Source organism: Chenopodium album, chromosome 11 (genome assembly GCF_948465745.1).
Source record: "Chenopodium album chromosome 11, dcCheAlbu1.1, whole genome shotgun sequence".
Lineage (NCBI taxonomy): Eukaryota > Viridiplantae > Streptophyta > Magnoliopsida > Caryophyllales > Amaranthaceae > Chenopodium > Chenopodium album.
The window spans coordinates 36361098-36433186 of record NC_137844.1 but is presented as its reverse complement, the minus strand read 5'-3'; the positions used below and the strand labels follow the sequence as shown (position 1 = coordinate 36433186).

Below are 72089 nucleotides of genomic sequence, written 5' to 3'. Positions count from 1 at the left end.
GTCATGGGTCAGGTAATTCACCTCATAAGGCTTCAACTGTCTCGAGGCATAAGCAATTACCTTTCAATTTTGCATCAACACACAACCTAACCTGAACTTTGATGCATCACTATACACTTCATACTGCTCACTTCCATCAGGCACGGTTAACACAGGTGCCGTACTCAACTTTTATTTTAATGTCTGAAAAGCCTTCTCACACTCCGGAGTCCATTCATACTTACATTCTTTCCTCATCAAGCTCGTCACAGGCCTTGCAATTCTTGAGAAATCCTTAACAAATCTCTTATAATAACTTGCTAACCCAAGAAAACTCTGAACATCTGACACACTCCTCGGGGTCGGCTATTCACTTACGGCCTTTACCTTTGCTGGATCCACCGATACTCCTTCCTTAGAAATCACATGACCTAGGAAAGCTACCTCTTCCAACCAAAACTCGCACTTTGAGAGTTTGGCATATAATTGATGCTCTCTCAAGGTTGACAATACCATCCTCAAATGATCCTCATGCACAACCTCAAGCTTCCATCCTTCTTCTTCACGAACAAAACTGGTGCAACCCATGGTGATGAACTAGGTCGAATGTATCCTTTCTCCAATAAGTCGTCTAGCTGAATCTTTAGCTCTTTGATCTTAGCCGGGGCCATCCTATACGGAGCCTTTGAAATAGGTCTTGTCCCTGGCACTAACTCTATGGTAAACTTAACATCCCTCATAGGTGGCATCCCTGGAATTTCTTCGGGGTAAACGTCAAGAAATTCATTCATTATTGGAATATCCTTCCCATCCTCTATATCTCCTTCTCTTATCTCTTGGACTACACATATATAACGGATACCCTTTTGCTACACACTTCTTAAGTTGCAAAGCAGATATGATCTTTAACCCTGATTTCTTCCCTTCCCTTCGGTAGGTTACCCTAACTTCGCCCAGGCCACACAACATGACCTTTTGGGCCTCACAATCAATTGGGGCCTTGTATTTTCCCAACCAGTCCATCCCCAAAATAACATCGATATCTTGTAAGTCAAGCTCGATTAAGTATGACGGAAAATTTACTTTTGAAATGACAAGAGGTACACCCTGGTGCATCTTGGTGCAACTTACTACTCCCCCTAATGGGATAGTAATATCTAAGGAAACAGACACCGGACACTCTAACTTGAGTCTATCTACTAAAGTTCTAGAAATAAAAGAGTGAGACGCCCCTGAATCAAACAAGACTTTAGTAGACATAGAACAAACAAAGAAATTGCCAATTACCACATCAGAAGCAGTTGCAGCCTCACGGCTGTTCATCACGAACACACAACCATTAGGAGCAGCTTCACTGTTGTTGTTTGGTCCAGGCTTAGGATTGAATCTGCTGGGCTGAGTTGGCTTGGGTTGGTTCCTCTCATCTTGGGGTTTACCTGACTGCTCATCCGAAACCTTCTTGTAACACTCATACTCACGATGACCTATCTTTTGACAGTAGCGGCAAGTCATTAAGTTTCCCTCACAATATTTTCCTGGGTGGTTTTTCGCACATCTCTTTCAAAAATAGGTTCTCTTGGGTTTGTCTCCATTCCTTCGGTTCCCATTTCCTCTTTCAAAATTACCCCTGTTGTCCCTTTTCCCATTGAAATTCTCACTCAGGTTCCCTTCAACCTTGGGTTTTTTCTCACTCCATTGAAAGTCCCACTAGGCTTCCTCTTTTCCCCAGAAAAGTTTCTCTCTAGCTCTCTCCCCTTGATCCCATAAAGGTGCACTGCTCTCCCATAAACCTCATCTAAGGTTTCAAAGGTCACTCCTCTTGATTTTCCTTGAAGGGTCAAAGTCAAACCTTGCTCAAACCTCTGTGCCTTAAGTGCTTCAGTTGGTACTACCTCAGGTGCAAATCTCATTAACTCAATGAACTTGCTATAATACTCATTAATTGTCATGATGTTCCCCATCCTAAGGTTCGTAAACTCCATACACTTTTGCTTCCTCAAATAGGCAGGGTAAAACTTTTCTTTTAAAGCTTCCTTAAATTCAGCCCACCCAAAGTTAGGATTACTCATTAAGTCATATCTCCTTTGACTCCACCACAAATCGGCTTCCTCTCTTAGGTAATAAACAACATTATTGTCTTTTGATTCCTCAGGGAAATTAATAGCATAAAAAAGTTTATCAAATTCTCTCACCCAATTTTCTAAGCTCGCTGGGTCTACTTTGCCAAGGTAAGTGGGTGGTTTGGCCGCAGCTATTCTTTTAAAAACTTCCCCAAAAGCATCAAGGTCATTATGTGTTTTTCCCTGGTTTGAGACAATACCGGCTATGTTTTCGGTTATTTTGGTTAGCCTTTTGATGACAGAGCTAACTTTGGAACTACTCCCTTTCTTAATTTGTTGCCTTAGAGATATGATCCTGAATAATGTGGTAATTTAGCACAATGAATTTACAAATAAATTATTCATCCATCCAATAAAGACTTAGAGAGGTGATAACTTTACTGTTCACAAAATATCTTGAGTACTAAACATTCATCAAATTAACTAGTAAGTCTAAATTGCCATTTAAAGGCAGCCATAGATAGCATCTTAAAATAAATCGTCACAAGATTTTATCATAATTTGCATGTAATTATAAAGCACAAATCGACAAAACATTTCATCATATAATTCACATAAGAGTGCAATTCACTTTCCAATCCATTTCCAAAAAATATTTATCGAATAACATATCCATGGACCTTCACTAATATACCTTGAAATATAAAAATTCCCAAAATACGATGAACCTTTCTCTAATTCGAGATTTAATCCGAACCTTATATTTTAAAAAATATATTTTGGACGTTTGCTTAGTCCATATGCACATAATTCACGTAAAATTTAAAATCATCTTGAAATACATTTCAAACATTTTCATTTCGAAAATATTATATAGTTATAAGTTGAATACTTGATTGATAATGTGGATTAGTTGGACCAATATGAGATCCCAAGTAGGAGAGGTTAGGGTCGACGTTGCCCTGAGCCGAAGTCCTGCCTTGCCAGAGCTCATTGTTAATCCAAAAATCCCCAATATCAATATTTCTTCGAATTAAAATACAAAGTAGTTTTTACTTAAATATTTTAATATATATACTTGAGAAAAACAAATGCAAAACTATATCCTATATGCCCTTCTTAGGTCTACCTATCAGTTTTATTTTCCTATTTTAATATTTTTAAGACCCGATAACTGATACCACTTTGTAACACCCCCAAATTACTCTCCAATAATAATTATTATAAAACTTGATTTAGATAGGAACTTGGGAATATTACCGCCACGTGATTACGTAAGGCTTAACAGAGATTTGCAGCGGAAGAAAAGTACTTATTATTATTATTAATAATAATAATAGTAATAATAATAGCTTTGAAATACTTCCAAGGTAACTACAACACTGATACTATGTTTACTAAATTAAACTAGGTGATCACCGCCCATCATTCCCAATGCAGCATATAACTCACGTTGTCCGATCGCCATCACCTATCTACTCATCATTAATGATAAGTAGGGCCAAGCCAAAACAAAAGAGAAATACATATTAGCCAAAATACTAAGTACATACAAATGCTAGACATGACAAATCTATTTAGTTAATTAAACATGCTTTCGAAAGATCCGAATTTAATAAATCATATTTTATTCAAACTACTAAAAATTCCACAATCGACATCTTTCAAAGATAGTTCCAAATAATAGAGTATGGTTCCAAACCTCATTTTCGTAAATCATTTTTCCACCTAAGTGTGCACACCCCCCAAGCTAGTAACACCTTTACATAGTGCTATCAAGGGGAGAGACTAGGTCATACATAGCCCATAGTCTTCAATTTTATCTCCGCATAGTGGGAGTCATAAATCCAAAATCCAATAAATAAATCCGATAGATAAACCTTGCAATATCCCATACTCGGGATAATTTGAACAATAAAACTTCCTTTTTAAATATCTTGAATATCAATACAAGTTTATCAACCATATAAAACATTTAAGATCGACAATTAAAAATATGTTTCACCGAAATATATTTCACAATCATTTAAACATGGTTCGAAATCTCTTAACATGTAAATCACGTTGCATATAAAAGTCACTTTATAAAAGATCTAGCTGCGTGTACGTACTTTGATCTTTGCACACAAGTATGGAACTCCTACTTACGAACTCCAAATTCTTCCTACAACAAACCAATAATCCTAATCAAATACTTTTCAACCCATAGACACAAAAACTTAGACTACCGACTTTACTAGTTGTGCATGAAAAATTTATTATCATAACCCTTTTATAAAATTAACACTTAACCTTTATAAAATAATCTTTAATAATCCATAATAATAATAATAATAATAATAATAATAATAATAAAAATAATAATAATAATAAGGTGTTAGTAACGATACGTAGGTAGTAGTATGTATGTGATTAGTAGTCATAATAATAATAATAATAATTTATAAAAGTATGTAGTACATACGGCAAGTAATAGTAGTAGAGTAGTTGTATCAACAATAATAATGGCAATATTAAAAATAATGAGATGTATAGTAATAGTACTTAAAATAGTAGTAGTAGCTAGTATCTAGTATCAAAATTAGTGAAAATCAAGTTAAGAGTAATTATATGAAGTAATAATTAAGGGAGGAATAAGGGGTAGGTGGCATCACCTTTGGTGGTCGGTAGTCGAATGGCGGTAGGTGCTCGAAATGAAGCTCACGACCACAAAACAAAAGCTAGAAGGAAGTAAGTATGGAGAAGGAAAGAGAAAGGAGGAAAAGAGAGCTTGGAGGAAGAAGATGGGGTGGCAACAATGAACTCCATCCATGGCTATTTATAGTGGTGGTGTTGGTACTATTTCAACCTTTATCAATGAAGGAGGCAAGTGGGTAATTAATTCCCCCCCCTGCTGACATAGCTTAATTTTTATTTTATTTTATTTTTAATACATACCAATTTGATGAAGCAAGAAGATAGCTAGATTGGAGTATTGGTGTAGTACTAGTGTACTACAAATATGTGTTTGGGGTTAAGAAATGAATTTGATATTTTGTAATCTGACTCGAAAACAAGTTTCTTGACTCGAGAATCAATTAAAATCTGGTTTTCGGGTAAGAAGATTTTAATTTGACTCGTACAATTAAAAACCTTTACAAACTATTATTATAAAATTATCTTCGTAAAATCATATAAATATTTTTATATAATAAAATATTTCGAAGAATCATTAGTAAACGACTTAAAAATATGGAGTAGTACAGCTTATTAAAGCAAATGAAAGTTGTAATTGAAAATTAAGAAATGAATTACAATTTTATCTCTCTCTCTTCTACTTTTCTATCTAATTCTATCTTCTCCTTCCTCTTTCTTCTTCTATCCTTTTGTGCTTCTATCTATCCTGCTGTACTCTTCATCTCCTCACTATTATTCTAGAATTTGAATTCGATCTTGCCAATTAAGGTCAGATAAGGATTTCACCCTTATCATATTATTATTAGGAATTTTATATTGGATAACACCTAACTTTTTGTTTTTCTCTTTGGTGAATTAAAAAATAAATTTATTTATTCTCTATTATTGATTACCAAAAATAATAACAAATTTTAGTTAAAATTATTAACCATGGTTAGTTTTATTTTTATATTTAAACAATTAAATTATTTTCGAATTATTAAAAAAAAACAACCTACCCTCTCTACCAGCCAACCACTCCTACCCCTCTCCCACCGGCGTCGGTGCCTAGTCTCCTCCCCCGTGTCGCGTCCAACCTTGTATCTCGTTTCATTCCCCTAGTCTTATCAGCAGTAGGATTTCAATTTGGAGAAAGTTATACATATGTTCTACAATTGGATATGCTCGATCTTTGTCTCCACGATCTATAACTCCTGCACAATTCACTGAATGACACATTTTCTTTCCAGCACGATTTTTGATATGTTTTTTGCAAACAATGATATGCTGAAAATAGTCTGAAGCACTTAGTGCAGTCCCATATAGCCCATGAGTTGTCATCTCATAGGTCTTTAGGATTGCAACATTGGGAGGAAATATATTTCTGCTAAAAAAAGATGAGCCTAGAATACCTTCTTAATAGTTTCCTCCATTTTTGAGGTTATTGTAATCAGTTAATTCATGAATAAATGTCTCTTCTTCCAAATAGTGACTCAATTCACATTAAAGAGCTTTGGGAAGATAATTTGGAGAATAAATTTTGTTTAAGTCATGATATAGTAGGTTATTAGAGGGATTTGGAATTTAAGGGCAACATTTCGAGATGGGAGAAATGGCTCAATTCGGGGTGCAGTGGGGGACAAGGGGAGGGGGTCGTTTTGGGGTTACTGAAAGGGAGGAGGGGTTGGTTGTCAGAGTAGGGGAAAGGGAGGGTGGGGTGTCGGCTGGGGCAACGGGTCGAAAAGGTAGAAGAATGGGGTTACCGACGGGGGGAGAGTGATGGTGGCCGGCGTGGGTGAGGGGGCTGCCAGTGGTGGCAGGGGAGGGAGGTGGGAGGGGTGAGTTATTTTTTGATTTTAATTGTTAAAAAAATATTTAAGTAATAAGTATTTTTTTTTAATTGTTAAAAATGTAAATATCTAACTATAGTTCAAAATTTAATAAAAAAATCATCATTTATGTCATAAGTAATATGATATCAATAATACAAGATTACCAAATAATAATAATAACAATAATAATAATAATAATAATAATAATAAAAAAATAAACCTTATCATAAGAGAAAATAAAAATATCCCAAAATACAAAATTTTCTTTCTTTAGTTTTTTCAGTTTTTTTTTTTACCCTGTGAACCAGAATAAGTGTCACACTCCAACTTTGGACAGATGTCGATGCGATGATTTACCTTATTTTATTATAAACTAATTTAGGTCTCGTGCCATACACTGCACAATTATTTTTAAACTATTTTAATTAGTTAAAATAACATGTAACAACACAAGTCTCTTCATTTTTTAAGTGCATCACTTTGCCCACCATATATGCCGCAATACACAACTCTAACCATTAATATCTTTTAAATTCATAAGTAAATAATATAAAAATTATTATTATGAAAATATGTAATGATTAATCCATTAACATGTACATAATAATAATCACATTTATATGTTATTTTGAATATATAAGAAATAAAAATTTAGCAAGTCAAAATCACAATTGAAGTAACACTTGCTCAATCAAAAATGATATTGCTAATATTATATATCTATACATATAAGTTTTTAATATAAGATACTTAAGCTTGTGGCATTAGTCATGACAAAGGAGTAATTTTTTTTTTTTTTTGGATAAAAACTATCTTAATCATTTTTTTTTCCCAAAAATATTTTTATGTAAAGTGCAAATTAATACAAAGTATATTTTAGTTAACAAAAACATTACTTGGAGTTAAGATATAAGGATTTTGTAATAAGAAAGATATCATATGATAATATTATGCTTTCCTTACAAATTAAAATGACTGCCTTAAAAGTTAAAAGTTATAATTTTATTTATAGATATAAAAGTAGTTTAAAGAAAAAGAAAAAAAAATACTAAAGACACACCAGGAGATGACACGTGTCATTGCTGGTGTGTCTTTTAGTATATAGTTATTGGTTGATGATTATTGATAATGAAAATTATTTTTAAGAAAATCATCATATTAAGAAACTTTATATTAATACTTATCTAAAAACATATTTTATGAAACTAGCTAGGTTGCCGTGCCTCAGCAACAATTGTTATGTCACGGCAGACCCTGTAGTTATGCGGCAAAATCTAACGTTGTGCGGAACTGATTGCCGTGACGTGGCGTAAAATATCATGTCACGATAAAGTCAAATTTCCATTTTTTCACTTTAATAGATAAGTTTTATTAGGTCAATTTTAGTGTTTGCATTAATAATTAATAGGTGAAGACATTCCATTGGACAATCGTTTGTTGAAGATATAAATAAACAACCAAAATGAAGAACATATGTTAAGGTTAGCATATGAAAATCACATAAATTGTGCACATGTAAGGCACATAGTCACAATGATGCAATGAAGTTCACAACCTTAAGTCATGGTTCTATGGTCGTACGATGGTCAAGCTTATTTGGGTGGTCAAAAGGTATATGGTTAGAAGTTTGGACGTGTAGCAAGGCGACCTCCCTTGAGGGAATATGTATACAAGCGGCTTCACGAGTTAGTGATGTCTCCATGGCTTGGTGGATATAAAATCTAAGATGAATCCTTATTGTGAAGAGAATTTTTGAGTCGGAAAAGCATAAATCCTTGGGGCTGAAACATGTGTAAAACACATACAGGTTTGAGACAAGGTCGCAAAGTTGACTGCACGAAATAACAAACCATCACGTCATTTTCATTTTTGTCGAGCAGCAGTAAAATTAGGTTGACGCGAAAATTATTCTGCTGTGCGACACTATTACTGTGTCACGACAAATACTATCGAGGCGCAACAATAATAAAAATGTTGTGGTCTTGTACGTTCCAATTACGTTAAGTTTTTCGATTTTAACCTATAGTGCAGAATCTATCTGGACAATTTTAACTTTAATGCTTATGCAATAGATGTTAATTAAATCGTAAAAAAATACAAGTAAAAACTCATTCAAATCTCATCCACTCATTTCAATTAAATAATACCAATCCATTAAATCGATAAATAATTAAAAGTCCTCCCAAGTGGAGTTGTCAAATTGTAGGCGTCGAGCGACGTGCACCTACTTTAGCATGCTGTGAATATGCTTGGCAATCATAAGAAGTTGGAATTGGCTGTATAATCATTAGGGACAATGAATAAAATAGGAAGACACCAACTAATTTTCAAAGAGCTTCTAAACCGTTCACAAGTTCTTCGAAAGAGACAATGGTAGCCACGAATATTAATTTATGAAGGTTACACCTATTCACAATCCTTGAGAGTGCTATCTTCATATATATGGTAAACAATTAATCCACGACTAGAGGATCGTGGATGATTGTACAAATTGAGTCATGGAGACAATTCCGCCCGAATTGGCCTCTATTCTTATTGCGAAAAGTATTCTTTTGCAATTTGATTGACATGCAAATAAAGCTCAATTAGCTCCAAACTAATATTTCTATGTTGGATGAATATTTAATGCACATAAAATTTTAAATATCGTGATCACTTCAAAACTATCTTATTAGTCGTGGTTTTTAATTACATATTCTCACTTAAACATGCAAAAGGGTTATCAAACATATTAAATATTCAGGAGCTTTTTTCTGGTTACACTAATAAGGGAAAATATGTAAACATACATTTTAGGGTTATAAATGTCCGCATACTATTCTAAATAGTTTAAAAAAAAAGGCAATTAACATTAATGAAGGCAAAATAAAAGGCAATTAACATTAATGAAGACAAAATAAAAACTTGTACATATTAATGAGGATAAACATGTAAATGCACATTTTAACGGATATAATTGGCAGCACACTATTTATAAGAGTTTTTTTTTTGTACTTTTATAAGGTAGGGATAGGGATATGACATAAATATGGGACGCAACATTAAAAACATTAATTACTCAGAGCATTCAAAATAATCCAATCGTGATAATAGCAAAATAAAAAAAAATAAGTAATTAAATAAATTAATTACTTAAAATGTGCACACTCCTTAATATTGCTTTATGCTTCTATCATGAATAAATCGTTGGTAACTTCAATAAAATATAAATTAAATTGAAAAAATTAGAATAAAGTAAAGTTTACATTTGTCCAAACTCTAAAAAAAAAAATTCAACCTTTACGTCTAAGTTGATGAGTAGAACTTCAAGTATTGTAATGGGATTTCAAATTGCTTGAAAAGGATTATCAGATTGAGTAGTATGATGATTAAAGGCTTATAATGATGTGCTTTAATTTTATTTCTTTGTTACAATCTATGTTGCTATATGGAAATCTAGTATTAGGGTCGTATTTATAGGCCTGGGTGCAAAAAAGAGATGTAGTTGAAAAACAATGCTACCGTTAGAAAACAAAAGATGTCACTAGTAGAAAAACATTAATTTGCGGCGGTTAAAAGTGATTAATTTGCGGCGTTTTTGGAGGGGCAGCAAACGCAGGGGCAGCAAATCAATTGATTAATTTGCTGCTGTTACAAATCCGCCGCATATAAATGCATTTATTTGCTGCGGTTTTCTATTAAACCCCCCCGCAAATAAATATAATGTACCAGGTAAATAATGTATAAATTTGCTGCGTTTTTTTTTTTTGTGTATTAACCGCTGCTAATGAATCTTTTTTTTTTCCTTTTTGGATTATTATTTGGTAATAAATTATTAATGAAAGAAAATTCCGGCAGCATTTTCCCTATTTTATGAGTAATATACACATGAAGAACCTGTAATCCTGAACTTTATGAACATGCTATTTTTTCATTCATCCAAAATAATTTGTCATAATCTAAAACAAAGTGTACGATTAACTTTTGTACATATATCAATCCAAAACTAACATTAGAATGTTGTCTAAAAGAACATAACTAAGATCACACACAATAATTAGTGAAATACGAGGCCCATTTGTTTTGTACGTCATCAATATCACCATCAGTGTAAGGATTTTTGTTGAAAGATGTGCAAACCTAGAATATGACGCATATAAAAAAGATTGTTAGTAATTAAAGTAATGTAGTAAAAATAATAAGTCTACTTAAGGTTGTATGTGAATAATAAGTATATTTATATGAATTTAGGACATAGAAAAATCTCATTTCTCGAAATTAGAGTCATTTGGACAACAAATGACTTCAAACACGTTCAAAAGTGGTACTATGCCTATGTTTTGGTTCCAATTTTTAATTTATACCCTTAACTAGAGTGCATAAGGTTATATATAAATGTAAGAGTCATTTTCAAGATAATAGGACTAAATGGACCTTTCTATTCTATCTTTAATTTTAAGTAAGTTCAAATATGTATGAATGAAAGAGTTATATTCAATATCAAATTTAATTGACAGAATTGAAAAACATACCTTATCAATATCATTTGCATCACTTTATCCGGAAAGTATGTCATACATGTACCTCATTATGTAAAATCCGCACTCGAAACCGCCTCTTTGTTGAGTACACTAAGTAAAATTCAAGAAAAGAAACAAGTAAATGACGAAGTTAAATAATTTTAAGGATATCAAAATAGTTTCAAACAATATCATACAAACTTATTATGTACTTACCTTAACGAGTTTCCATAGAGGTTCTTTTCTATTCACACGATTTCCATTTAGCTTATACCTTGTGAAAAAACTATTCATATTCATCACTTAGTTAGAATTTTTTATTTTTTTTTTACTTATATATATATATATATATATATATATATATATATATATATATATATTAGTTCTTGGTAATTTCTTACACATATAAATGTAGGTACGGAAACAATAAATAAAGGAATAGACTTACAAGCTCACAATAGTCTTCATTTTGACACTTCTTGTCGATGTTGGACGACCCAGAGTCAAATTGATAAATGGTGCAGGTTGGTACACATATTACCAGAAGCATCCAATGTTCCCTACATCAAAATGTGAAAATGTTGCCTTATTATTCATATGTACCCTTAAGTATTGCATAATATGTTGTAACTTTACTACTTACTCTTGAAAAATTGGTGCCAAAATGAATTTTGCTCCATTTTTAATTGATTTGCTAACTGCTTTGAAGACATACTCATGAATTTCCTGCAAGCTCTTAAGAATTTTGCTCTCACAAGTTTGCTCTTGACACAACTATCCAACCGTGGAAACTTTGTCATTTGATTCCAATTCTTGTTGGAGTAACCTGGATATACAAAATCAACTTATATATAACGAGTTGGAGGATATAAAAGCAAAAGATGCAATCACTACGTAACAATTGTGAATATTATATCACCTCATGAATACTTGAATAGTTGATATGTTCAGCTTCGCTCCTCTTAAGAACTGGAAGACATCCTCCTTACTAACCCATGCATTCCCATCTTGTTCATAATGGAATAAAGCGTAGTCTAATGTTACAGCAATGGGATCCCCATTTGGCAAGGAATCAAAAAATGTTGCCAGCCATTCACAATCTGGGCTAAGGGATGCCATTAACATTTGGGGAACAAGTGGGCTTCTTTGGGAGGCCTGTCCAGAAGAATGTAAGTCATTGCTTGCAATGATCTTAGGTGACAATCGCTTGAGTTTCTTTGTTTGGAGTGTTTCCTAATATGTCACATGCAAAATAAGTAAGTTAACAAGAAAATAAAATTTAAATTACATATCATAGTTGCTACCATCGATCTTACCTCAGCTTGGAATTTTATTAATGATGACGGCCATTGTACGTATGTACCAATCCCATGTTGTAACAATTCAATCTCAAATACCGAGACAGGAACGGGAAGTGGCAGCCCATAAAACTCCTCATTCACAGTATGAATTTCCACTTTCACATGACCAGGTAACATGGTCATAAGATGAACCACCTCATTTTCAACAAGTGGATATGCAGTAGCACTCGCCACGTCGTATATCGCTCCCGTTTCAGGATCCGTTAGAAGTAGATGACATGAAGTCTTACTAGAGTTGTCAAAAGCTGACCTGACCCGAAATACCGATCCTAACCCGACCTATTAACCGACCCGTCTGAACCCGAAAAAAATGGTGACCCGAACCCGACCTGAAACCAACCCTAGACCCGAGTATTTGAGACCCGAACCCGAACATTAACCCACCAAGAGACGACCCGACCCAAATGTAACCCGTAAATTATTGACCTGAACCGAAATTGACCCAAACCCATTTTAACCCGTCAAAACCCGAATTCAACCCGACCTGTTCCTAACCCGACCTGCTACAAACCCGACTCAAATTTCAACCCGACCTGTTACAAACCCAACCCGAATCAACCCGACTTGTTATTGGTCCGACCCAAATTCAACTCGACTTGTTATTGAATCAATATGTATAGGTCGTTATCACATACTGGTATTAGAACGGAAATTGAATCCTAACTGTATTCCTTCAATATTTCACTTTGAATTTTAAGAGGTTAGTTTCACAACATGTTTTTAGGGACGAAACATGTTTTCCGCAAATTATTGACTTGAACCGAACTCGACTCGAACCCGAGAATGACCCGACTTGGAAATGACCCGACTTGATTATAACCCGCAAATTATTGACTTGAAACGAACCCGACTTGAACCCGAGAATGACCCGACCTGATTATAACCCGTAAATAATTGACTTGAACCGAACCCGACTTGAACCCGAGAACGACCCTAACTCGTTTAAACCCGTAAAGACCCGAATTTAACCCGACCTATTTTTCACCCGACCCGAATATAACCCGACCTTTTACTAACCCGACCTAAACCCGACCCAAACCCGATAAGATGTATGACCCGACGTGACCCGACTCAAGCATGACCCAACCTGAACCCGACCCACATATGTTATGACATTAACCCGTATTGACCCGACCCGAGATGACCCGACTCACACTAACCCGACTCAAACTCGACCTATTTACCCGATTTGACAGCTCTAAGTCTTACCCTACAATTTATTTAAACATAGTAAGTCAATTTAAATGTGAAAGCAAGAATGTGAAGTTCATTGCAAAAGTAATAGATCAAATGGTAATTATAGTTACTTGCAACTCAAGTGGCGGAAGCTCGTTGTGATTTAATGGCGTAGTAAAGGGTGCTGGAGTAGAGGTAGCTTTACTTGATTTACAAGTAGCATCATCAGGTAGCTTAAAACCCATGTCTAGCAGGAATGAAGACATTTTGTCCCTCATGGTCGCATCGAACTCCTCTTTCAACTCTTCAAGAAGTTCATTTTTCAAAGCTTTTCGTTCTTCAGTTAAACTTCCACTTTGGCTAGACTTGATCTTTCTTGGTTCCTTGCCAAATGCCTTTTTGATGCCAACATTAACACCTCCAAAACCTCTTGCACGACCTGCATGATCTGGCTTCTCCCCAAGAGCCATGAATAATGCATCCTTGTTTCGGTGTGGAGTAAATTTGCCTTTCTCTTGCTTCTCTTTATACTAAAGCTGTTAAAGTCATCAAATGTTAAAAGCCACATAATGCTTTCAGTGGTTCTTAGTAACTTATTAATAATCATACTTACATATTTGTCAGCAACTTCCTTAGTTTTAGAATTCGGAATGTATCTTTTTCCAGTCACCTTATCTTTCCTATGCACTGCACAATACCAATTATCACCTCGAGTTATTGTAATGGAAATAGATGTGGTTCCTGATTTGCATGATGTTGACGATGTGGTTTTGCAAGACAGGTAAAAATCCTCGTCAATACACTTTTTTCTGCTTTCCTCATAGTTTCTTTGCCCCATGCCATGGTGATGATCATTCTGGCTTGCACTCTTCTTGGCCTTTTCTCGCTTTGCCTAATTATATGACATTTGTTTTAGTTAGTTTCAAACCATAATCAATTTAAACCATCTACAAGAATGAAATTACCTTTGCTTCATTAGATAATTTTGTTTTCTTATATTGTGACCAATCCTCTTCTTTTATGTGTCTCCAACTTTGGTATGGCTCATGATCCTGCTCTTGTTTTGACCTTTTTTTGGTGAAAATGATCCATCCAGAGACTAGTTTAGCTTTAAAATCCCCAAATCTCTTAGCTACTGCACTTAAAAAGACCTTTTTCATCTCTGGTTCATCAGGTATATGGAATTGTGCCTGTAAGAGGAAAAAATATATAAAATAACTGAAATATATAATAATCAAAAAAAATATAACAAGGAAAAAATTAGCAATGATCCTTTAATCAGCCACTATATAGCAGCATCCTCTAGAAAACCACTTGAACAAATATTGTTAGAAGTCAGAACCCTACATAGCATCATCTAATTTGCTCTGAATCTTTTTTTTTTAGTTTGCAGATTGCAGAATATGCGTATAGAATGCTGCATATGGAAGCTTAGTGCATTGTTTGACCAGTCACACTGAATTTGTCAGTGCTGGTTAATTTATTTTGTGAATACTAAATTTGCAGGTAGATACACCAAATGGCCAAAATGCAGCTATTTCGATACACCGGATAAGGATGACATATACAAAGTTGGTGTGATCTTGCTTGAGTTATTAACTGGTAGACATATCACATCAGAAGGCCAAGTAGATGAACTAAAGCAAGAGGTATATTTTAAGACCCGTCGCCGCCCCTTCTACATACCCAGAACTTTCCATACAGATACTCTTTTATATCAAAAGTCGATTCAATCATAACCCACTTGTTTTTTTCTTGTTGGGCATCTTTGATATTGCAACTGGAAAGGAGCTTAGCAGAATCTGCATCAGCACTTCAGTGCGCTATTGACCTGTAAATAAAGGGTACTTATGCTTATCAGTCCATCAAAACTGCTGTTGAACTCGCTGCCAACTGCCTATGCAGTGATCCCAGTAGACGGCCTCCCATGGAGGATGTGGCATTTGCAGTACTCGATTCAGGCACAACAAACATGGACTAGCAGTGGGAATCTTGCTCTCAACAGCGGAAATCTTGGGTTGCAAAAGTGATGTATGTCAAAGACCGTAAATATGGTGACTCACGCTCCTACACTGATCCTTGTAAAATAGTTTCCCCTACCCCCCTCCCCCTTCCCCCCACCAAAAAAAAAAAAAAAAAAAGAAGCCTTGTTCAAAGAGTTAATAATACACCTATACTTCTAGAGTTCTAGTTATTAATTAGTGTCAAATTGTCAATCATAATAAAGTGCGCATCAAACCTGTGTTAATTCTTCTTGAAATCGTCGTGATAGAGCATTGTAGTCAAATTCAAGAAATTCAATTTACTAGTACATTAATAGGTTCATCCTATAGTGTTAGGAACACTATTTGAGCAATGAATTTTCATGTTCATCCATGATAAACAAAACTAGGAGTTATTACTGGCAATTTTCAGTTTTGGATTACAACTAGATAACATGTATTGCTGAACAATCCTCTATTATTTTACTTACACGAATTCCTACAGTAGTCACTTGCATTGCCGACGAGATTTAAGAATTGACAAAAGAGTCTTAACTCTAAAATTGTCATAAGTCTAGTTTCACGGATACTCCTTACCTTTCCCTATTCAGAAGCCTCATATGAGACACTGAAGTATCTATAGAAGTGTGGTTAGGATTTTCTCACAAGGGGTTTGCTGGTGTTTTGCATGAGAACTTTAAAATAATGCTCACTGTTAGAAAAAAGCTGGAAGTCCATTGCTTACCAGGACCAACATGATCCCAGAAGTTCTTGTCTAAAAAAAAGTCATATGTTCCTGATTTCTATACAAAGTGGCATTAATGGTGGTTTAGCAGTTGAAAAACAATGATTAACTATAGTTAAGTTGTTAAAATTATAGCAAGGGGTTGTTTGGTTCGATCAAAGGAAATAAATAACACCCTCCCTTCCCCCACACATTTAAACAGTACAATAACATAATTTAAAACCACCACACATTTACGCAGAAAACAGGTATAAACTTTATACTCAAGAAGCTGAAAGTGCAGCAGTATAATAGTTAAACACCATTTATATGATTCTGAGGTAAAACAATAAATGTCAGATGACTCGTTAATAAAAGGTAATGACTTGTGATTTAGGATTACCTGGGTCTCTTGCCACAATGTTGTCTTTAAGCCTTCTTTCACACTACACCATTCCCAATTAATGTTCAGCTTGCGCATATACAGGCCAATCTGTTGACCATATTTTAATCGCCATTTCCCATTTGGACGCAAGAATTCATCAAATTCAAGGTGCATGGGTTCATTCACTCTTAGACCTCTAGTCGAACATCTTGCCTTACCAGAGCCACAACCTCTTCCTGAGCCAATCCCCTTCTTACCAGTTGTTACAACTTGATGGGTTGTATCTGCAGCTGTAGATGGTGTTGCAGTTGTCACTTCAGCATCATTAAGAGAAGCTATATCTTCCTTCCTCTCAAAATCATCAAGCATTTGTCCCAACTTCTCAGCAGCAATGTCTTCCAGTTCACCCTTATCCTCCTCTAAAGCAACATCATACTCGGGGTCACTCTAGGATTTATCAGTTACCTCTTCATCATCTTTCAAATCTTCATCAATTTCCAAATCTTCGTCAACAAATTCATCATTACATGCCATAGCCCCTTTACCTGTAAATGTTAAAAATTACAATTAATAAGCAACATCTCACAACACCTTTTTTGTATAAAATTACAACATATATGAAACTTTGATTAAAAAACAAAAAAAAAAAAAAAAACCCAAAAAACTAGAAATTATAGAAGTAGAAACATAGGATATGATCATGATATTTTTCAACCCACTATCCTGCACTAAACCAAAAATCAGTTTGGCAGCCTCTATATCTATTTCTCTGATTTTCAGTTTTGTGTTCCCAAAACAGAATGAGATAAGCCTCCAAATACATTGTGACTTGGTAAATCTGAAATGGCAGACCTTGATATACAACAGTATAAAGTGGATAAAAAAATTCCCTTAGCTTTCGTTTCAGGTTGTTTCAAGTGCCATAAGTAGTAGTAAAAACAGAATCAATTAAAACTGAACTACACTATATATGATGGTACTGAAATACTGAATTGTACAATAACTGCAATGCATAAAAAGTCAGATGATTTAAAAAAACCAAAATTACACTAAAGTTCAACTGAAATAATAATGCAACATGATCATAAGGAATTGATCATTAAGGTTCTTCAACAATAATGCCTTCTTGGTGATCTACGCGCATGTAATTAGTGTCAACGTCTAATCCTTCAGGCGCATTAGATTCTGGAATTGAGAATGGTGGCGTGTCATCAAACTTATCATACTCTTCTTCATCATCGACATCACCTATCCCAAGAATGTATCTCTTCCCTTGAACAACAACATACCATTCTTTGTCAATCATGTCCCTTACATAGAACACTTGTTTGGCTTGTGATGCTAATATAAATGGCTCAGCAGTGTCACGGAAACGACTCATGTTAACTAAAGTGTAATTGAATGGTCCAACCCTTTTCACACCACATCGACCTTTTTTCGACCACTTGCATTGAAATAGTGACACTTTGAATTCTGTGTAATCAAGCTCCCAAATCTCTTGGATTACTCCATAGTATGATAATGTTGCATCAATTGGGGACTTGTCCTTGGCACTTACACATTCTCTAAAGGAAGCAACAACCGTAACACCACTATTTTGCACAATCCTTGATCTTTTATCTTGACGTTCAGTGTAGAAACTATATCCATTGATGTCATACTCTTCATAAGAGCGTACAGTTTCTTGAGGACCGTATGCTAACCATTTGATCGTGTCAGAGACATTGTTTCCTGCTTGGGACAACTCATGCATCACTTCATCACGGAACCAATCAATAAAAAGGCGATTATGTTTTAACATTAGGACCCTTTCACCTTTGGTAGGATTTGCAGACCTCACCTCCCTCATATGCTTCTCTAGGTACGGATGAACCTCCTTAACATGGTGTAACACAAAAAGGTGTGCTTGCATATGCTTTTGTGGAGAGGCAAATATATCTTTACCACCAATTGTTCCCTTACCTTCTAGCCTCCCTTCATGTCGAGATTTTGGGAGTTCAATAGATTGAGCTTTGGACACAAACTCAGCAATGAAGTTACCAATATCCTCTGCCACCGTCCCTTGAACAATACAAGCTTCTAGTCTAGCTGGATTCCTCACCTTATGCTGCATGGATCCCATATGCCTTTCAAATGGGTAAGCCCATCTCATAAAAACCGGACCACAAAGCTTAATCTCTCGAACAAGATGAATGACCAAATGAACCATTATGTCAAAGAAGGAAGGTGGGAAATACATCTCAAATTGACACAATGTTACGATGACTTCTGATTGTAAACTATCTAACTTCTTCGGATCAAGCACCTTATTACATATAGTATTGAAAAATGAACAAAGTCTTGTGATGGCATCTCTAACATGCTTTGGTAATATCCCACGAATAGCAATAGGCAAGAACATTTTCATCATGACATGACAATCATGGTATTTCATACCGACTAATTTCAATTCGGTCTTGGAGACAAGTCTTTTAATGTTGGATGAATATCCACTAGGGACCTTAATGTCATAAAGGCACTCAAAAAATTTCTTTTTTTCCTCTCGAGACAATGTATAGCAAGCAGGAGGCAAGTACGATGAGGTTCCTTTTCCTTTCTTTGCATTCTCCTTAATCACAAGCCATAACTCTGGTCGAATCTTCATTTGCATCATATCTCTTGGAACCTTCACCCCATCTTTTGTCTTGTGTGGAATATTAAACAGTGTCCCGAGAATGGCATCACACACATTCTTTTCTATGTGCATGACATCCAAACAATGTCTAACAGGTAAATGTTGCCAATATTCAAGCTTCCAAAACACTGATTCTTTTTTTCCAAATGACCTCTAGATCGGTGGCTTTATTTGGTTTTCCGAACACCGTTTCAATGCCTCTAACTCGATCATAAAATTTTTTTCCCAATAATGGCCTACGAGCTCTCCCCTCTTCCACCTTACCATTGAATGCAGCTTTTTTCTTTCGGTAAGGATGCATCCTATCAAGGAACTTTCGAGTTGCTCTATACACATACTTTCCAGAATTCGGCAAATAGGTTGATTCTGTCTCATATTCACATATTGGACATGCCTTCTTTCCCTTGATCTTATACCCTGACAAATTACCATAAGCCGGAAAGTCATTGATTGTACAAAATAACATAGCCCGTAATGTAAAATACTCATTAGAATGAGCATCAAAAACCGATATCCCTTCATCCCACCTTTTTTTCAAATCATCGATGAGTAGAGCAAGGTAGACATCAATATCATTTCCGGGTTGCTTAGGTCCTGATACCAACAAAGGCATCATCATATATTTCCGCTTCATACATAACCAAGGTGGAAGGTTATAAATAACCAAGAGAACTGGACATGTGCTATGTTGGGTGCTTAGACTACCAAATGGATTCATTCCATCCGTACAAAGAGCAAGCCTAAGATTCCTATCTTCTTTGCCAAATTCTGGAAATTGATTGTCAATAAGATCCCATTGTGGAGAATCTGCCGAGTGCCTTAGAAGTCCGTCTTTCTTCCTACGATCAACATGCCACCTTAAATTTTTTGCATCATTCTTTTTTGAGAACAATCGCCTAAACCTTGGCATTATAGGCAAATACCAAAGCACTTTAGCCGAAGGGCCTTTATTACCCTCCCCAGGTTGCACTCCATCTGCCAACTTGTAACGAGACTTGTTGCATCGAGGACACTCATCCAAATGTGCGTATTCATTTCGATACAACACACAATCATTTGGGCAAGCATCTATTTTCTCATACTCCAAACCAAACGGACACATCAACTTCTTAGCATAATAAGTCGACTTAGGCAATTCATGGCCTTTCGGAAGTATGTCTTGTAATGCTTCCAACAAGGATGTAAAGCTTATGTCAGACCACCCATGCTTTGATTTCAAGTTGAACAAGGTCAGAACGGCAGATAACTTGCTATATGCGGTACAACCAGGATATAATTGTTTCTCAGCCGCTTCTGATAACATCTCAAATAAATGAGGTCGCTCATCAAATTCATGCTCAACCCCCTGTAACATTTCTTCTATATTATCCTCTTCAATGTCATACTCCTCATCAACATAAACCTCGTCGGAGTCAGTATCCTCATCTACTTCAGATCCATTAGCACCCACCCTAAGCATCTCATCATCATAAACAAGTGGATGTTCAGGTTCAAGTTCAACATTAGATTGCACATGTCGTTCAAAGTCTAAGCTAGATTTTCCCCTGAATACTCCACTCTCACCGTGCCATAACCAATCATGATATTGTTGCCTAAATCCACGTCGAATAATATGGTCCCTTAGTATTGTGATACTAGGAACCCTTTCAACATTTTAGCAATCGACGCACGGACAATAAAATTCATTATCCTCCAAGCTAGATTAATGATCCAAAGCACATTTGCGAAATTCATCCACCCCATTCATAAACTCTATCGAATTTCGTGGACCATACATCCAACTTCGATCCATATCCAAAGAACAACCACTACAGACATAATAAAATTGCAAAAGCAATACTTTACAACATCACAACTAATCCATAATTTTCAAACACAAGCACATGTAAGTCATGAATGGACAACTAAGCCTATGCAAGTTTTGGCAGAATATACAACAATAGGATTTTGGTAGAAGATAAAAGAAAAGAGGCTTGTTGAAAATAGAGCCTCTAGCATTCTCATTAAATACAACATGCAGTATCGTCATGCATGCATTCAGTCCTTCTACTAATTGCTATATCAACTATTTTCAACACTTAGAATTGCTAATGATACAAGAAATGGTATAGCTAAGATCACTCCACAAACAGCAAATCAGTTCATAGAAGATAATTACCAGCAACTACATAATTAATCACATCGTATCAATCATTGACTTATAGTTAGGAGAAAATTCCTTATCTACTTTTATTGTTTCAAGAGAGTAAACAAATCAACTTTGAGCTTAAATTTTAATGAATCCATGTAAAATTACCCAAATATATAAATATAAAGTGTAAAGATTACCTCTTCAAAGCAGCAGAGGAAGAATTATTAGCAATTTCAGGGGGTTTGATGGTTTAATACTTCAATTTCGAAGCTGAAGGAAGCGGGTACCTGAGATTCAAAGTGGACACCAAATTACCCAAAATGAAAAAACATATAATCAGTTTAATTTTGCAAAAATGAAACACCAAATTACCCAAATCAAAATTCTTTGTCAATTAGGGAAATAGAATTAAACATTACCTTTCAAAAGATGTCGTTGGAGATTCGACCTAGGGAACACCGTTTGAGGATTCGATGGGTTGACGTTCGCCTGACAGTAAGTGGTCCACCTGAGAGTAAGTGGTGGGTTGAGGGTTCACCTGAGAGTGACCTGAGAGGAGAATTGCATCAATTGCGTGAAAGTAGCTTGAGAGAAGCGGTGACCACTGAGAGTAGCCTGAGAGAAGCGGTGGCCGGTGAGAATTGTAGTGGCTGGTGAGGGACGGTCACCGGTGAGGGGCGGAGATCCTTAAGGGGCGGTAATCGGTGGTAACGCTCAGAGCGAAAATATTTAGGAGAGAGAAATTTAAAGGTTGAAGGAGAGAGGGCGACAAAATTAGGCGGGTAAAGGAAGGGAAATAATTTTAGGGTGTGGGAAATTTAATTGATTTGCAGTAGTTAAATGGAAACATCCCTGCTAATCAATATTTTTGATTTAAAAGAAGGGGTTCTATTCTAAAACCGCTGCTAATGAATATTGTGTATAGGCAAAACTCAATTTAATTTGCAGCAATATGCCAAAAACGCAGCAAATTAATAGCAGCAAATAAATTTTTTTCTTGTAGTGTGTTGCAATACAATGAAAATGTCACGTTGCACCACACATGTCGTGTTGCGGCAGAATTGTCGTGGCATGGTGCATTTTGAATTTTATCATGACGTGGCAAAACATTAATTTAGCATAAAGGTTTAATAATGCTAATTTAATCAGATTACGAAGATAATTAAGCTTGACAACCACTCTAAAAACGTTTTGTGATGTTTGCATATTAGGGTTAGGTAAGGGCTTAGGTGATTGGCTAAGGAAAGCTTCGGATTGATGTTTGGGCTAAAAAGGTGTTTGATTATGGGAAAATGGATTGTGCTAAGGGTAGGAATTCAAGCAATTCTTAATTCAGATGCGCAACCTAACTAATTTGCGATAAAAGGTCATTCATTACTGAATTGAATTTGGGTCGGGGAGACAACACTTTTTTTTTTCTTTTCTTTTAGGAATCACACAAGAAAACATAATGAATTAGAATTCACTATTAAAGCTCACAAATAAAAAATACTAGATGAAGTTTGAATTTTTTAAAATATTTTTTTTTGTATTTATGTGCTAAAATTTGTTAAATATTTAGATAAAATTCCTCATATCAAAAGATAATATTTTATATTTAATTAATTTAAACTTAAAAATATCATTCGTCAATTTTGTTTGCGTGGCATTTGAATTAATTAATTCTAAAAGAAATTAATAATCTCTTATTTAATTGGCTACAACTAATATTTATAATCCTACATGGCGCGCTAAGAAAATTAAATCCTACGTGGCTCTCTAAAACCTCGAGAAAAAACTCCCCTTATATATATATATATATATATATATATATATATATATATATATATATATATATATATATATATATATATATATATATATATATATATATATATATATATATATATATATATATATATATATATTAGATTATTATTAAAAATAAAATTTTATCTTTTGTTAATAAAGATTTTATCTAAATATTTACCGTATGAGTAAAAAGATTTACAGCTTACTGTATAAAAATAAAATTTTAAAGTTCACAAGCTAGAATTTGACAGTATTTATCAAATTGGCAGTATATATATTCTTCCTCTGTTTTTTATTAGATGAAATACTTTTGTAATTGAGGACTCCAAGGCAATTTTTTGGAGTAAGGAGTGATAGAAAGAAAAATAAAGAGGGTCCATATGTGATAGGAGAGATATATTAACCGAGGGTCTGTTCTCTTCCGCTTATTTTCAGTTCCGCTTATTTTCAGCTCCAATAAGTTCCGTTCAGTTCTTATCTTAATTTCCTTCTCTCATAAAATATTTAATTCGTTCAGCCCTAATAAGTTCAGTTCAGTTGAGCTCAACTTACTTTAATTCAGCTCACTTCAGTCAATCTGAATAGGCTCTAAAAAGAAAAATGATATATCTAAATTGAAATTTTCATTTATGGGAGGGACACCAATGAAGCACGGTCGTTGTAAATGAAAAGTCGAATATACTCCCTGCGACTAGCCAGTCGAAGGCCCCATAAATAAGGAAGAGCAAACATGGTGTGGCCTGTCGGACACATCCACCAGTAGTTGAATTGATCCTTCACAAAATCCAACCAGCCCTGCATTACCATCTTGATTACTCCAAGCTCCATCCAAAATGAGGCAGTAATCAAGAGAATCATCAATGGATCCTCTGAGGCATCTGAAATAAGGATCTTTGGGAAAAGGAGACTGAGCGGGTTGTGAGAATTGCGATGTAGAGTAAACAACCCAACTTGCATGCTGCGAGATATCCACTCCTTCAAAAGATGGGAGATAGCACCTTTGAAGATGATTAGATTATGAGTTAACTAAATAGACCAAAGATAGCAAACCCTACCAATTCCTAGATTTGCGAAACACAGACACCAAATCCTTAAACCATCTCTCGAAAGGCGAAACAGACAGAGAACACACATGTAGGATTTACCGAAAACCTCATAAACTTAGAGCAGTCGACAGAGGCAGAGCGGTGTGTAGTATTTTTCCAGAAAAATAACTTTCAACTTTGGGAGGAGAGGCAATTCCCAAAAGCATCTCCACTAGGGATCAGAAGCTAGAAACTCCGGAGGCCATGAACTAGCAATACATATGCTGACTTTATAGAAAATTGGCCATCACGAGTAAACTTCCAATAAACAAAATCATCCATCGTGCGCTCGCTCAGCGGAAAGACATCGCAACACCGTAGAATTATCAAACTACCGGTGAACAAGGAAATATCCCACGTGTCAACGCAGATTAATGACAATTTTTTATGTTACATTGAATTTTTTCACAAATTCAACTTTTTCCTTGTGAACAAGAAAGTACAATTCTTTCTATGTAGACATTACACCCAAATAGCACCGTCCAGAAAGAGCAACTTTTGGAGGTTATTCAGAATTTCACTATTGCCTACAGAGGACGCAGAGCCTTTCATGAGAGTTGAGATGCACAAGAGCATGTATGAAATGAGGAAATTTGTTTTACAGACGCATCAGAAGAACTATTGCAATACAAGATCAAGCAAACCTTGGAATTGTATTAAGAAATTCCTTCCAAAAAACCGATGACAGCCAGGGACAAAAGAATAATGGAGACATGGAAAGAAAGACATAATTATACTGAAACAAAATTGACTGTAATATGATCATATTAGAAAATTTTTTAAAAGTAAATAATTGACTATAAAAAGGAATCCTGAAAATGAATTGACAGATAATTGGATATATGAAAACTCAATAACTATGAAATAATCTATAACTTAAATGAAAATACCAGACTAAGATATCAATATAAGCTCACCACCAGAATATGTGTCCAGCAACCCAAAACCTGCATAGTCTAGCCTAAGAAGGAAAACTTGAAAGCTCCAGCATTAGAATCTGAAACAGTTTCCCAAAATGGACGTTTCTTTTTCATTTCTTCAGCTTTAGTCACTAGCTGATCTATAGTTCCAGGAAAAGCAACCTCAATAGCTTCTTTGAACTTATTGTGCAGATTGACACGGTCCCTTGTTCCTGATACAAGTTCACTCGCATTTGGCTTCTGGAGGAATTCCAATACATTCAGCAAATTTCGCCTGATGAGGCAAGACAAGAAAAATATCACATGATTCATCACTTAGGAAGCTCTGCAGTGGCTTATACAAGTCTTAATACCAATTACCACATAAGAACAATTCTTGCATTCTTAACTTCTTAAGGCATGCATAGCAAAGTAAACTTGAATAACACAAGCAGACAGCAATCATACTAAAGCCAAATTTATAAAGATAATATGTACTTGTAGACAAGCTGGACAGTCTCTCGTAGCAATCCCAGAACAATGTAAGGATAGAATTTCAATTAGTGATTCAATTTTATAAAATCTGGATGTCTTTATTTATTTATTTATTCTGTACTTTTCTTTGAACAGCCACACTGGATATCAATTGGACATTCTTAGCTTCTGTTCTCCTTGAAAAGAAAATGGTGTTATTGCTCTTGACTCTTGTATAGACTGTGTGTCAAAAAGAAGATTCTCAGACCCAAGGATGACTTGGCAGTAAAAGCCTCAATGCGATAATATGGGCAAATACAAGCACATCTGACCAGCCCCCAAGGAATAAAAAGGCTCAAGGCGCACCAAGGTGATAGGGATTTCGTCTCATTAAAGTGACTAAGTGAGGAACATTTGCGCACTAAATAAAAAGTGAAAAAAAAATCTGGAGAAAACACGTGCGACATCTGGACTCTAGAGCGTCTAGGCATGGTGCCCCTCTGGACACATACCAAAAAAGCTATGTTCACCGGACTCAGCTGAAATCCCAAAGTGTCCGTGTCGACCCGACACGACGCGGACACGGACACGAAATTCGTGTCAGATTCGGCTATTTGCATTCGGACACTTCAGAGAAAGGTGAAGGGGAGAAACAGAGCCGAATTTTAAAAAAAAAATAAAAAAAAAACCTTAGTTTTCAGGTAACTGACTCTGTGTAGCTGTGAGACGGTGGTTGTCGGCACCATCTGTGGTGGCGGACTGGCCGGCAATTAGTGGGTGAAAGAGAATGGTGAAAAAATAATTAAGAAAGGGAAAAAGATGAAGAAGTTGAAGAAGGAAGCCATTCGAGCAGGTAAAAATGGTGAAAGAAATTAGTGGGTGAAAGAGAGAGAAGAAGACAGAGACAAGAAATAAAGTAGAAGAAGACAGAGACAAGTACAGCTGTATTACTGTATCTTTTGTTTATGATACAAGTAAAGGGACTTTATTTTTTTGTCTTTTTATTTCATTTTTTGGATATTAATGAAATATTTTGTAATGTATAATTTTTTTTTAAAAAAAATGAAAGTGTCATGTCCCCGCACCCGTGTCCAAATATAGGACAGAGTCCCCGTGTCCTAAAATTTTGGAAATTGGCAAATTGGACACTCGGACACGTGTCCGTGTCCGACACACATTCCCGAGTCCATGTAACATAGCAAAAAAGGCACACCGCCCATGTCACCTTGGGCCTCAGTGCCTAGGCACTCCTACTTATACACTGCCTTGTTAGAGTCAGAAAGAATGCTGCACCAGTATGACATCTAAATTGATTTAATTCAATACACTCAAATGACTCAACTTTGTTGCCTCCTCCAATAGGCCAGGACCCAACTTATCCTTATAAGAACTTGTCAATTATTGGGTTGCCGACAAATGGCCATACTAATTACTATTATTACATAATAAGTTGATTGAATTGCTGCCTTAATTGTCTACTATGACTAGAGAGTGATTACACTTTCGAAAACATGATGAAAAGTAATGGAATGAGATTAGACAGTGTTCTGGTAGATGACAAGTTTTTGATCAAAAGTTTCCAGGCAAGCAGTAATTTTTGAGGTATGGAGCTACACCCCTACCCCCCTTACATTAGAGGACCATAATATAAATATCAAACAACAATTATAGGATTATACATAATATAAATATCAAGTAGCAAACTAGCAACCGATAGGACTATAACATAGATCAGAACGTGTGCACTCGGAATGAGTTATAATCACATAGCAGCAAAACGATAACAATTAAATTGGCACAATGAGAAAAGTGGACATGTCTTAGTTCTAGGAATCAACAACTTAACATATATGGAAGAATAAAATCTTTTCATCTCAATTCAATTTTTTTCAGCAACCATACACATAATAACACTTTTTCAGCTAGATAGCTAAGAATTATGCAAAGCAAGATTCTCTAATCCTCAATAGAGAAAACATATTGAATTATAATAATGACGGCAGCCCAAATAAAAAGATATCTCAGCAGGTTATGCTTACAAATCAAAATATTGATTTAATAAAGAAATTCTGTACCATCAACTAGGAGGGTATGGTTTACTTAGAGCAAAATGCCATAACTTATTCCTTTTTAAATTGTCTGTACTACTGAGAGGAAACAAAGGGAAAAAGAATATGGTTCACCACTTCACCAAGCTAAGTGATACTATGGGTAGACATATCTGGCAACAGTCTGATAAGTATGCATATGATACACTCTTTCCTGATAAGTATGCATATGATACACTCTTTCACTAGAGTCCACTTTACTCCTTGAGAGTGGACAATATTGCTAAATTCTTTAAGAACTGTAAATGATAAGCAATTTATCACAATAAATTTACAATCATCAACAATAATCTTTGATCATTAACTTGAAAACTAAGCTATCACAATTGTAGCATTTTAAGGTGAGCTAGAGAAGGCACTCAAACACTTGAGGAAGCAGATTCAGAAAGCCAATAATTCAAAAAGGGTTGACGAGTCTAGCCACAGTAAATTTTGACATTGCATAGTGATTAGCAGATATTTAGGAGACATACCTGCTAACATAGTTCTGTGTGATAGCAATAGATTCTTCTAAGTTGATAACCAAATGCCACCATCCATTAGGCACAAAGAGAACCTCGCCTGCTTTACAGACACACTCAATGGGTCTCCTCCTCCAATCTTTTGTGGCTCCATAAAAATTCATAAACCACTCAATTATTGAAACTGGACATGCCACTTCAGCACCATCAGGGCTAGGATGGACACCAGGAGGTACAATCTCAGGAGGAAATAAAACCCACTTTTTGGACCCCTTAATCACAGCATTCCAAGCTGATGTAGAATTAGGATCAATATGAAACGAAGAACCCGACCCAGCAGGTCCAATTATTATCCATCTGTAATCAGGCCTCTCTTTACCCAAAACAGAAAATAAATCCTCCCTAAAGTATATAGGAACTGCATACTCTCTACCCAATGTCGGAACTTTCTCTGCAAACTTAGGATCAAACAAATACAAGGGTCTCTCTTCCCTAGTAAGGTCAGAATACCTAAAGTAATCCTCAAGCTTCATTTCAACCGGACCAACCGAAAACTTAACATCACCACAACTTTTAATCAAATAATCCTTATCCCATTGATCCTTTGCAACCCAGCTATCCAAGCAACCTTCCAACAACACAGGCTTATTAGGCTCCTCAAAATCATTTATAAATTCCTCAACTGAAATCCCCCGCCTTCGCGGTATGTTATCCCTCTGTAGCCACTCATGTTTCATCTCAAGATTAGCACATAACCAACTTTGAAACAGAAAATCAGAATAAAAATCCCTAATTCCCAACCCACAAGACCCAATTTTTGAATTATCAAAACATGGGTAATGAGCAGCAATATAAGTTTTTCTCCATGACCCATTATACAAAAATCCACCTTTAAGGGTTTCCAATACCAAATCCCTCCAAAGGGGTTCATGTGTACTAAATACATATAAAGATTTACTAACAGTAGCTAAAATCCCTAAATAATTAGCATCCAAAAACCCTAAAATCTCAAGAACGAGTTCATCAGTAAGAACTTTCAAATTACCTAAGCCAATGTCTCTGGAATTATGAGAATTTGAGCTGAGAAAAAGATTACCCAGTGGTTGAACTCCATGATTATTTGAAGGTGCAGAAGTTCTTAGCCTAAAACCACCTTCTTCTGGTTCATCTTCTTCAAAACTATGAGTAGGTTGTTGGGTTTTTGGAAAATTAGAGCCATTTTTGTTAGGAGTTCTTCTTGATTTCTTCTTGTTTTGCTTCTTTTTGTTCTTTCGTTTAATGGGTTTTTGCAGGAATCTCTTGCAGCTTAGCATTGTGGAATTTTAAGTTCGGAAAATTTGAGGAAGGGATCACAGGAAAGCGGCTACAGGCGTTAGCTTGAATAAGCCGAACTGTTTTGACACTTATGCAGCGTTTAAGGTTTCACTCTTGATTTTGCATTTCTGGTTCGACCCGCGCGTTCTATTTTTGTTGAGCGATCATTTTTGGACTGCCACCAAGGCTGTTCACCTGTCCAAAATCAGACTAAAACCCGCGCGTTTTTTGAGTGGCTGGCTAGCACATATCAAAATCCTAACCGAGCAACCCCTAATCGAGTAGTCCCTTACCGACTGAGTAACCCCTAACCAAGTAACTCTTTACTGATGAAGTAACCTCGACCACACGATGTGACTAGTCACATATGAAATTTTGTGATAGACTAATAATGCATTTCAATATATTAATATTTTTTCGAAACAAATTCTCAACTGAAACAAATTTCTCATCATTCAAAATTAGCTTACAATATACAGAGTATAAATTAAATAGTGTGGTCCCCTTATGTTCCTTGTCGTTTATTCGATTCATATCCATCGATTATTCGATTCACGATCATAAGTGATAAGGACCTCAACCATAGAACCCTCTTATAGAATTTCTTATACTACTAGAAAAGGCCCAACCGAATCATTAACCCAAGCACATAGTAAGGCAAAGTTAAAAAAAATGTTCACATTAATTAAAAACATGTTTTTAGGCTTGCCAAACTTGCTTTGAATCGGATTAGATCAGACTAGCGGGCTAGACCGTTGATTAATTAGCACCTTTACTGACATCAACAACATCAGAAATTGATCTTGAATGTCAACCTCTTTTTGAACAATTTCATCCATAACTTAAAAGAGAGAAATGCACGACAATAGAAATTGGTATAAAATTAGGGTTTGCAAATAATTCCAAGTAACAAATAAAAGAATAGATGTACAATATTTTTTGATATATTTTTTTATTATTATTATGTACAACGTTATATATATAATTAAAAGTGAAAATTACTTTCTTCAAAACAAAAATTAAAAAAAATGAAAATTACCGTGTATGACATACTCTGTAGCTAATGAAAATTCAAACTTAAAAAAAACAACGGGGCAATTTTACCTGGCGTAGAGAGTATTAAATTTATCTACCATTTTTATTTTTTTTTTTAGAATTTTCATTTTCAAGCTAAAAATCTTTTATTAATATTTTTATTTTTTTTGGACAAAACAAAGTCATTGTTGAACAATTTCCACTTTTTCTTCCTAAAAAATTAAAAAATTACCCACATAAAAACATGATTAATATTCATTTTAAAGATTTTTAACCATACCCAATTAATTTAATTATTTAATTAAATAATCATTTTCCGGATGGGGAACACAAGCTCAGGCCCCACAACAACTAAATCTAGTTTTTTCGATTCTGTTACCGCCGCCGTGTGGCGTCCCCGTGCGACGGAAAACACCCTTCCTCCTCCCATCACCACCACCGAAAAAAACACCGACGCCAACCTCAACACCGACAAAAATCCCGACAATAACAACATTAACACCGACCAAATCTCCGACATTAACAACCTTAACTATGATCTCATCCAAAACTCCGACAATAACAACAATGTCAATAAGGAAATTACCAATCCACCCTCCCCCAAAACACCCACAACCACCGACAAGAAACCACCACCACACCACGCGCGGCGGATTTCTAGCATGGGGTTACAATTAGAATCTGTTCTTGGTCGGAAAACCGGCAACCTTAAAGACACCTACATTCTCGGTCGGAAACTCGGTCAGGGTCAATTCGGTACCACCTTCATGTGCGTAGAGAGGAGCACAGGTAAAGAATTTGCGTGTAAATCGATTGCGAAGAGAAAGCTAACATCCATGGAGGACATTGAGGATGTAAGGAGGGAAATTCAGATCATGCATCATTTAGCAGGGAACCCTAATGTGATAAACATTGTGGCTGCTTACGAGGATGCCGTGGCGGTCCATGTGGTGATGGACTTGTGTGCCGGTGGAGAGCTTTTCGATAGGATCATACAACGTGGACATTATTCGGAACGAAAGGCCGCTGAGTTGGCTAGGGTTATTGTTGGGGTTGTTGAGGCTTGTCATTCTTTGGGGGTTTTGCATAGAGATTTGAAGCCTGAGAATTTTTTGTTTGTTAATAATGATGAGGATTCTGCTTTGAAGACTATTGATTTTGGTCTCTCTGTGTTTTTTAAACCAGGTATTTTGATGGATTACATTATTTTAGTTTGATTGTATTTGGAGATCAACAATAACCTTATTGTGCACCGATGCACAAAAATTAAAAATTACCCTCGTGTTTTGGTGGAGATTTTTTTAGTGTTCAAGTTAGTTTTGTTATTTGCTTAGTGTAAATGTTATGATTTGGGTTTGTTTTATAATAGTGCCATGTTATTGGGATAAGTTAGAGTAGTTTATAGTGTACTCCATAGTACTTTGGGGAGTGATTCGAGTGATTGGTCTTGCGTGGACAGGGGTTGCAATAAACGTATTGTGCATCCATGCATTAAAAAACCTTTTTAATTTTGAATCGAGATTTGTAGTGATCTAAGCTGGTTTTGGAATTTAAAATTTGCAAAATTTATTGTTATGATTTGGTTTTGTATACTAATATTGCCATGGTATTGGAATCAAGTATGGGCTATATGAAATGCATGGCATTTGGCAGTGATCCTACATTAAAATGGCTCTTGGATCAATCCAATTAGTTCATAACTTTATATATAATGTTATAACAAGTTTTTATTGAAGTAAATGGCTTTTGCACTTTCTCATGATATTAACTAGAGTAGGCCTTGCATAAGGCAAGGCTTTGGTGAGATGGGGGTGGCTTTCTGTGGGATGCAGGGTGTGACCTTTGTGACTGACTTAATGGGATACAGGGTAGCTTTTAATAGAATATGGGATTATTGGGATCATCATATGTATGAGTCTGTAAATGTGACAACAGGGAAAGTAGGAACTAGCTTGATCATCTAGTCTTTGAGAGTTGTGAACTATGAAGCCACTTATGAAGATCTGGTATATACTTTTGTCACCAAAAGACCTTATTTACTGATTCTTGAGACCTTGTATAGGAACTACCCATTGTTTCCCATAGTCATCACCTTGACACTAGCACAATGAGCTTTTGTTTATCCATAAATTTACATTTGAGCATATGTCTATTGATTGTTGGTTATAAAGGACATGGATTTGAATCTTCAGTGTTCATAGCAATGTGCCTCACCATCAATGTCATTCTTTCTTTGTCTGTGAGTATGTTCGACGTTCTGTCTTCCTAAATTATATTATTGCATTATTGGGCTACCATACACGCAGCAACTTATCAGGCAAAGTTTCCAAACCCCATTCCATCTTGTTGTAGTCTCATAGCTAGCTTTGCTAAGACATGAATGTTGCTTAGTAGAATCAGTGTTCTGTTTTTGCTTATTTAACATGGCGTAAACTAGATGATTGCTATAATGTGATCTGTATACATTGAAGAATAGGATTTGAGAGGAAGTTCTTGTTCTTTTACAAGTTCTTGATAATTTGGTAGTCAAGATGTCTTTGTTTGGTGGAATATTGTACACTTAATTGCTTAGTTATGTCCCTTAAAACTGTGCATGTCGGACCCCCTTCCTTGTGTGGGAGCCCCATTAGCTACCATGGGTTAGTGATTCGATGGTCAACTTAGTTTATGATGTGAAATATCTAATGAAAGGTTTATGATGCAGGTGAAGCATTTACAGATGTAGTGGGAAGTCCATACTATGTGGCACCTGAAATTTTGCGGAAATTTTATGGTCAAGAATGTGATGTTTGGAGTGCTGGTGTGATCATCTATATATTGCTTAGTGGTGTGCCCCCATTCTGGGATGGTTGGTATTCAGCTAAACCTACTTCTCGTTCTATATATGCTTATTACCTGCATTGCATTTGGCTCACTTGGTGCACTACTTTGTATTTGGTTCAGAAACGGAGCAAGGAATATTTGAGCAAGTTATGAAAGGTGATCTTGATTTTATGTCTGAACCATGGCCTAGTATCTCCGACAGCGCTAAGGACCTGATGAAAAAAATGCTTGTAAGGGACCCTAAGAAGCGGCTGACAGCTCATCAAGTTCTTTGTGAGTATTATGATTTACAATGCTAAAACCTCTTGTTTGTAATTGGTTCCTATGCTCATGTCAAATTAGAAAATTTTACACAAAAAATGTGCTAGTCCTGACCATTCACAAAGCTAAAGATAATTCTTTGCAATAAGCAGTTAATTCACCAACAGTTGAATTGGTAAACAAAAAATTCTGTAGTCTGTATTTTGAACTGGACATAAAACCGGAAGTAAAGAAAATGTTCAAATTAAACTAAATTAGTGATTTGGTTTGTACCTCAGTTAGTTTCATGCGCTAACATAGGCAGACTTTGTTGTTGGTTGTAGTAAGCATTTACTCTCAGCAACAATGAATGAACCTATTGTCAGCTTTTCTCTCAGAAAAATATGGTAGCTGCAGATCCATGGAAATATCTTGGTGGACAGACTACGAGGTGTAATCGAGAATCTGGATTCTGGATTGTGCATCTTCTAGACTATTATATTTTATATGATCTTACCGTTGTCTACTTCACACTACTCTGTTCTTTTCTTGTTAATAAAATGTTTGTAAATCTTATCTATATTACTTTCATCTGTCTCTGTTATTCGGTGTGAGAAGATTTTAGAATTTATTGCTCCATCAAATAAACACGACACATTTCATAGTTTTGCATCAGTTATGAATAGAATTATGTTTTCAATATAAATGTTTGTGAACCAAATATTTGCTGGTTACATCTTTCTCTGTTATTTGATGGTCATAGTTGACTTTTAGAAATTCTGGCTGTTGGTTCCTTGTTTGTCTCAGGTGTAGGTGTTTCGCTTTACCGGAGAAATTCTTAATTGTTGAGCTATATGATTTTCCACCCATTGTCTAGATCTTGTCAAGGTGCATGTTCTTGATGAAAATTTTCATCATCACTATGTGGCCAATAAGATAGTTGCCTTACAAGGCCCTCTTGATTTAAATAATTCATCTGACTGTTATGGTAAATAGTCTGTACACGTTTCTAACAACTACTCTACCTGTTAACCATGGTAATTAAATAGTTGAATTACTCCCAATCATGTCTTTACTCTATTCTCTTGCATCTGTAGATTCAAAATCATCTTGTTACCTATAAGAATTGGATAAATTCCTGCCTAGTGAGTTCAGGACTATTTTTGCTGTTTCCTGTGTGTTTTAAGCAGTATTTAGAGATTTTGCTACTTTCTAATCCTCATTGCATCTCAGTCTTTTGGATCTGGTGGTTTGGTTAGGACATCATACTTTACTTGTGTAGTTGTGTTGTTTGTCTCTCTGTATATAATCTTGCTATATTCCAGTCTTTACTCTTTAAACCTTGTTTGTCTTTTCTTATTATTGCTTGAGTCCAGTGATTTTGTCTATATATGTATCAGTGCAGATGTTATTGATCACACTAATCCTGTTAATATCTATCATTAGGTCAATTATAGATTTTTTTAAAAAAGGGTATCTTCTTACATTTCACATGCCTCAATATGATGATTCAGAATTGAGAAGCAAGGTTACCAAAGGATGAATAGAATGTGCAAGTTTCTAATCCTTAAAATAAGAACAAAGAGAAAAAAAAAAATACTAGTGGAGCAAGATTCACTGCATATAAGATGACTTAGTTTGCTAGTTATCATCTGTACATGTAACCAGCTTGATCACCAGGAGTAATTTATTTTTTTTTTTTTTTTTTGCTGGAGAAAATCTTTTGTAAAAGAATTTTAATTAGTGTAATACGGTGGGTAGTATTATGGTTGATGGTTTTACTTATATAAAGAACTATAATCTTCAAGCTTCTTGTGTACAGGCCATCCTTGGGTTCAGGTTGGTGGTGTGGCTCCTGATAAGCCTCTTGACTCTGCTGTTCTTTCTCGTTTGAAACAATTCTCTGCCATGAACAAGCTAAAAAAGATAGCTATAAGGGTACATCAATACAAAAAAATCACATAGGAATATTTTGACTGAATTATTCTTCTCCAAGATGGGCTTAATTCATAATCATCTTTGCAGGTTATTGCAGAGAACCTTTCTGAAGACGAGATTGCAGGTCTGAAAGAAATGTTTAAAATGATAGACACTGATAATAGTGGACATATTACCCTTGAGGAGCTGAAAAAGGGATTGGAAAAAGTTGGTGGCAATCTCAAGGATTCTGAAATCGTTGGGTTAATGCAAGCAGTAAGTTGGGCTAAATTCAGATTTACACATAAGCAGCTCTTTATTGTCTTTCTTTTCCTTCTCCAATCATTGTTATTGGCTATGTTAAATGAAAACGTCCATTTTCTGTCTACATTTGAATGCCTGCTAACAAGCATAGATTATTAGATTCCACTCTATTCATACTGGTTTTGTAACATCATCAAAAAGCTGAAATCTGAAATGATTGGCTAATAGGTTATGTGTTAGTTAGAGAAGATGCTTAAATCAGCGAAGGATGCAGCATTTTGTAATAGGCTGGGAAATCCTATTTTAACTAAATGATTGTCCATAGAAAGCCTCAGGCAGACCAATCATTACTGCACAGTGCATATACATAAAACCCTTTGGTGTGACCAAAACCTAGGCTCTGACATTTCCTATTGTGTACACTGTCAACATAATTGTTTTGTATATGTGTTGGCAATCCACTGGGGAGGGTGGGTTAGTTTGGTGCAGCTTGGAGATGAAGATAAGCTTCCAGAGAACATTGCCAATATCGTGTTGTCAACATGCTTTTGAAATGTTCTTAATCCCTGGTTATTTAGTTTGATGAAAATCCCACGTGGCCACATGGGTCTGGGGTTCATACATATGCAATCCTACCTAAATAGTTAGTCATCATTGGGCCCACATTTAAAAAAAAAGCTGTTGATTTAGTTACAAAAATACCACTAGATAAACGTTTTTTGTTTATCGTGAAGATAAACTTGTATTCAATAAATACATTGCGAGTTAAAGAGAACGGAAAATATTACAATACTTAAATTTCCCAGAATATTGAGAGCATTATGTCATATTATTGTCTGAAAACATTGTAGTTCAAGTTTCATGCTATGCAACTTGACATGGAGCAAATATATGACTAAGGTGGTATGTAGGACTATGGTAAAGATGGCTTACATGCCTATTTCAGAACCAAAATTAATTCTTTTCTTATTGCAGGCGGATGTTGACAACAGCGGCACAATAGATTATGGCGAGTTTCTGGCTGCAATGCTCCATCTAAATAAAATTCAGGAGGAGGATCACCTTTTTGCCGCATTTTCATACTTTGATAAAGATGGGAGTGGCTATATCACTCCGGATGAGCTCCAGCAGGCTTGTGAGCAGTTCGGTTTGGGAGATGTGCACTTGGATGAGATGATCCGTGAGGTTGATCTGGATAATGTAAAGTCTTAATTATCCTTTTGTATATGTTATCTCTTCCATTTGGCATTATGAAGGAAAATATCGCATAGTTGTACATATTGTCTTAAAGTCTAAGAGATATCTGATAATAAATTTCTCATGCATCGCAGGACGGACTCATTGACTACAGTGAATTTGTGGCAATGATGCAAGACACTGGTTTTTCCATCAAGGGAAAAGGATTGGCCCATTTGAAAATTGGCTAGCTCTCAAATCCTGATCCTGGTAAAATAAAAAAGTTGCTATACATAGGTATCATGTAGCTTCTTGGAAAATTGTTTTGTTGATTTTCATAACCGCACTTCAAGTACGGAGTGCGTTTTATGTTGTAAATCTCAGTCCCAAACGTTTGTAGAGAGAACAAGGAAGGATGAGCAAGGAATAGTTCTACAATTTTGCTTAGATTCTAATGTAATTATCACAAGCTGTCTTAGTTTTTCACATTTTTCGTTCGTAGTCTTTGATTCTTTTTTGCCAGCTAGAAATTTGCTGAAGACTCAGATTCATAACATTTAGTCTTAAATCTTAACATTAAAACCATTTTGATCTTTCACATGCAAGTTCAAATGTGGGTTAATACAACAATGTAGTTGTAGAGAAGTTTACTTGTTACATTCTCTAATTCTGGATCATATGATAAATAAGTGATATTTAGCTCTGTTCTAGTTTTCATTTGTCAATGTGAGGCTCTGATCCCCTTACAGTATGGTTGGAAATACCGATTATCAGCCCCTCAGAATCGTTTTAAGCTGAACCTAAACAAAAGGGAGTGTGGCAACCTAGATTCAAACTCATAATTATCAACAAAGCAAGTGGCGAATATTAACAAATGCCTCAAACAGCATGGTTATTGCAAATTTGATTATGGTTGAAACTTTAAGATGCTATGCTTGTTCCTTATCTTTTCCCACCTTCTCAGTAGTTGTGAAAATTCTTCCTGCATGCCTACTTCTTAAGCTGTGTCTTACTGTCACATTTTTCTTGATACTGACGTTATCAGTATCCGGAATCAGCTGTACCGAATTATACTTGTCTGGTGAGCAACGTAAGGTAATTCCCCTGTCAAACTGTTTAAAAAAAAATGCTGGTAGTGATGTACTGATGTCTGTTATGCAAATTGAACGGACAATCATCATTTTCAACACATATCTGGCTGATCTTTAATAACTTTCATACCCCAAATTATTTAGGATAATGAGTTTCAGTTGGAGTTGGAAATTATAATAAAAGGAATTCCATATAGCATTTTACTATTTTAGAGTAGGCAAGTACTGAGATTAGTGAGATATAAACATTCAGTTCATCAGATCCAAGCATCAAGAATACATCTAAGAGTACTGCAGTAAGGACTACAGAAAATGAGAAACTTTACATTTCATTAAAAATAGATAGGGAGCACAAGATGACAATTGAGTAACATCGAAAAAACCAGATAGAAAGATGGGCATATTGAAATTCAACCCTCACTTCCCATTCATAATTCATTCAGATAATTCGCGTCCAAGATAATTCATCTGACTAGAAAGTATTCCATCTTCGAAGTCCTTGCTCGATGCATTACATATATAGAAACCATGAAATACAACCTCACAAATTGATCTCTGTAACAGAACAAAGTTCTAAATCTGAGATAAATTACAACATACTAGCTCAAATTTCTTACAATTGGGACATAATCGGGAACACAAAGAACTTCACATTTCATACAGAATATAGAAATACATTGTAGAGCAGATGATAATATCTTATAGAAAAACGACTAGCATTTAGAAATTACAACAATGTTTAACCTTGACATCCATTCAAATTTCATTCAGACAATTGGCGGCCAAAATAATTAACTATACTAGGTCCAACATCTAAATTAGGAGTCGTTGCTTTGATTATATAGTGACCTTCAAACTCGATCTCACAAGCTGATGATCTCATTGAAAGATTAAACAATGTTCTACAGAACATATACTCCCTCCATAGCTGATCCTTTTCTCCATCATCATCATCGAAATTGTCGAGGTTATCAACCATTACACGAAGTTGCTCCAACACATTTGCATTGTTTGAAATATACTTAACGAACCTTACATCAATCTCATCCCCTGTAAGTTCCGAAATTTCTATATACTTGAGCTTCCTCAACAAACATACCGGTATTATATTTTGTCAAGATAAGGCGCGACAAATTGTGAAAAACCGGCCTCACTTTAACACTCATATATCGAAAGCATTTGAATACAGTAAGATCATCATACAAGTCAAGGGAGTTTATGCTAGAAATTCCTTGAATAAAGTCAGATAAAACACTCACAGAATCGATTTCGCCTTTACTGGTAGAATGCTGAAAGCTGATGTTTGCATTTTGTAATCTACCTGGATGATTTACAAAGCTGTAACAGGCCAAACTACAGCCAATTACAATGTCTTTCAGCCTAGGTGCATCGATCATAAACCTGCTGCGCCGCGATGTTCCAGACATACTCGCCTTAAAGTACTTCAAATTAGGAGCACATATATCCATGACAAATTCATCACATGACCATTTTAATATCAAAGTCAAATTTTCCAAAATTGGGCAGGATTTAAGTAATGTGATGATTGTTCTGATGAATGTAGTATTCAGAACAGGAAGATGAATTTCAAGCTTCTTCAAATTAGGAAGAGTAATTATTCGATTTTCAGGCAAATTAAAACGAAAATTTCCACGAAATTCAAGTTCAATTAAAGAATGACAATCAAATAAGCAAATGGGAAGTGGGATTAAAGGTAGATTAGAATCAAATTCCACTTTCACCTCGATTTTTTTCGCGTTTCGGGTGCAAACCTGTTGAAACCAGGACTGCAAAAGCGAAGAGCAGAATTCCCTATCATCATCTTCACAGTACAATTGAAGTTGGAAGGTGGTGATTTCAGGGGAGGTAACTTGCCGGAGAATTTGATCAACAATGGTTAGGAATTTGTGACGACCGCCAGAGTATGGAGTAAAAGATCCCCGTGAGAACTGACAATAGCAGAGGATGAGGCGGGTGACGAATCGGGACCAGAGACCGCGCCATCGACGAGATAAGACGGAAGTGGTGCCAGCCAAATGAAGGGGTAGGCGAGAGAGAATGTTACCCAAAAGGAAGTTTGGGAGAGTGCTTAATCTGTCTACTTCGCCGCTGCTGCGGCTGCTGCCGTTGTTAGTGGTATCACATGGATACAATCTTCTCTTCTTGCCATTGTTGACGCTGTTTTCCATTGGTAATTTTTGAGTTTGTGAGAGTTAGACAAGCGAGTGAAAAAAAACACAAAAGAAAAGAATTGGGGATAAATGACAGATAAAAAGGGTGATGATTACTATTGACTCAATACTAATGTTTTTGGCGGAAAAATGGTAACAGATGAATTTTTTTTAGCAGGAAATTGTAACAGTTGTGTTGTTTTTGGCGGGAAAATGGTAACTATAAAAAATATAGCGGGAAATTGCAACAGTTGTGTCGTTTTTGGCGGGAAAATGGTTGCTGCTCAAGCTTTATGGTGTAATGTGGTCAGCAGTTTTCTTTTCTCAAACATTGTCAAGTTATCTTCAAACATGAAGTCCATGACTATTACTTCAACTTGTCAAACATAAAGTCCATGACTATTACTTCAACTTGTCAGCTGTCAAGCAACTACTCTCCCCAGTATCTATGTTCAATGTTTTCGTAATCACTGTGAATGCCAATTAATTAGATTAATTGACATAAATTTTAAAACGATCTAAAGGGTAAAGTGAAAGGCAATTTCATGAAACAGAAGGAGTAGAATTTTGCCGTGATAATGTAAGAGACATGTATTACTCCCTTCATCTCAAAATAATTGACACATTTGACTTTATAGGAAAATTTGTCAGAAAATCCTTTTAAAAGCACCATTTTGTTCATTTTTTTTGCGAAAGGAAACCCATGTCCTTTATTATTCTCTAATTAACTTAATTAAACTTTAATTTTCTTTCATTTCTTCTAATTAACCTCTAACCCACTCAATTACTAAATAATTAGATTTAATTCATATATCAAAAAACAATTGCAATTTGCTTCTAAATTACCTTTGCATCACATACATACCTAATCAAAGCCAAAACAAGCATCAATTACAAGTAAGATGTACAAAATTTAAAACCCCCAAATTGATTTTCTAGGGTTTTTCAAAATCAAGGAGGTGATTGTCGCCGGCGATGATAAGGGGGAAAGGGAGGGTCGTTCGGCGGTGGAGGAGGTCGTGGGTGTGGGGGGGGTCTGGGTAGCGGGTCCGGTGAGGGAAAGGGGTTGCTGCCATGGGAGAGGGAAAGGGAGGAAGGAGGAGGGAGGGGGAAAGGGAGAGGTGGTGGTTTTTTTTGTTTTTGTTTTTTTAATATATAAATTAAATCTAATTATTTAATAATTTGGTGGGTTAGAGTTTAATTAGAAGAAATAAGATTAAATTAGAGTCTAATTAAGTTAATTAGAGGATAATTAAGGAAATAGGTTTCCTCTCACAAAAAAAATGAACGTGGTGGTTTTTTTTTAACCAAAAAGCTTTTAAAAGATTTTATTTATTTTTTTTGCAAAATGGTGCTTTTAAAAGGCTTTTTCTAACAAATTTCCCAACTTTTTAATATTACTAATCTAGGCTACAAACTTTGATCAATTGGAAATCAACATTTATGGTATGATATTAAACCAGAACTAGCCACTGAGAATATTAATACAGAAAGAGCAAAGTTTATAGTTTTAGTCCTTCCATGAGAGTTACAATAACAGGCAAAAGACTGATAAGGGTTACAAGCTCTTTTGGACATGTGTAAAATCTCAAGGCAAAAGCTTACATGAATTACGTCCTACAAAAGATGAGCTGAAACATACAATTCTGGTGTACAAATTAAGACCCCCATAGGCTCCATTCAAGTCGACAAGAAATCGATCCATGCCTGTAATCATTGCTCGATGAATCTACAAAACTACCATAGAACTTAATCTCACGAGTTGAGGATTTCCTAGGAAGCTCAAACAATTCCTTACAAAAGTTCAATTCCCACCAGAATTGATCTTGTTCACTTCCTCCACGGTATTCAACAGTGGGAACATCAACCAAAATCTCCTCTAAAACTTCTGCATTCGAAAGTGTAGAATAGTGTAATTCTCCTGTGCGGAGTATTCTCATTAATCAATATATATAGGTGTACAACCTAATTAAGAGAAAACCTAATTACACAAGATATGTCATTTACAAAATATTAACAAGATAATATATAATATATTATCTAACACACCCCCGCAGTCGAAGCGGGAGGAGGACGGACGCTAAGACTGTCTCTGAAATCTAAGAAGAGCTGGCGAGGTAATCCTTTAGTGAAAATATCTGCGTACTGTGAAGAAGAAGGAACATGCAAGACCTTAACCTCACCAAGTGCAACCTTGTCACGGACAAAGTGGATGTCTATCTCAATGTGCTTGGTACGGTGGTGTTGTACCGGGTTGCAAGACAAGTATACGGCAGAAATGTTATCACAATAAACCAAGGATGCCCGTCGAATGGGGCAATGTAACTCGAGAAGTAGATTCCGTAGCCAACATAACTCAGAAACAACATTAGCGACACCTCTATATTCTGCTTCGGCACTTGATTTGGACAATGTAGCCTGTCGTTTTGCGGAACATGAGACCAGATTATCACCCAAATAAACACAATATCCTGAAGTGGAGCGCCGAGTGTCCAGCCGGCCCAATCGGCATCAGTGTAAGAAGTAAGACTCGTAGGTGCAGAATGATGCAAATGTAAACCATGATCAAAAGTGCCTTTGACATATCTGATAATATGCTTTAGAGCGTTAAAATGTGGTTCCCTAGGAGCATGCATGAAGAGACAAACCTGCTGAACTGCATAAGCAATGTCGGGTCTCGTGAAAGTGAGGTACTGAAGGGCACCTGCAAGGCTCCTATAGAGAGAGGGATCCTGCATAGGCTCACCATCATGAGCGCTAAGCTTCGACTTAGTGTCGACGGGAGTAACAACCGGTTTGCAATTATCCATCTTGGCCCTGTGAATAATTTCCTCTGCGTACTTACTCTGACAAAGAACCATGGAATCCTTTGTGCGTGTTACAGAAATTCCCAGAAAATAACTCAACTTCCCTAAATCAGTCATGGAGAATTCAGACTTAAGTAGAGAAATAATATCACCCTTGAGTTGTTCTGAGGAAGCATAAATACCCCCTATGATTGGACGGGAAACCCAAAAAGACACAAGGTGTTGACCTTGGAGCAAGCTTATGAGAAGCAACAGCACTAAGGTTAGGATAGCATAAACAACCAAAAATACGAAGGTGGTCGTATGTAGGTACTCTACGAAAAAGAATTTCGGTTGGAGTTTTGTTTAGTATGGTTGTTGAGGGAAGAATGTTAAGAATATATGCTACCATGTGAACCAAATAAACCCAAAAGGATGATGGGAGAGAGGCATGAAAAAGAATAGTTCGAGACATATTATTGATGGTGCGTATAATTCTTTCGGCTTTCCCATTTTGAGAGGAAGTGTTTGGACAAGATAAGCGAAAGACCATGCCATTAGACGCACAAAAATTTCGAAAAGGGGAATTGTCAAACTCGCGGCCATTATCACTGTGAAAGGTTTTAATGTCCTTTTCGAATTGAGTTTTAATATATGCTCGAAAATTGACTAGAATATCATAGACTTGAGATTTATATTTGAGAGGAAACATTTGTGACCCAATTTACTACAAATAGGAGATGTCCATAAATCCATATGAATAATATCAAATGGTGAAAACGTAACAGAAGTAGAGGACTTAAAAGGAAGTCGTACATGTTTTCCTAATGGACAAGAATAACAAAATTGAGAACTATTTCTCTTATTACAATGAATTAAATTGTTTTTCCTAAGAAAATCAAAAACAGGTTCGCCGGGGTGTCCAAGTCTATGGTGCCAAGTTGAAGGAGAAAGAGCAGCTAGGGATAGATGGCTATTGCCAATTGTTGCGGAAGCTGAAGAAAAAGGATAGAGGTCCCCCACACTATTGCATCTCGCTAGAGTTGTCCCCGAAAGAAGGTCCTTCACAAAAAAACCAAAAGGGTCAAACTCGACAGAAACGGAATTGTCACAAGCAAATTTTCTAACAGAGATTAAGTTTTTAATAATGTAAGGAACATATAAGACATTTCCGAGAGTGAAAGGAGGATTAGGTGGGGGAGTAGTGGAATTGCCATAACCATAAATTGGAATACGTTTGCCATCACCAACCAAAATATATTGAGGAAAGCTCAAATTAGACAGTTTAGAGAGTTTACCCGAATCACGAGTCATGTGAGAAGTCGCCCCCGTGTCCATGTACCATCCATTGTCGGGAGGTTGTAAGCTCATGGAATTGTAGGCCTGTCCCAAGTCCGTGGGAGACATAAGGGGTCCATAACCCTGTGGCCCAGCATAGTAAGCCTGCTGCTGTGTTGGGCGTGGGCCCAGAACTGAAGGAGGGCCACGTTGCTGCTGTTGGGCCGCGACAGTGGGGTATGGGCAGGGTGGTGAAGCCCACTGCCCATATCCGTATTGCTGTGGTGGGTTCCAGGTGGGCTGGGCTCCCCACTAAGGGGCAGCCTGCTGCTGTTGGGCCGAAAAATTGGGCCCGTTCTGCTGGGTTGAGGATTGGCTTTGAGAATTGTTGTTCTTCCCTTTCCCACGACCCTTGCCTTTAGCATTATTTCCATTACCCTTCCCAGAAGTACCACGACCACGTCCACCCCCTCGAGACTGCTCCGCCGATTTCTGTGGCGGCGCCTGGTTGTTTGCGGAGGTAGAGGATTGAGCCACGAGAGTAAGTTGTCCACTTTCCTTTTGCTTGGTCTTTTGGGTTTCTTCCAATAAAAACATGGAACGAGCCTTGTTAAAACTCGGGGTCGGTTCGGATTGAGAAATAATAGCAGCCACGGTGTCATATTCACCCTCGGGGAGTCCCGCAATTAGTTGCATCACCATCTTGCGGTCGGAAACCGGGCAATCAACGTTTGATAGTTGATCGGCAAGTAATTTGAGTTCTTTGCAATAGTCAACCATGTTTGCAAAGTGTTCAAGTTTCGTGTTTGAGAATTGCTCCTCCAAGTAGACGGCCCTCGTATGCTTGTTATCGTGAAAAAGTTCCTTAAGACAGTTCCATAATTCAAGAGCCGTAGCACCCGGCTTCATGATCGTTTGAACAAGGTCTTTAGAAATTGACCCGTAGATCCAATTCTTCACAATTGCATCAAGCCTTTTCCATGTGTCATCATCAATCCCCGTCGGTCGAGATACCGTTGAATCAATATGATCTTGTACGTTGTAAGCACAAGAATGAATTTGAAAAAGCTCCGCCCACGTAGCATATTGAGCCTCTTCTTGATCAAGGGTTATGAGGTTTTTGATGTTAGGTACGGCAAAGGCCGGATGGTAGGGCATTTAAGGCCGGATGGTAGGGCATTTGAGGTGGAGGAGGAGGAGGAGGGGTAGGGATTGCATCATTTCCGGCCATAGGTGAAGGAGGCAGCGGCTGGGATGTGGCGATGATTGGTTGTAGAACGATTAGGGTCCAAGAGATCGGTTTAGGGTTTGAGAGAGAGAGAAAAAGAAAAACCCTAAGTGGAATCTGATACCATGTAGAATAGTGTAATTCTCCTGTGCGGAGTATTCTCATTAATCAATATATATAGGTGTACAACCTAATTAAGAGAAAACCTAATTACACAAGATATGTCATTTACAAAATATTAACAAGATAATATATAAATTATCTAACAGAAAAGAAAGAATGTAGTTGAGTAGCCACATATCATTTTCATCACCCTTAAGATCGTCTAATTTCATCCACTTAACCTTAGCTAACAAACAAGCAGGAACTGGAGCATCCGAGAACATCACTTGTTGTAGTGAAGGATGGATCAAGCAAATCCGTGTCAGATTATGAAAGGTTTTCCAAACATTGGCCACTACATAGTTGATCGGATTGAACATTCTAAGGCCACCCACTAAGTGAATGCTCCCAACACAAGATATCTCTTGAAGAAGTTTCGCTAAGTGGCTAAGATAATCACTTCCAACCTCGAAAGTAGAATGATCAAAATCTAGTTTAGCGTGGAGTAATGTATTTCCATTGTTAGCAAACTGGTAACACGCTAACCAGCCACCTAGCGAAACACGTTCCAATTTCGGGGCATCAATAACAACTTTGCAATGTTTCCAATTTCCAGTATTTCCTCTCAAAATCACAACCAAAAACTGCAAATTCAGAGCAGATATATTCATAAAATCCGCATTCTCAACCCAAGGCAATCGCAAATGTAAAGACTCCAACGATGGGCAAGAATTAGTAAGTTTACCGATCAAATCAGGAGCAATGTCGACAGAATCTAACACCAGAGATTTTAAATTAGGAAGATGAATAGCTAAACTATCAGATAACACACAAACAAAAGGACCCCTTAATTCGAGTTTCGACAAATTAACACTCTGATAAACACAAACAGGTACGGGAAATCGAGGCATACCAGTATCAAAAACATCAACCTTAAGTTGATTGACAAATCTACTGCAAAATAGAGTAATCCACGAAACAATATACCTTTGAGTAGTCTCAAATTCTTCATCCATAAAAGGATGATCGATACGAAGATTGAAGGTGTTGATTTTGGGGGACGAACATTGGCGGAGAATGTGGTCGACGGTGGTGGAGACTTTGGAAAAGCAGTCTTCATCAGAAAATTGCGATTCGAAATTGTCGTAGTCGATGTCAAGGTGGGTGACCTGGGTCCAGAGGTAACGCCACCGACGGGATAAGACGGAGGTGGCGACGGCGGAAGGGATGTCGAGAAGTGAGACAATGTCGGTGAGAATGGAGTCTGGGAGAGAACTTAATCGGTCTTCATTTTCTGAGTCTCCGCCATTGTTGTCTTTAATGGAGCTCAGTTTCTGCTTTTTTGAGCTACTCTCTTGGTGTTCTGCCATTTATGCGATTCTCAAGTGAATTGTAAAGAGTGAATTGTGAATTATTGAATTGTGAATTGCTGTAATAATGCTAATTTGGGGATTTTTTTTAGGGTTTTAATGACGTTATTTTAAAAAACACAGTGCACAGTAACATTATTGTAAAGTGGCCCAAATTAGGCAAGTTGTGCTCTATCAATTTGGGCTTCATGTGAGTACCTTTTATGCTTTTATGAAACTGGACTCACTTCACCTTAACAAAATAATATTAATTAAAAATAATTTTAGAAAATAAAAATAAGTTCAGTTTATAATAATAATTTCAATTCAGTAAAAATTAATAAATCTAAGAAAAAAATATAATAGAAAATAAAAAAAATATTTTTATTTCAGTAAAAATAATTTCAATTCAGTAAAATTAATTTCAGTTCAGCAAAAATAAGGTAAAGTGAGCGAGTTATTGTAAATTACTAAAACATTGAAATCAATTTGTCATTTAAAATACTAAAATTTATTTTAAAAGGTGTATTTATGGGTGGTAATTTATAAAATTTCCTAAAATAAAAATGCTTTTTGAGTTTTATTAACTTATGAGTTGTATCAATTTTTTTTCTACCCCTTCATGCAAACTGCTAGAGTACATAATTTAAATAAAGAAACAAATCATGAATGGAATAAATATTATGTACATTCTGTTTCGGGGTTTTTTGTTTCCTGCGAGAGAGTTATAACACCAAGACTGGTCCGGGGCCCCTGTACCTGCAAAAACACAGAAGCTCCGGATGGTCGGAGTTTCGCCTCCAACGGTCAAGTTAGTATACATTCGGAGTAAAAACGTGCGGAAAGTAAATAATAAATATCTTCTCGGATTCCGAAGTCAGGTGATTTCTCTGTTTTCGAGAGTAATAAATGATGTAATGATTGTAAGGTCCCCCAATAATGATTGTAAGGTTCCCCAATAAATAATGTAATGATTGTAAGGTCCTAGGGTTTGATGACCTAGGGATTTGGGCTGCGCCGTTTTGCGGCGACCTCGGGAATTGGGCCTTGAAGGCCAACAGTTCCTGAAGGGTTATCTGCCTGCCATGAGTCTTCCCCTGCTTGGTCCATTTGGAGGCCTTCCTAGGGTGACACGTGTCAAGCTCGAATTGGACCACATGACAGGGTAAAAATACCCAAAACACATTTTAAAGAAAACTTATCCTAGCCACAAAATTGTTGTAGCTACTGTATAATCGTCCAACTAAGAAATGGCAAAAGTATAAATGATCGTTGTAAGGCCTTTGTAGTAACCCTACTATGAACGTAAAATAGTATGTGCTACTAGAACCGTGCAAAGTATTTCCTAAAATCAATTGACAATAAAAAGAGTAGCCTGCTTAGGTTATAATGAAGCATTTGTAAATTGTAATCTAACTTTCAGTTACCACATTTTGATGTTTAATATAATAATATTAAAATAGTTTTGGTAACATAAAATATAGTTTACTTAAAATCTGATGTTTGAATTCACTATATTGTATTTCTCACTTACTTTTCTGTTACGATATACTCCGTATTCATGATGTATTCCTACGAATGTTTTTTCCTTAATTTGTAGGAGATCTGAATAACCTAAAGATATATATGCACAATGAAGACTACTCAATCAAAACCTACAATTAAGGAGATAATACTCCTTAGCACATATCAAGAATATATCATCATAACAGAAAGCAAAGAAATTAAGAAAATACACTATTTTGTGCATACCCATACTAATACTTCGATGACCAAGCTCGTCCATAAAATATTAAGCTCCCAGTCCATAAACAAATAATATAAATATTATGTAACTATATAATTTTTTTGCTACTAAATACGCCCTTGATCGATTTCCCATTTAAAAAATGAAAATAGCAATATTAAAACTTGAATAAAAAAAATTAGTACTTCATACTTGATTATTTGGGATATGAAAAAAACCAACACTAAGGAATTGAACCGTTGACCAAACCTAAACATTAGATTTGGTTATACATTTTTAAATCACTACTAGGCTTCTACCTAAAACGTATCTCTAATATTTAGAGACTTCAAAGCATATAATTCCGAGGCCTTATTTTGTTGGGTGCCCTATTCTATGTCCCATATAAAGGGTCGGACCCATAGACGACGACCGATGAAGTTCTTATTTGAGATTTGCACATACTGACCAGAGAATTTGATCTCACAAGCAGAGGGATTCTTAAAGCCGAAAATTTTCTCACTTAGATCATATTCTTGGTATATGAGTTTTGCTTTGGTTGTACCAGGCTCCCAATATGTTTGGTCAACAGAAATGGATAGCAATTCCAACCCTTTTTTGTAAATTAAAATAAGCCTGATCATCTCTAAATCAGCATCACCAGTTACTCTAAGCTAAGCCAACTCAACTCTAATTGAAGGACCTTTAAACATGAACACCATCCAATAAGATAGAGCACCACATCATTCCACCCAATATTATCAATAGTGTTAAAGTACATGAGCAACCTTACACATAGTTAAAAGAAAGTTAGAACACTTGAATGAAAAAGTATACACATAGTTTTTTTTTACAAGTAGGCATGAACTACCAAGCCCACTCATCTGTCATAATATATCCTTTGCCCTTTGTCTTGGTAAGCAACAAAGAGAAATCAGATTTCAACGAAATATGACTATACAGTGCATTTAGAATGCACCAGTAACTAATGATCTAAATAAACGTACCATATCAATCAAACTGAGGGTAGCCATACCAACAATCTAATTAACCATCCCTTAAAAGTGACAAGATCACTGGAGCTCTAGGATTTTTCTGAATTTAATGCAACAAGCTGCTCCTTGATATGCATAACTTTATTATGGAAGATTTACCTAGATGTCCAATTCACCAGATATATTTATATAAAAATTATGTGTGTAGAAAAGCTGCTGTTTTTCAGCCCCTGGCTTTGAAAGTATGATGTCCAATTCCTTAATGAAAAGGTAGTTCATTCTTGGATAATTGGTATTTGACCATCTCAAAATTCTCAATTCTTGTTTAAACAAGTGCCCTATTATGTTTAACACGTCAGGGTCTTTGAAATAATCAGATAGTAGATTGTAAAACTTAGGAAATGCGTTTTGCTTCAACTAGTGACATAAGTTCCATGCTAGGACATGTTTCAGGCTGTCCCATCCCAATGAGTAAAATGCTGTTAGTCGAGCCAGCATTTCCGTGTTGATTTTTCATAGTATTAACCATTTAAGATTCTTGTAATAAAGGAGTGAAATGCTACTAATATTATGTTAATGTATTAGGATTGAATAATGCTGATTGGATGGATATCATTAACCAAATTAAATATGATAGAATGAAGCTTAACTTAGTCCTAAAAGTAGCCTATATGTTGGGAGTTGGGACAGATTAAACTAGAGATGCAGTAGAGTATTATGGAAGTGACTCAGTGAGGGCGTAAATATATGACTGATGAGGGTCAATAATTTAGTTATTTGAAGAGAAAACACGAGTGTGCCACATCGGAATGGCTACAAGGTGCCAAGACAGAGAAAGGTTGCAAATAAGTTAGAAAACAATGTAAAATTCAAGTATATACATTCATAACCCAGCAAAATGTGAACTCATAATGCATTATCAAACTACTAGAAGTAAAGTGATCAAGCATTACTTTCTCAAAGCCTTGTTGTCCACCATAATAAGGGTCTGGTACTTCAACATTATATCATCTAACAAAGAACATCTTATTATCTAATAAAGAACATTGTATCATCTAATGTAACAAAATGTGGAGGAAAATTCAGACCATAATATTCACAATGTTGAAGAAAATGATATTGTTTCTCGTGATATATATGATCCAAGGATATGGGAAGCTCTTGATCAGAAGTAGATTGATATTTTGGCTCTCAATGGCCCTAAAAGAGACTTAACCATAGTGAAAGGCCCTAAAGACAAAGTATCTAGGAGTTTTACTTCAAATTTATATACTAGGTATTTGCCTAATGGTGAAACTTGTGATAGAGATTGGCTTGTTTATTTTAAAGATATTGACAAAGTATTTTGTTTTTGCTGTAAAATCTTCAAAAAGGGTATCGAAAAAGGTAATTTGGGAAATGAAGGATATAATGATTGGTCACATGTTAGTCATAGACTTAAAGAACATGAAACAAGTGTTGATCACGTTTTGAACATGGGTGCTTGGTGTGAACTAAGAAATAGATTGAAATATAATGAAACAATAGACAAAGTTGCCCAAGACCAATTTCAAAAAGAAAATGAGTACTGGAAAAGTGTCATTATTAGAATTATTGCTATTGTGAAGTTCCTTGGTAAAAATAACCTTGCATTTCGTGGGAAACACGAAAGGTTATATCAAAGTAGCAATGGAAATTTTTTAGGTTTGATTGAAATGTTGGCTGAATTTGATCCTGTGATTATTGAGCATGTTCATCGTATTGAGAATGGGATTATTCATCATCATTATCTTAGCCATGACATTCAGAATGAATTGATACTCTTACTTGCTTCTAAAATCAATAATGCTATCATGAAGAAAATAAAAGAAGCAAAATATTTTTCTGTGATGTTGGATTGTACACCTGATGCTAGTCATCAAGAACAAATGACTTTAATTTTAAGGTGTGTTGACAAATGTTCAAATTCTTATAAAGTGAAAGAATTTTTTATTGAGTTCTTACAAGTTAATGATACTACTGGTCTAGGACTGTTTAAAGTGTTAGAAAATATAATGTGTTAATATCTCATGATCTTGACATAGATAATATCAGGGGACAAGGATATGATAAGGTTCTAACATGAAAGGTAAACATCAAGGTGTGCAAAAGAGACTATTGGATTTGAATCCTAGAGCTTTTTATTCTCCATGTGGTTGTCATAGTCTTAATTTAGTTTTGTGTGACATTGCAAATGCTTCTCCTAAAGCAAGGGAATTCTTGGGTATAGTCCAACGCATTTATACTATATTTGTTGGTTCTACCAAGAGATGGCATATTTTAAAAGAAAATATTAAAGGTTTAACTCTTAAATCATTATCTGCCACTCGATGGAAAAGTCGTGTTGAAAGTATCAAAGCAATTAGATTTCAAATACATGAGATACGTGAAGCATTACTTGAAGTAGCTGAAGTATCTGATGATCATAAACTTCAAAGTGAAGCTAGATCTTTAGCAAATAATGAACTTGGTAGTTTTGAATTTTTGCTTGCTACAATCATTTGGTATGAAATTTTATGTGCTGTAAACTTTGTTAGTAAACAATTACAATCCCAGGATATGCTGATTGATATCGCCATTGGTGAGATTAAAGGGTTGATTTCCTTTTTTAAAAAATATAGGGAGAATGGTTTTTCAAAGGCCATGGATATTGCAAAAAAATTAGCTATTGAAATTGGCATTGATCCTGTATTTCCTCAAAGACGTATAATACGTAGAAAAAGACAATTTGATGAGATAGATGGTGATGAAACACTATTATCTCCCGATGAATCATTTAGAATCCAATATTTTATATACATTGTGGATCAAACTATTGCATCATTGGAAAAAAGGTTTGAACAATACGAATCGTATGAGAATATCTTTGGCTTTTTGTTCAATTCTGATAAGTTGCATTCAACGGATGATGAGAAACTTTTATCTTCTTGTTTTGCTTTTGAAAATGCTCTTAAGAAAGGTGAGGTTTCTGATGTTGATGGAGAGGATTTATTTGTTGAGTTAACTTGGTTTAGAGAGTTTTACCCAAGGAGAAAATGAGAGGATTGATTTATTGAATTTTTTAAAACGATATACTTGCTACCCAAATGCAACAATTGCATACAGGATATTACTAACAATTCCTATTACTGTTGCTTCTGCAGAACGGAGTTTTTCAAAGCTGAAGTTGCTAAAGTCGTACTTAAGGACGACAATGTCACAAGAAAGATTAAATGGACTCGCTTTGATGGCTATTGAATCTGATCTTTTAGATGAAGTCGATATGGAGAATGTCATCGATGACTTTGCTACAAAACATACAAGAAGAGCTACTCTTTTTAAGTGATTTTTAGGAATTTTCAGGATTTCACTTTACTTTTGACGAATTTTCTAATGTAATGTATTTTTTTATCAAATAAAAATTAGGTATTAAATTTATGAAGTAGAAGGCCCATTTTAAAAAGTTGAACAGGGCCCCAAAAATAATTTGCAATTTTAGCCCCGGCACTGTTGAAGCCTAGTTTATTTTTGGCTTTAGCGTTTATTATAGTTTTTTTTTTCATTTTTTTTCGGTTGAGAAAATGAACAATTTGTTATATGGTTCTAACAATAATAATTCGCGAATGAATGAAATTGAATTATTAACAAGCAAAAACATTGTAATGGGTTGAGGTGTGACACCTCTCAATAAGACTGTATACCCTTCATAACCTAAAATTATAATTGGAAAATGATCAAAATTCACTCTTTTTGACTTTCTAAACAATGGACATAATTAGTTAAAAAAAATCATGACTATTTTAATTGATATGAATATTACAAATAAATCACATCTTAAGTTTTGATGTTAACTAGGTTATCCCCGTGCGATGCACGGTTAGAATTAATTTTTCTTGTAGTTTACGTTATGTTACATTAATAAAGATTAAAATTAGATATAAAATTAATGTACATTTAAAGATATATATGAACCATATTATTTACAATTAATAATTGAAATAGTTGAAAGAAAATTATTTAAGGATGCATATTAATGAAATTCGAAGGAAAAAAATATGCAGTATATAATTAGCACAAATGTCATCAAAATTATTATTTTAGCTTCCAACAATCAATCATTTGTATAGTAGTCTATAGAAGCATCTATTTGATTTTTTTAGTCAAAATAAATTTAACAATTTTCAAATTAATAAAAATAAATTAGTTAGTTCAGCTTTAAAAAAATAAAAAATAAAATAAAAAATGATGTCATTAAAGAATTTAGGCGGGAAATTTTTTTACGAGAAAGTGACATGTGTATAATTTTAGAAAAAGATGATGTCAGCATGTTTTGTTTTAGTATTAGTTAAAAGATTCAAGAATAACAATAAAAACATGTCAAAGTTATGGACGAAATATACAGGGCCTAAAAAGAAGTCGAAACTTGTTTTGGAATGAAGTGGAACTATGAGTTGAAAATGGTACGAGGATTTCTATAATAAGCATGACAAACTTTTAAATAAATCGGATGTACAATAAAATATTGTACAATTGTTATAAAAGTTTCACTAAAATGAGCAAAAGTTACCCTAATATGAATAAAATTACCCTGAAAAAAATAAAAGTTACGAAATATAATACTTTATTGATAAAAGTTACCCAAAAAATTGAAAAAGTACGTGACCATAAATTTGATACAAGTGACCCCCGATGTTTAGTAAATTAATGTACACAGGATGTATACAAAAGTTACTCAATAAACATATCTAGCTTATTTTTGCCTTTTGGGTTATTATAGATTTGAACAATATAATTGTTATTATATTGCAGAATCATGAACACAAGGTATCACAGTCAACTCCCACCTAAAACATGAGCAACTCCTATTTTCAAGATTGACAATGCTTTGATCATCCTTGTATTGCACCTTAAAGCTATCACCCCTAGATGCCTGCACTATACATGACCTAGCATACTTTTCTAACCCATCAAACACCTTGCTCACATATGGGGTTAGCAAACCTTCCCATTTACTAAATGCCTCCCACTTGTCATTACTCCTCTTCATCATATATCTTCTTAACTACTCCACTTGAAGAATAATAGGCTAATCTCTAGTTTCCCTAATCACTGCATTAAGTATCTCACACATGTTTAACAACATGTTAGACTTGCTGTTTCAAGAGAATGCATGCCTAGACCAGTGGTGTGGGGGAATGTTTGACATGTAGTCAAATGCTTCTTCATCTAGAAAATGAATTAATTCCATTAGCATGCAACAAACTATGTAACAATTGTTTGAGAGGGCTTACGAGAGTGCTTGCCCTAGCAGCTAGAAGTGTTCAGATCTGAATACCTGGTTTTTTGGGTACCAGAATGTTCGAGTAGTTAAATAACCAGCCCATGACCCAACCCGGTTAAACAGGGTACCCGGTTGTCGGGTACTTGATTTAACCGGGTCGGGTCAAAGTGTACCCGAATTTTTTTTATTTAGTATAATCTTTTACCAGCTTTGATCTCAATTGAAGCAGTACAATACCTTACTACATCCAAAGGCTCCAATTTATTCCTAATTACAAAACAGCCCAAATTTCCCAAAATATATAATAAGTTTATAAAACAATTCAAATTCAAAATAATCTTCATTCTTCCCTAACCAAGTAATCATGTATATACTCAACAATTTTGGTTACTATATCATCACCTCCAAATTTTAGAACCAAATAATATTATACAATATAAATAGCAAAATCCTAAGCATTGCAGATCTCATATTTAAGTCACTAACCCTCAATTACTAGAAGTAGAAGCAAGAGGTAAAGAGCTAGATGAACAAGGAGAGAGATGAAGGCCCGGGAAGAAAATAAGGGATTAAGGGTTGTAGAAGAAGGAAGATGGGGTGAGGAAACTTGAAGGAAGAGAAAATGAGAGGATTGGGGCGTTACAATGACCGTCGAAGGAAATATGAAGTAAAAGGCTTTCATTTATTTAACATTATTTTTTTATTTTTTTTTTTAAAGAAAGGAGGTAGTGTAGCAGGTCAACGAGTACCCGAGTCACACAAATCATAGCCCATGACCCAGCCCGTAACCCATGTGTTTTCCCGGGTCAGGTACCCATCCTGGAAAATCTGGAAAATATCTTCAAATATCCGTCGAGTATTTTGCGGGTCGTTGGGTAATTGGTTCAGGTTTTTTTTTAACACCCCTAGCAGCAGCCCATAATAGTTCCTTGAAAGTGGGACCTTGAAATTTGCTCAGATATGTCTGATGCAGACCTAAGCTCAGTTTTTGGCATAATAGTTTCAAAAGCCTTTAAATCCCTGAAAATAGAGGAACAAGGTCATTTAAATACTTGAGTTGTCAAAGTTTATATAAACACTGAAATGCTTCAAGTAAATGAACTTACTTTCTGTCTGTCAGACATGAAAGTTAACCCAAGTCCTTGCTTAAAACCTCCAAGTGTCTGCAGCAAAGCCTCAAGAAACCACTCCTATGTCTCTTTATTCTTAATTTTTGTTATTTCCTACGCCAATGAAAATATGTTGTTATTTGCATCTTTAGATACTGTAACTAGGATTTGATCAGGATAAGCTCCTTTCAGATGGCATCCATCCACCCCAATGATGGGCCTACCATCGAGAACGATAAGTGTTTTATTTGTCCACTTATCATGGTCTTTATAACTCTTCTTTAATCCCTTTTTAACTCCTTTTTGTACATAATTATAGCTTTTAGTATTTTTGTCCCTCTTGTGTGTTTGCTCGTGTTTGTAGGTGCAACAACAAATTGAAGATTTAGCCAAGGCAATAAAGAACTTTAGTGCAACCAATGAACAATAGAAGCAGGCATGCATCCCCCAAGGAAAGGGTGCTCCTCCTTCATGCTAAATTCCTACCTTCAAATAATTTAGAGAGGAGTTGGTGCTCCTAATCCAAACACCAATATTTGCTTCCCCTTGCTTTACAAGGAGCTAGCACGCACCTATGAAGGAGTGGGCGCTCCTCCCTGATCTTCAACATTCTACCCAAGCCACTACAGTAGGAGCAGGCGTGCGAGCCAACTAGAAGCGAGCACTCTTGACTTGGGAGCGGGCGCTCCTATGTGTAGAAGCGAGCGCTCTTACATGCAAACCTGGTTTTCTTGATGGATTTTTCTATGTAATTTTGGGGAGTATAAATACAAGAATTTTTTTTTCAACAAATACCAATTAAAGCACGTATTTTGAAAACTACTACCTATTGAATTTTTTTTTTAAAAGAACTACAACAAAGTTGTAAAAAAGTTTAAGTAGCACTACCACTCTAACAATTTTGGCTAGAATCTCCGACATTTGGGTCTCACTTTTTACCACTTTTAACCTTTATGAAGGGTAATTTAGTCAATTTAGATGGTTATTTTATGAGGTAAAGGTAAAAAATGGAACCTATATGCCGAATATTCTAGTTGGAATTATTAGAGTGGTAGTGCTACTTAAACTTTTTACAACTTTGTGGTAATTCTTTTTTAAAAAAATTAATAGGTAGTTGTTTTCAAAACACGCGCTTTAATTGGTAGTTTTTGACAAAATTTCTTAAATACAACCCTCATGCTTCCATTTGACGGATCTTCTTCCCTTTAGACTTCTTAAGCCCTTAGTTTCTTAAAACTTTCTTTAATTAGCTTAGGTCTTCTCAAAACTCAATCATTGTAGTATATTAATTGAAGTTTGTGTTCTTAATATAATTTCAACAATTCCTCAATACTTTGAAGCTTCATTAGTAATCTATTTCGTCTATCTCTCACTCTTTATATTCTGTTTTTAATTGCTTTGAGTTGTTGATTTCTCTGTTGATCTTATTTAATTATTGTTGCATGTTCAATCTAATTCCATCTTATCACTTCTCAACTTGTTAGATTAATGTTGAATTTAGATATTGTTGCTAGGATGTTGAACACCATGATTAGTGAGTAGTTCCTTAGTTAGGGGTTGGGTGAAGACCTAACCAAGCAATGGGTTGATTGATATTTGTGCTTGCATGTTCATTTTGGGTTGATGATTGATTGTTAAAGAATTGGTTAATTGTATGTGCAATTGGATGGCCACTTGTTGCTCATGTATTCACTTCTATGCTTGCATTGAAAGATGAAGTGTGATTGTGAGCCTTTTCTTGTATGATTAGACTGAATTTTTATCTTGATTACGATTCCTTGTTTTGATGATGTATTAATCTTAGTTGGGATAATTAGGTGAGAAATCCCAATTACTTGTGCGTTAAATAATGCTTTCTTATACCAATTAAAAGACAAACCTGAGTCAGTAGTCTACTTTCCATCATTAAGACTTGTTGGCCTATCATGTTAGTTGAACATGGTTTAATTTAAAAATGCTTAGTGCTGTGGGTTTGAAAGAAGAAAATGTTGAGTACCCTTTCTATCACCTAATTTGTGTTCATGTTTGCCTATTGTATTGATCTATTGGTTTGGTTGGTGTCTATTATAATTTCCCCCTAGTGTTTGTCTTTATAGTAGTTATTTAATCAAAACCCCAATCTAATTTAAGTTCATGTTTGCCTATTGTATTGATCTATTGGTTTGGTTGGTGTCTATTCTAATTTCCCCCTAGTGTTTGTCTTTATAGTAGTTATTTAATCAAAATCCCAATTTGTGACCGAACTAGATTACAACCGTTTCATATTCTTAGTATACCTATACCCATTACCTACGGATACGATCCTTTACTTGCCCTACACTTGTCTTAGGTTGGTTTAGGTAGAAATAGTGTTTGGATTTAAGGTATTCATCCAACGACCGATTTATCATTTACCACCATTATCCCTAAGTGGAGGAAGGCATACAAACATCCTCATAAAAATAAGCCTCTGTATTTGATTAATACCATCCATGACAACATTATAACCACTGCCAAGGTTGTATTTCATAATAACTTTTCCATACTCCCACACCCTAGCATATTACTCAGCTGCAGACCTATATACTATCAGCTTTGCCTTGCATCTAGCCAGCCATGCTTTGAAGTAGCTGATCTTAATTCCCAAATCATTTAAAGCCCTCTCTTGAAACTGTCTTATCTTTTTATGTGAGGTTCCCTCTGAATTCTTCCAAGTACCATTTTGTAAGAAACTTTGCAGTAACTTTTTTGTTCATTTTTGTCCTCATACACCAACATTTCAACTTCAAAGTCCTAATTTTCCAAGCTTTGATTTCACCAACCTAGCAACATAAAACTTAATTAAACCTACACTTCAAGTCAACCCTTTCACACATGTACACAAAGGGAACCTACAACTTTTTTTTATTGTACACACAGTTGCATCTTCATTCTTTTACATCACGCTATTATTCTTTTACTGTCATTATGATGCAAGTAATACTCATACATATTCTCAATTGCATGACATCTCAAAGCTTTCCTCAATAATTGCACATTGCTAAACTTTTATCACTCTACAAATTTGATTGGCTTATCAAAGTGTGTTTCAACATTAAACCAAGTACAAGGTAACTCTTTGTAATCATCTAAGTCACCACCCAAGCTCCTAAGCTCATCGGAATCACCCTCAATTTGTTCTTGAATCCTCACTTCAACTGAGTTCAATTTTTTTTCAATTTCAAACCTAGGATCCTTAGGTTCATCATCCCTATACTCCTCTTGTTCACCTACTCCTCTCAAGCTACCATTTACTTCACTTATAAGATGCTCTAAATTCTTCCTCAACGACTCCTCCTCATCATCATCATTGTCATAAAATTCCTCCTCTCCCTCAACCTAGTTTAAGTCAAGGCCAGGTCACTTAGCTCGCAATCTGAGGTTCAGTGTCTCCCTCCCCCACCCTTAAAGTCATCATAAAACAACTACTTCTTCCCTTTGCTTATCTTTCTATATATTCTCCCTTAGCTTCTGTAGCTCCAGATCTAATTTAACAAAAACATCCTCCTCACCTACCTTCCCCTTACCCTTTTCTTGAGCACTCAACCTAACAATAGTTGTCTCCTCAACTATCTTTCCCTTTCCCTTTTCTTTTGCACTCAATCTCCTTGCAACTGTCTTAACCTTATGACTCCTCACCTTTGTACTTTGTACTCCACGAGTACCATGCACAAGGTACTCTAGGTTTATAAAATTCATGTGTATTTTGATGTGAAATTCTTATTATTTTAATTTATATATATGTTATTTTTAATAAGTACATGTCATTTTATACATGCATGTTGTTTTTTTATAATCAACATCGATCATTTCAATGTATAAAGCTGTTGTGTTAAATTGAATATACCATACTCTTAACAATAATTTTCATGTAATATTTAATTCTCTCAAAGGAATGAAAATACACATAATTTAATTGGTTTTGAATAAAAAAACTATCAATTTTAAGCAAACTTACACAAGGTCTAAAAAACTAACACAAATACGGGTATTAATGGTAAAATAACATGAGCTGAAACTTATGTAAGCTAAAATAATCTTTGGCAAAATAACACAACTTTTATATAAAATAGCACGAGCTGAGGTTGAAGTAAATAACATATTATTTTAGCAAAATAACATAAGATTTAAGCAAAATAACATAAAGTTTAGGAAAATAACTCAATCAAATTGGATATGGAGTGCCAATGATCCATAGTATTCAAATAATATACTACCTCTGCTTCCTATTACTCCCAATAAACATGGATTTTGCGCACTCCTAGGCAAAAGATCCTAAGCATGAAATATAAGAGCATATACTTAAATATTAATATAACCCAAAAATAGAAAACAAATTGAACCAAAATTAAACTAAATCACCCACCACCACTACCGCCACCCAGCAGCACTAGAAACACCCTACAACCACCATCGAGTAGCACCGAAACTAACCAGCTAGTTGTAAAATTCTACATTGAATCAATGAGTGGGGTAGAATTGAATCGGTAAAATCGAATCGTAGAATCGTACAATTCTACAATATTGTAAAATTGGGCTTCAAAATGTCACTAATGACTACATACATAATTTTATAGCAATGAGAATGATAATAATATATATTGTTGATAAAATAATATCGACAATACAAACATAAAATAGTTTTAGAAGTAATTTCGCACGCGCATAACTCAAACAATACACTATAAACTATAAAGTCATATTATTGGTACACATTCTTAACCACGAGAGTACGCGACAATTGTTGTTAAATTATGAAAAAAAAAATAACGTTGTTGACTCGTAAAGTTGTTTCCCCAGACCCCTAATAAAAAATCCAATGATAATAGAAAACTAAGTGTCAAGTTAGTTCATTTAACGAGATAGCTAAAGAATGACAACTACAATAAACTCATGTTATAAAATTGTTTTATATATGCCCAAAGTTGAGTGCATAAGACTCATGAATACATTCTTACGCCTACAAAATTTAGATGGTTGGATAGAATCTTAAAAATATTTAAATATGTTTCCTAAGCTTTATTATGATCTAGATTGAATAATATATAAGTCATTGACTAAAGTTAGGCTCAACTATGACACCCTTACACTATTCAGTCTATAATATAAAATATACAAATGATATGGGTATGAAACCAATTCTATTAGAAAGAAGACTTCAAGATCTTTCCAATGATATATTATAAGCCCAATTCCAACTTCGGAATCGAAAATTATGGGTTTCAGAATATCAAACTTTTTGTAGGAGTGAAATCGGTAGAATCGGTACTGATTCCGCCGATTCTATGAACAATTCTACAACATAGCGATTCAACCGACGATTTACATCATTTTGGTGGATTGGGATCATAGAATCGTGATTTTAATAACATTGCCAACCAGCACCACAAATCACCGAGCCCACCACTACCCTGCCGTAGCATCGATGAACCCTTGAGCCTTCGCAACCCATGAACCGTCGTAACTCTCGAGCCATCGCACCTACGAACCGTCGTAACTCTTGAGCCACCACACTCACGAACCGCAGCGCAACCCACGAACCCTCCACCCACAACCACCGCAACCCACGAACCTTCTACCGCCACAACCCACAGATCTGGAATAAACCACCTCCAAGCCACCAACCACCAACCCACAAACCAAACACCAACCCACGAAAACCCAGAGATCTAGAAAATCTTTGAAGTCACTAACGCACGAAAACCCAGCGAACCCACAAACCCGCGAACCTTCTATTATTAATTAAAGCTTTAAATGGTCAAATTTAACCATCAAAACTCTACTCTAGATCTAGAGTTTTTATGGTTAAATTTGACCATAAAACCTTTAAATTTGAGCTTTAGTGGCAATGAGGAAACAACACAAAAAAGAAGAGAAAGAAAATAGAGGCGGCGACAAGAAAGGGACAACAATGATCGGTGGTAGAGGTGATCGGTGGACAATGGTAGTGGTGGTGGTGGTTGCCATTGAAGGTGTTGCATTATGAAGGAAGAGAGAGAAAAATTATGAAGGAAGATGTTGAATGTAGATGGAGGGGAATGAATTTGGTGGTAAGGGTGAAAATAATTACCCTTGGGGTTTAATGTAATGAGATTAGATTTGTAGTTTAATTAGGATGTTTTACAAAAAAGTAAGGGTGAAATTGTCTTTTTGCACCCAAAAATTTCCTCGTACTAATTAAGGAAAAAATTATAATATTATTGCGAGTAATATGAAGCGGCCATTTTTGACAAATATTGCGAGTAATATAAAACAAAGGTAATATAATACTTACCCTAAAAAAAAAAAAAAAAGGAAAGAAAAAAGGGAAAGAATATACTCGGTACTATATAATACTAATTGAAAGAAACCCATGTATTATAAAACCTTACCGAGTAAGTAACAAAGGTTCATACCAACGTTGAAAAAATTGGGTCAGCCGTCCGACACTCAGACACAACCCTCAAAATGTTGTTATTACTTTCTCTCTATTCTTCCTCTCTTTCCCTCAGAAGCAGAATCGAAATTTGTTGATTATGACTTCGTTGCTCCCTCAAATTACTTACATTCTCCCCGTGAAATCACCAAGGGTTAGTTCAATTTTGTTTATTTATACGAAAAATTCATTTCTTTGTCATTCAATTTTTGAGGGTTATGTGTAAATTTCTGCTTAATTTTGCATTCATTCATCAATATCCCTAAATTATGATTTTTTATTTTTTATTTATTTATTTATTTTAATCTGTAATCCCCTTTTTCGTTTTAATTTAATTTTCTTATGTTTGTTATTTTATTGATGACTATTATAATTATCCGGCAATTAATCTTTGATTTCTCATTTGAAGAGTTGCATTCTTTGATTTTGTTTTCTGTCAAAAATGGCTGAGATTAATTCTTTGCTGAATATGAATTAATTTAAAATTCAAACAAAGGAATTCACTTGAGTAGTAAATTTATGCGATTTGTACTCGATTCTGTTGATTACGACCATGTGAGGATTTGTCCCACATTGAATAGACTAATCCTCGTATCACCGATTGGTTTTAGAATAGAACCTCGTTTTGTTGTTATTGTAAGATGATGTAGGAAAGGTCCGTTTATCAGCGATATAAATGCTCAAGTGCATAGACTCACACTTGAGGTGGATGTTTAATTGGGTGTATGTCTTACAAATTAGCTAATGATCTTATTACTATTAGTACTGTAGTTGTCAACTGGTTTTGTGATGGACGTCGCTTGGGGTATGATAATGGGATTTTACTCTTCTCATTACTCCCATGTTTTTAATAAATTTGTTTACAATATGATGTTATCCTTGTTTTTATGTAAATAGCGGGAATGATGGAGAACATTGTGCATTGTTTGATGGCTTGATTCTGATATTGGGGTTCATGGCATTGATAAGAATATGTTCTGTTCTAATTTCTTAATTCGATGTTATGCTTACGAGGGATTTTATTGAATTGGTGGACAGATTACTTGACATGGAAGCTGGATCTAGGCCATTGGAGGATGGATTTAATTGTATGAATAGAGAAGGCAACAAGAGGCAGATGTTGGAATCAACGGACAAAATTGATCGATTGAGCTTACTTCCGGATGCCATTTTAGTTGACATTCTTTCTCTCATCCCGATAGAATCCGCTGCTGCAACCTCCATCTTATCTCGCCGATGGCAATACCTTTGGACTCAGGTCACCCATCTTGTCTTTGATCTCTATCACCTTCAGTCTAGTATTGGTTGTTTTAACTGGACTGAACCATTCTTTAGAACTGTTGACCACATCCTTCCGCAGCTCACCGCGTCCAAACTTCATAGCTTTTGTCTTAAATTTCCTTATGGTAGTACCTTTACAGATGATATGCAAGAAAGCTATGATGACTCTTTTGAATCCTGGATGAGTACTATTTGTGGCCGACATCCTGAAAGAATTGAGGTAACAGCATCTTTTGGGTCTACTATTCCTTTACCAATTTGTGTTTTTGAATGTCAATCTGTTGTTGAGCTCACTTTGAGGGGAGCCCTGGATATTGCAGTGCCTGATTGTGCACCAGTATGTCTTCCTAATTTGAAGAAGTTCAGTTGTCATCTAGATGTTTTAGCCGCTGACTTGTTGGCCAGACTGTTCAAGTCTTCCCTGTTATTGGAAGAATTGACTATAATAGGTCATTATATAGAGGGTGTCTGTTGTTTTGATTTATCAGCTCTTAATTTGAAAAGGTTGGTTGTTGAGATAGTCGAGGAAACACTAAAAGGATTAAAATTTGTGATCAATTTGGCAAAGCTTGAGAATATCTCATTAAAAGTTCTTACTGTAGATTCTGTTCGCTTTGTTGAGCATTCAGATGCTTTAAATTCTGCAGAAATTTGCATAGAATCTGGGTTGTTTGGTGAAGATGAATATGTAAGAAACACAGTAGAACTTGCTAAACTGATTTCTAATGTTAAGTCACTTTGCCTAAATATCAGTACAATAAGTGCACTTAATGATTTGGATGACGACAACCCTCAGCCACCTTTGGAAAATTTGACTGATCTTAGCATCAAATCTGGGATGGTGAATGCTGATAATGGTAGCTGGAATGATGTGCTGCTTTTCTTAAGACGTTCTCCTAACTTGCAGGCTCTTGTTATAGCGTTTGATACACATACAGATATGATAACATGGGCTTTACCTCCAGATTTTGCACCTCCTCTTTGCTTAACTCGACTAAAGAGGATAAAGATCAAAGATCTTAGAGTCGATGAGGATGATGATATTAAGATGATGGCTTACATTCTGAAAAATGCAGAAGCATTGGAGGTGCTATTGGTTGATGTTTCTGTAACCACTACGATGGACGGAATGTGGGATGAATACAAGCTCTGCGAGAAGTTATTCCACCTTGACAGGAGTTCTTTATCCTGTGAGATTCAATTCTTTGGTCAGCATATCACATCGTCAAGTAAGGGCTTCAACAACACAGTTCCTCATTGTCAAATTTTCCGTCTGGGTAACCTGGTTATCAGTTAATCTTGATTCTTTGGCTGCTCTTTTTTTTTTTTTTTTTTTTTTTTTTTTTTTTTTTTTTGATGATGGATCTGTTATCAGTTAACTCCGCCAGTGGGTTTCCCGCTGCCAGTCCCAAGCCTGGATAAAGGAGGAGGGTTACGGTAGGCCAGTGACAGCCAGTCTAAAACTTCGTCACATCCCATGACATGAGCCAAACAGATATTTTCGTGGGGGCGTTCCCTACTCAGCGACGCGCTGCACTTCCTAGACCCGGGTGTAGTGATAAGTATGCAAGGGTTGCTAGGTCGTCGCCCAGAAGCGACGCGCCACATTGCCCGAGTGTGGTGTCAAATGAGCAAGGGCGTGCCATTGGGGCGTTCCCTACTGAGCGACGCGCTGCACTTCCCAGACCCGGGTGCAGTGATAAGTATGTAAGGGTTGCTAGGTCGTCGCCCAGAAGCGACGCGCCATATTGCCCAATTGTGGTGTCAAATAATCAAGGACTTGGAGTTGGGATCAGGAGGGAGCGTGGGAGAAAAGAATTTAGTTTGCGGATTGGTTCTTGGAATGTGGGGTCTCTTACGGGAAAATCAGCAGAATTGGTAGAAGTAATGAAAAGACGACGCGTGAACATCATGTGCCTCCAAGAGACAAGATGGACAGGAGAAGGAGCTCGAGGCTTGGTTTTGGGGTATAAGGTATGGTATGTTGGGCAAGAAACGAGCCACAGAACAAGGAATGGTGGAGCTAGGAACGGAGTTGGTGTGGTTCTCGATGAGAGGTTGGCAAAAGAGGTGATCGAGGTCTATCGGAAGAACGATAGGTTGATAAGGCTGAAGTTGCTATGTGGCAAGGAGATTGTGAATGTTATCAGTGCTTATGCTCCCCAAGTGGGTTTAGATGCAGAAGAGAAACGACAATTTTGGGAGGACCTAGACGAGGTGGTGCAGGGTGTCCACCACTCAGAGAAGTTATATATTGGAGGGGATCTAAATGGGCACGTTGGGGCGAGCCGAGATGGCTATGAGAGTGTCCATGGAGGCTTTGGGTATGGGCAGAGGGACGCCGGTGGTGAAGCTATTATGGATTTTGCCCAATCATATGATTTAATTTTGGCTAATACTTGGTTTAAGAAGAGGGATTCACACTTGATAACTTTTCGGAATGGAGCAAATGCAACTCAAATAGACTTCCTGCTCACAAGGAGCATAGATAGACAAAGTTGCATAAACTGTAAGGTTATCCCAGGGGAGAGTGTGGTCACCCAACACCGGCTATTGGTAATGACTATTCGTCTGAAAGAGAAGGCGAAGAAAAAAGTTAGACAAGAAGAACCAAGGATAAGATGGTGGACCCTAAGGGATGCAAAAGCTAAGGTTTTTACAGAAAAGGTAATTGAAGAAGCGGATTGGGATGGAGAGGTGGATCCGGACATGACCTGGTTACGAATGAAGAACTGTTTCCTAAGAGTGGCCAAAGAGGTCTTAGGGGAAGTAAGGGGAAGAACTTCGGTACAGAGAGATACTTCGTGGTGGAATGAAGAGGTGAAAGCAGTAATTAAGCAAAAAAGGGAATGCTATCAAGCCTTAGGAAAATGTAGGAGTGATGAAACCTTTGCAGCGTATAAGGAGGCTAAGAGTAAGGCAAAGGCAGCTGTTCGCCAAGCAAAAGAAAAGGCATATCAGGAGGTTTATGAAAAGCTTGATTCCAAGGAGGGAGAAAGGATCATTTATAAGATGGCAAAGAGAAGACAAGAGGCAAGGAAGGATATTGGCATGGTGAAGTGTGTCAAAGATAAGAACCAAATGGTCCTAGTGCAAGAGGAGGGCATCAAGGACAGGTGGAAGGGGTACTTCGATGAATTATTTAATGGAAGTAATGGAGTTGTGATAGGAGATACCTCTATGAGTGATGAAGAAATCAACATGGAGTATGTGCGAAGGATTAGGAGAGTAGAGGTGGAGATTGCACTGAGGAAGATGAAACCTAAGAAGGCGGTTGGCCCTGATGGGGTACCGATAGAGGTGTGGAGGTGTTTGGGTAAGATTGGTATTGATTGGTTAACAAACCTTTTCAACAAGATATGGACGGCTACAAGGATCCCACAAGATTGGAGGAAGAGCACCTTGGTCCCGGTTTATAAAAACAAAGGAGACGCTCAAGATTGTTCTAACTATCGAGGAATTAAGCTTATGAGCCATACTATGAAGTTGTGGGAAAGGGTGATTGAACAAAGGTTGAGGGCATGCACAAGCATTTCAGATAACCAATTTGGTTTTATGCCTGGGAGATCTACTATGGACGCAATCCATTTGATAAGACAAATGATGGAGTTTTATAGGGTAAAGAAGAAAGATCTTCATATGGTCTTTATTGATTTAGAGAAGGCATATGACAAGGTGCCAAGAGAGATACTTTGGTGGGCAATGTTGAAGAAAGGTATCCCACGAAGGTATGTAGACCTAGTTAAGGATATGTATCGGGATGTGTCAACAAATGTGAGGACATGCGGAGGGTTGACAAAAGATTTCCCTATTACAATCGGATTGCATCAAGGGTCTGCATTAAGCCCTTTTCTTTTTGCAACGGTTCTAGACGAATTAACTAGACCAATTCAAGATGAGGTTCCATGGTGTATGCTGTTCGCAGATGATATCGTTTTGGTGGATGAGACTAAGGATGGGGTTAATGTCAAGTTGGAGCAATGGAGGCAAAGGTTGGAATCTAGAGGGTTTAAGCTAAGTCGGAGTAAGACTGAATATTTGGTATGTCGTTTTGGCACTCAGAGGGGGACAAGCAATGAAGTGGTGAGTTTGGATGGAAAGGATTTGACCATGAGTGAATGTTTTAAGTACCTAGGGTCGATCATCCAGAAGAATGGTGACATTGATCAAGACGTGACCCACAGGATTAAGTCAGGGTGGCTTAAATGGAGAGCGGCCACGGGAGTGCTATGCGACCGCAGCATTCCCTTAAAGTTGAAGGGAAAATTCTACAGGACTGCCATAAGACCAGTGTTGCTCTATGGTACAGAATGTTGGGCTTCTAAGAAAGAGCATATTAAAAAGATGGAGGTTACGGAAATGCGCATGTTAAGGTGGATGTGTGGAAACACTTTAAGAGATAGAATCAGAAATGAGGTTATTCGCAAGAAAGTAGGTGTGGCGGGCATTGTAGATAAATTAAGGGAAAATCGTCTGCGTTGGTTTGGACATGTAAGACGGAGACCCGAGGGTGCACCGGTGCGAAGAGTGGAAGAGTGGGACCATGGAGGGATTAAACGAGGAAGAGGGAGACCAAAGATGACTTGGTTGGAAGGAGTGAGGAAGGATATGAAGTGCATGGATTTACGTGAGGATGAAGTTTTGGATCGTAAGGGATGGAGGAGAAAGATTTATGTTGATGACTACACGGAATAATCAAATTTGGTTCATGTTAGCCGACCCCACTTTTGGGATTAAGGCTTTGATTGATTGATTGATTGATTGATTGATGATGGATCTGCTAGTCAGATATTTAACTAGCTATGTACTTTGCCTGCATATGTAAAATGTTTTTTAAAAATTTACAGGAAGAAGAAAAGGTTTCATTAATAAAAGATAGGTAAACGATGCATATGTACAATGTTGAAACTAGTTTTTGTGATGCTCTGTGTTAGCATATCTTTATGATTGTACTCCGTAATTTATTGCAAAAATTTCCCCACCTAAAGTTTGTCATTTTTTTTGGGAGTAAGTTTTGTATGTGGCTAGCCACTCGGTGTGGCCACATTGCTTTTATAAGAATAATCTATATTTATATATACGAGTAACCCCATTATTTTCATAAGAGTAACCTCATTATGTCTAATAAAGTAACTCCAATTTATCATATAAGTAATATCAACTAGTTTAGAAACAAGTAACTTTATTTGTTCATTCTAGTAACTCCTATTTTTTTCTTTTAGAAAATCAAATAATGCTTCCATTTATGTGAGAGTAACCCCTTTTTTCTCATTTAAATAACCCCAGATACGTCAAGGTAACCTCATTTGCTCTTTAACGTGAGGTCCGTAACCCCCTATTTTTTAATTAACTGTCTTACATGTGAAGTGGCCACACCATGTGGCTAGTCACATATAAGAATTTGTGTTATTTTGGTTATCTTCTAAAAAAAGTTTGTTACAATATGATTGGATATTGCTTTAAATTGATAATTACTCCGTATCTCTTAAATTATTAAAAAAATAAAACACTTTTGATAATTAAAACAAAATGAAAGGTTTGTTACTATGAACTTTTGATAAGTATACGTGTCGCATTAACAACAAAAAAAATTTCGCCAATTTTGTTTTATTTTTCTTTTCTTTTCCCTTAAAAAATAAAATAAAAAGTTACTATAATTTATAAAAAAAACAATATATTAAAAAGAGTTTTAAGGTAGATATCAAATAAATTCAATTTTTTTTTAATTTTTTTTTTGTAAAAAAAAAAAAAAGGTCATACAACTCATTCCATTTAAACTAACTTTATTTTAATTGACTTTAATTTTATGATTTACAACTCTTATTATTATGTAACCGTGCATGGCACGGGGCAAAAACTAGTATTATATTAAAATAGGTACACAAGCTCCAGACACGTGTCCCTGTCTTAGTTTTTTATTTTTTAGTTTTAAATTTTAAATTTTTTTATATTAGCAAATGATTATTGGATCATATCATATACATGATTTTAATGTGAATATTTCATGTGAAACTTCCATACATATAAAGAATATAATAAAATGTTTACCTTATAATTTTCTACCATATAATTTTATAGATATTACAAGTATATATATATATATATATATATATATATATATATATATATATATATATATATATATATATATATATATATATATATATATATATATATATATATATATATATATATATATGTTAATTGATTATTCAAATATTGTGTATTCAAATACTGTGTATTTCCTACGAATGTAATTTTAGATTAAAATATCGAGTTTCCAAATTATGAAGATTTAGGAATTCAATACCTAAAGTTCATTACAAAAGTTAATGCTCATATTTTCAAAATGAATTCTATATAATATGTATACTTTATAAGTAATTACTGTAATATTTTTCCTTTATCTTAATAATTATCTTCTATTAATATACCCTCCATAGCATATAAATACCTATTTATTAGTGCATATATTTAATTAGATGTTGTTGGTCGTTGTATATGAATGTGATGCGGTAATTTCTGTTTCTATGCTTGTGAAAAAATATACCTACTGGTGGATAAAATACATGTTCATTATACTTGGGTGGGTAAATATATTGATGAACACTAAGTGGAAATTGGGTATTAGGTGTGGTATAGAAATAATAATCTTAGAATTTTTTTCTCCCCACGAGCAATAGAAAGTGAAAAACCTATCTGAGTATTATTTTGTATAAATTTAAATTATAAGATAAAAAATAGTAAGAACTATTTTTATAAATTAAAAAACATGATTACCATGTGTTATATGACAACTTGTATTTATTATTTTGGGAATTATGCGTGGATAAAATATAAATTTATTATTTTGGGTAGGTAAATTGATGGATACTAAAGGAAAATAAGGGTATTAGGTGTGGTATAAAAAGAATAATTTTAGATTTTTTTTTCTCCCTACGGGTGATAAATCCTATAAATCCGAGTATTATTTATTCATATTAATTTAAATTATAAGGTAAATACTTGTAAGAACTATTTTTATATATTAAAAAAACATGATCACCATGGGTTATATGAATAATCGGTTCAATTTTAAGGAAAAAATTTCAAATACTACAACCATGATTAGTTTTTTATACTACAACCATAATTTTGTTTCAGAACCTATACCTATCATCAAGGAAAACAATTTATTAGAATGTTTATAATAGATTATTAATTAAATAATAAAAGGGGATAAAACAAAAAAAATGTGTATGACATACAGTAACTTTTTGGTGCAGCAAGTCACACCGTGCGGCAAGGATTACCCGAGTTATTTTGTTAGGGGTTACCCGAGTTATTCAGTTAGGGGTTACTTGAGTTACTCGGTTAGGGATTACTTAAGGGGTTCGGACAAGGGTTACTTGAGGTGTTACCGGGTCAGGGGTTACTCGGTCAAGGGTTACTCGAGTTACTCGGTTAGGGATTACTCAGTCATGGGTTACTCGATTTACTCGGTCAGGGGTTACTCGATTTACTCGGTCAGGGGTTGCTCGAGTTATTCGGTTAGGGGTTACTCGAGCAATTCGGTCAGGGGTTACTTAAGGAGTTCGGTCAGGAATTACTTGGTCAGAGGTTACTTGAGGGTTCAGTCAAAGGTTAGTCAATCAGGGGTTACTTGAGGGGTTACTCGGTCAGGGATTACTCAAGGGGTTATTTGGTCAGGGGTTACTTGAGGGGTTACTCGGTCAGGAGTAACACAAGTAACCCCTGACCGAGTAACTCGAGTAACACCGGTAACGTGAGTAACCCCTGACCGAGTAACTCGAGTAATCCATGACCGAAAAACTCGGGTAACCCCTGACCGGGAAACTCGAGTAACCTACGCAACTCGAGTATCCTCTGACCGAGTAATTCGAGTAACCCCCTGCCGCAAGGTACATCAGTCCGCATACCAAAAATTGTGAATGACATAAATTACTATACTACTCCGATAATATTCCTTAATTTTTTGTATTTGACCATTATTGTAAGTACAATAATTTATAATTTAGTTGTTAATATAAATGAGTTTATTTTTATTCATTAAACAAATTTATATTTTTCAATTGGATTAATATTATACTTTATAAACCGTGCATCACACGAGCACTATGCTAGTTACATCCTAAAGTTAAGTATGCAAATGAAGTTTAATTAGATAGATATAATAATTTAGAAAATTTGGTTTTAATCGTCCTAACTTTGGCCTAT

At 35.7% G+C, this 72089-nt stretch overlaps 7 protein-coding genes across 8 annotated transcripts; 4 read left to right on the top strand and 3 right to left on the bottom strand.

The window, feature by feature from the left end:
• Positions 1-19439: 19439 nt before the first annotated feature.
• LOC145566559 (uncharacterized) lies at positions 19440-20786 on the bottom strand. Its single transcript, XM_081625942.1, has one exon. It carries the CDS (start codon positions 20784-20786, stop codon positions 19440-19442), a length of 1347 nt encoding a protein of 448 aa, XP_081482068.1.
• Positions 20787-25107: 4321 nt separating this feature from the next.
• On the bottom strand, positions 25108-29711 carry LOC145568822 (arginine-specific demethylase JMJ22-like). Its single transcript, XM_081628216.1, has 2 exons — positions 28289-29711; positions 25108-25528 (listed from the first exon to the last, which is right to left on the bottom strand). Exons 1-2 carry the CDS (start codon positions 29587-29589, stop codon positions 25291-25293), a joined length of 1539 nt encoding a protein of 512 aa, XP_081484342.1. The 5' UTR covers positions 29590-29711; the 3' UTR covers positions 25108-25290.
• A 1133-nt stretch (positions 29712-30844) lies between these two features.
• On the top strand, positions 30845-37770 carry LOC145568821 (calcium-dependent protein kinase 20-like). Its single transcript, XM_081628215.1, has 7 exons — positions 30845-31810; positions 33330-33473; positions 33569-33721; positions 35511-35626; positions 35714-35881; positions 36845-37069; positions 37201-37770. The coding sequence occupies exons 1-7, from the start codon at positions 30946-30948 to the stop codon at positions 37294-37296; spliced, it is 1767 nt and encodes a 588-aa protein (XP_081484341.1). The 5' UTR covers positions 30845-30945; the 3' UTR covers positions 37297-37770.
• Positions 37771-44683: 6913 nt separating this feature from the next.
• On the bottom strand, positions 44684-45529 carry LOC145566558 (uncharacterized). The gene has a single exon (XM_081625941.1). It carries the CDS (start codon positions 45527-45529, stop codon positions 44684-44686), a length of 846 nt encoding a protein of 281 aa, XP_081482067.1.
• Positions 45530-51246: 5717 nt separating this feature from the next.
• Positions 51247-51813, top strand: LOC145566556 (uncharacterized). Its single transcript, XM_081625940.1, has one exon. It carries the CDS (start codon positions 51247-51249, stop codon positions 51811-51813), a length of 567 nt encoding a protein of 188 aa, XP_081482066.1.
• A 58-nt stretch (positions 51814-51871) lies between these two features.
• On the top strand, positions 51872-53114 carry LOC145566555 (uncharacterized). Its single transcript, XM_081625939.1, has 2 exons — positions 51872-52797; positions 52895-53114. Exons 1-2 carry the CDS (start codon positions 51872-51874, stop codon positions 53112-53114), a joined length of 1146 nt encoding a protein of 381 aa, XP_081482065.1.
• Positions 53115-62585: 9471 nt separating this feature from the next.
• On the top strand, positions 62586-65178 carry LOC145568820 (F-box/LRR-repeat protein At3g26922-like). 2 transcript variants are annotated; one of them, XM_081628213.1, is made up of 2 exons: positions 62586-62745; positions 63630-65178. In XM_081628213.1, exon 2 carries the CDS (start codon positions 63640-63642, stop codon positions 65167-65169), a length of 1530 nt encoding a protein of 509 aa, XP_081484339.1. In that variant the 5' UTR covers positions 62586-62745; positions 63630-63639; the 3' UTR covers positions 65170-65178. The 2 variants fall into 2 exon arrangements, with proteins under 2 accessions (XP_081484339.1, XP_081484340.1); XM_081628214.1 differs by lacking the exon at positions 62586-62745 and having other exon boundaries at positions 63688-63849; positions 64013-65178.
• Positions 65179-72089: the final 6911 nt, after the last annotated feature.

Excerpts from the sequence above, each read along its gene's own strand:
- LOC145566559 (XM_081625942.1), bottom strand. The coding sequence starts at position 20,786 with ATGCTTAGGGTGGGTGCTAATGGATCTGAAGTAGATGAGGATACTGAC.
- LOC145568822 (XM_081628216.1), bottom strand. The coding sequence starts at position 29,589 with ATGCTAAGCTGCAAGAGATTCCTGCAAAAACCCATTAAACGAAAGAAC. Across the intron at positions 25,529-28,288 it reads ACACAGAACTATGTTAGCAG|GCGAAATTTGCTGAATGTAT; the intron begins GTATGTCTCCTA and ends TTGCCTCATCAG.
- LOC145568821 (XM_081628215.1), top strand. The coding sequence starts at position 30,946 with ATGGGGAACACAAGCTCAGGCCCCACAACAACTAAATCTAGTTTTTTC. Across the intron at positions 33,474-33,568 it reads TGTGCCCCCATTCTGGGATG|AAACGGAGCAAGGAATATTT; the intron begins GTTGGTATTCAG and ends TATTTGGTTCAG. Across the intron at positions 35,882-36,844 it reads TCGTTGGGTTAATGCAAGCA|GCGGATGTTGACAACAGCGG; the intron begins GTAAGTTGGGCT and ends TTCTTATTGCAG.
- LOC145566558 (XM_081625941.1), bottom strand. The coding sequence starts at position 45,529 with ATGCCCTACCATCCGGCCTTTGCCGTACCTAACATCAAAAACCTCATA.
- LOC145566556 (XM_081625940.1), top strand. The coding sequence starts at position 51,247 with ATGGGTGCTTGGTGTGAACTAAGAAATAGATTGAAATATAATGAAACA.
- LOC145566555 (XM_081625939.1), top strand. The coding sequence starts at position 51,872 with ATGAAAGGTAAACATCAAGGTGTGCAAAAGAGACTATTGGATTTGAAT. Across the intron at positions 52,798-52,894 it reads TTATTTGTTGAGTTAACTTG|GATATTACTAACAATTCCTA; the intron begins GTTTAGAGAGTT and ends AATTGCATACAG.
- LOC145568820 (XM_081628213.1), top strand. The coding sequence starts at position 63,640 with ATGGAAGCTGGATCTAGGCCATTGGAGGATGGATTTAATTGTATGAAT.